Genomic DNA, 72089 nt, shown 5'->3' with positions numbered 1-72089 from the left:
TGCAAGCCAGGCCTCCTCTACCCTCGGTTTCTTTCACCTGGACCCAGCTTTCCAGTCCAGCTCTGATATTAATTCCTCTTTGAAATGGTTCCGGTTAAGAACACTTCATGTATCATCTATCATGACACCGCCCCTGGCCCCTGCCTCCACTCAGCAGCTTAACCTCGCATTTGCTGCCTCTTTACTTTCTTCAGTCCCTGCACCTTGACACATGCTGTGATATCTTTCTCAAGGATTGTGAATCCCTCTTCAGCCTGCAGAACTTTCTTCAAATGTCAGTTCCTCAGGGTAACCTTTTCTGATCCTCAAGTTAGATAGACTTACAGCAGCCTGCACCTCTCATTGGAAACACTGATTTTTTAAAAAAAATTTTGTAGGATGAGAGGAAGGGAGAAGGAGAAGGGAGAGAGAGAAACATCCATGAGAGAGAAACATTGATTGGCTGCCTCCTGCACACCCCCTGCTGGGGATCGAGCCTGAAACCCAGGCATGTGCCCTGACGGGGAATCGAACCAGTGACCTCTTGGTGTTTGGATCAATGCTCAACCACTCAGCCACACCGGCAATGCAAAAACAGATTTTTTTATATCTATCTTCTGCCATAAGTGGACGCTCAGTGAGACCAGGCCTGCACCTGCATTGGCCTCTGCTGTGGTCCTGCTCTCCAGCACGGGGCCTGGCGTTTCCGAGGCCCCACAATTCTCTGCTGTCTTTATTCTACGTTTTCATGGAAATCCTTGAGGTCAAGGACTCTGCCTTAGATTTGTTTCCTTAGGTCATAAGAATATATCTGATATTAAGTGTGTGTTAAATGAATAAAAGCTAGAAGAAAATATTCAGGATGGAGTTGCTCAATCTGGACACTACTGGCATTTGGGGCCGTATGGCTCTCAGTTGTGGGGGCATCTGTGCTGTGAGGAGCTTTAGCAGCACCCCTGGCTTCTACCCACCTGATCTCAGTAGCAGCCCTCACACTTGTGAAGAGCAAAAACGTCTCTGGACCTCTGGACGTTGTTAGATATTCCTGGTGAAGGTGCGACAGTGGGGGAGGGGGTGCAACATCGCCCCAGGCTGACAAACACTGATCTAGAGTACACACTTTTTATTATTTTGTTGTTGTTTGTTTTTTTTTTTTTTGTGTGTGTGTGTGTTTAAATCTTTATTGTTGAAAGTATTATGTATGTTCCCCTATTATTCCCCATTAAGCTCTTCTAGCCCACCCCCACCTCCCACTCCAGGCCTTCACACTTTTTAAATCAACCAAATTTCCAGCTTTTGAGGAAAATAAAAAAGGTGACCTATGAGGTACAGATAACAATTGTAATATTTATGTAGCATTATTTGAAGTTTTTGGGTGTTTTTTTTTTTCCATTCAGGCAGGCTATCAACTAAGCTGTTTAGGGAGTGAACTTTTAGGTAGGTAGATAAAAGAGTTATTAAACTTTCTGAGGATATTCTTATTAGGATTAAATTAAATAACATGCATAGCAATATCCTAGATTAGTGCCCAGCTCATGGTAGCACTTCCATGAATGTGATTTCTCTTTCCTTCATCTAATTTGAGCATTTGTTTTTAAATGATCACAGCTAACAATGAAATCTTGGGAAGATTTTAGCCAAATGAAAACACACACACACAGTCAATTCAGTTAATTTTTTTTTCTTTTAAAGGCTCAACTTTTTGACCATTTGATTGACTGAGTTCTTTGTTAGGAGACGGGTGTGTTGAAACAGAGAGCTGGTTAAGTTTCTTTCCTGCTGGGAAACACTAAATTACATCCCACCAACTTACGCTGCCTGGAGTGACTCACACAGTGGTTGACTTTAGAGTTCACTGAAGGTGAGGGTTGGGGCTACATGAGGTCAGGTTTTCTCCATGAAGCAGGACAAACACAAATTTATAATGCCAGGCTTCTTGCTATAATTTCCCAAAGTTGAAGGCCACTCTTTTCCCCTTTCCCCACCCCTTTCCTGGAAAGAAAATATAGGAGTCATCCCCAGAGGCTACTGGAAGGAGAGTTTCTGCGCCAGTAGATTTTTTCTTTTCTTTCCTACTCAGGGAGATTCTTGGCTGACGGAGTAGTAAATTCACTGTCAGTGTTTCAGCTCCCAAATAAAGAAGTAATAAGAGAAGCTCTGCCTGCGCATTGGCCAAAATGGAAAAAGGACAATAAGCAGCGGGAGTTTGTAAGAAAACACATCCTACCTGAAAACATGCGATTGCTATTTTGGAAAGAATTGCAAAATTGGAAAGCACAGCGAAGTGCAGATATCATGTACTTTAAATTGAGGCAAACGTTGAATACAACAATTTATGAAATGAGATTTGCAAGAACAAACAGTCAATTTAGATTGCAGTGCGGTTACAAGCCTGGGAGAGAATGCGAGGATATTGCGGTAGGGAAGGGAGGTCTGTAGATCCGTCTGGAGAACACCTAGGATTACTATTGCTTTAAATCGGTGATTTATTTTTACATTTGGGCTTGGACTAAAATTGTTTGCTTGGCCAAATCTTCCCTAGTGTGAAAAACTTTGTTTGGTATGTAGAAAATTCTCAATGCATTTTAGTTCCCTGTGATTTTATGCATTTTCTTTGTGATTTTTAAATTCAACACAAAAGAAAAATATCATACTTCTTTACCATTCCCTTTTCTGTAAGATACATGCACATAAATATAAAGTAACCACTCTGGCCTCAGTTTCCTTATTTGGAGAAGGAAAGACTGGGCACATTCAGCAAAGTATGAATTCTTCCCCTTGACTCCTTTCTGCTTGAAATCAAATCCACTTTCTCTTGCTTACTTTCTGTTAAGGTGAAAGCAGACAGAATAATAGGTGTTTGGGCTTCCCTGAGATAGCCCCATTCTGGTTATGTCTTAGAATCTAAGGAAAGGGCACAGATTCTTACATTATGGGCAAGATGCATTAGAGAATAATGCCAACCCAAAGACAGAAACTTACGAATTAATATCAGAGAGATGTAAACAGGACCACACAGGCAAGGAAGCTAGGGAAAATAAGTGAGGAGGTGTCTACTACTTATTGGCTCTTTGACCTTGGACAACTTATTCCCCTTCTTCACCTTCTTTAGCTATAAATATTTTTTTCATAGACGTTTTCTAGATATATGCCAGAGTCTGAGTCTATAAAATAAGGAGAGGTTCTGGAAGCTGCTCAGAATAATTCCTCTTCTGTATCTGGGAATATTGTGTAGATTTATCTCATCCCAATTAGTCTGGTTCATTGGTCAGATGGCTAATGTGTGCATAACATTGCAGCATCCCCTCTGTGACTTGACTATTGAATTAGGTCCCTTTACCAGGCTGTATTAGTTTGCTCAGGCTGCCATAACAAAATACCAGATTGGGTGACTAAAGCAACAGAAATTTATTTTTATTTTATGGTTCTGGAAGCTAGAAGTCCAAGATGCAAGTACCAGCAGGGTTGTTTTGTAATGAAGTCACTGTCATTGATTTGTAGACGTTATTGCTATGTTTTCACATGGCCTTTCCTCTATTTCTGGAGAGAGAGAGAGAGAGAGAGAGAGAGAGAGAGAGAGAGAGAGAGAGAGAAAATTCAAGTTCTATCAGATTAGGGCCCTACCCTTCTGGATTCATTTAAGTTTAAGTATCTCCCTAAAGGTCCTATCACCAATTATAGTCACAGTGAGGTTAGGGCTTTGGCATCTGGATTTTTGGGAGGGGGACACAATTCAGTACAAACCCCAACCATCTTTCTATTTTCCTTGGTACCTTCAGGCTCCATGGTGGAGATGCTGGGGGCAAGGTAGAGTAGCAGTAGTTCCTTGAATAACTTATTTGTAGATCCCAGGGCTGTTTGGACACATGGTTTGGAATTGCTGTTTGTTGATTCCCTCTTATGAATCTGTTTATCTGGAGTCATATATAAGAAATTCCCAGCCACCCTGTGGAAGTAGAATTTGACTTCATATTACACATTTTAATTTTGTTACTCATTTATAGTGTGGTCTTAAATAAATCACGTTTGATCTATCTGAGACTCAGTTTTTCCATCTGTAATTAGGAATGGTAGGGTACTATCCATGATTGAATATAGACAAACTACTGTTAAATTAACTATTTACCATTTTCACATATGCCCTCTATCTTCCTGTTACTTTTACTTTTCCTAATATCCCTTTCCCTATTTCAAGACCAGCTCATATTCTACTTCTTCCATAAAGACTTTCATCTATACCTAAAATATTCTCTCCCATTAGCAACTTGATAAGATTTCCACAGTGCCTCAAATTAATAACTTGTCCTGGAATTCTTTATGGAGATCCCCACCATATTTTGAGAGCAGAGGCACTGTAATTTAAAATTTTATTTCTATTATTTTCTTTAGCGGACCTCTGCACATTTTATAAGTGCAATAATCATTTCTTAAATTGAACAACTGAATATAGTTTCAAAACATGAATATTTATCACAGAAAAAAGAAGGAAACATCCCCAGGAAGACTTCAGAGATACCCGTGGCTGATTTCTGTGGCAGTCACCTTGTGTCTGTCGTAAAACCTTACACATGCTTCTCTAATTGTTCATTTACTTAATCCTCTCTCCACTGTATTCTGAGATCATAGAGGATACAGATTCTATCTAATTCTTCTTTATGCCCCTAGGGCAGCCGTGGGCAAACTACTGAAATGAATAAAACTAAAAACAAAAAAAAACGTACCCTTTTATGTAATGATGTTTACTTTGAATTTGTATTAGTTCACACAAACACTTCATCCATGCTTTTGTTCCGGCGCTCTGGTCCAGTATAAGAACCCATTGTGGCCCTCGAGTCAAAAAGTTTGCCCACCCCTGCCCTAGGGCCTACTATACTGTCTGTTAAGATCAAATGTTACCAATACATTGAATGAAGGAGGTATGTAGTTGAAAGACAGAGATTTAACTCAACTTCTATTTTTTTCCCACAAGTTAAATATTTATTCTCCTGGTACCTCATTCTGGGGGCTAGTGTCCCTTCATAGGTTAAACATATACAGAATACCTATAGTGTGTTAGGATTTGCATTAGGCAACATGAATTTACAGGGAAGAAAGACCAGCCCCCAACTTCCATATTTCAATCCTGAAAAAGAGATCTATCAGTGGACAGAACATTATACTACAGTGTCAGATACACTGTGACAGAGAGAAGCCCAGAGGTTTCAGAGCCCAGAGGAAACCCAGCTGCTCCCATCACTTGCCTCTCTCCTCCCTCAAACATGCCAGGCTCTTTCCCACCTCAAGGTTTCCACACATGTTCTTCCACCTGCTTAGAACATGCTTTTCCCTGCTGTCCATATGATTGTCTCCTACGAATTATTCCTATTTCAGTTTCAACGTCATCTCAAAAGAAAGACAGTCTTGATAGTTCTTTAAGTCAGCCTCTGCTATTCTTTCTATTCTTCCCTTTCTTTCTTTCCCTTCCTTCCTTCCTTCCTTCCTTCCTTCCTTCCTTCCTTCCTTCCTTCCTTCCTTTCTCTCTCTCTCTCTCTCTCTCTCTCTCTCTCTCTCTCTCTCTCTCTCTTTCTTTCACATTACCTTTGTTTCCTTTATTGGATTTATGAAATTCCACACTGGAATTCTGTAATTTGTTTATTTGCTTGTGCAATCTCTTTCTTCTCCAATAGACTATGCACTCTATGAGGGGAGGAACTGTGTGTCTTTTGTGCAACACTGTTTGAAACACAGAACAGTCCTTGGGAGAAACATAAGAACTCAATAAACATCCGTTGATTGAATAAATGCAAGAATAGGTGAGCAGAGGATGCCCAGCCCCCAGGGAGCCAGTGAAAAGAGGGCACAAGGACAGCTAACACGTAATATATATTTAGGATTATTTCTCTATTCAAAATGCTTTGACCTTCTGTTCTGCACATGTGTTGTTGTTTTTTCTATAAGCAAATTTTTAGATGAGAAAAAAACCCAGAGCTAAGTCCCTCTTCTAGAGATAAATAAATAATACATAGTGGAATGAAAGCTCATAGTCAGGTTTATTTTGATCCAAATCCTCTACTTTTCCAAGAATTATAACAGTAGCTCAAGGGGCTGAAGGGATTGCTGCTGTCACCATTCATTTCCTCTTGGGGAAACAAATACTGTACTACTCCAATGTATCTTACAAGCAACAACATGCCCAGGACTCAGAGAAATGGGTAATGAATTAGCGTTGTTTTCTTTTAAGTCCAATAGACCCTTTCATTTCTGCCTCTGGAATCCCTCCTCCTATTTTAATGCTCATGATATTCTGTTTTACATTACTTTGCCCGATATTCATATGAGGAATATTAAATTTATAATAAAATCCTGCATCTCTATACACTTTGCATATTCTGCATCAATTGCTTTGTTCACTATTAATTCTTTGCTTCATCAGAGTTCATTCTTTTAATAACAACCACAGGTTTTCAAAGTTCTGTCTAGCCAACATCTCTTAATTTCTTCTTCCCATCCCCATTATGTGTTATTGAATTCTCTAAGTGAATTATTTCACTTTGCATAGCATTTCAGGATGTGATTTGCATGAAACATGTTGTACAACCTAAAAACATATCATATTAAAATGTCTAGAACTGCTTGAAGGAAATGCTCCCGGGGAATGCACTGTGCTATATATAATGGCTGTGGGGAAATGTTGAGTTCTAATGTGATAGGAACAGGAAACAAACAAGCAAAAAGTGACAATCACATGCAAAGCTTTGACTTGCATATAAGCAGATAAAATGTGTTTATATACCAAATGAGCTTTTGTTTTGTTTTAAAATTCCCTTTTTCCTTTCACCTCAAATGTAATGGAAAGAGTGGAAAGGGATTTTCTGACTTAATTAATTTCTACAACAATTTTATGGGGTGGGCATTATTATATCCTTGCTATAAATAAACCAAAATTATCTGTAACAGAAAGTCAAAGATGATAGTTGACTTAAAGGTTTTTCTCTTTTTTTGGTTAGTCCTCAGCCCAGGATATTTTTTCCATTTATTTTTAGAGAGAAGGGGAAGAGAGAGAGACAGAGAGAGACACACACTCATATAGGTGTGAGACAGACACATGGATTGGTTGCCTTCGACATGCTCCCCAACTGGGGCGGGGTTCAAACCCACAATTGAATACCTGCTCTTGACCGGGAATCAAACCTGCAACCCTTAGATCCTCAGGCTGATGCTCCCAGCCGTGGGCAAACTACGGCCCGCGGGCCGGATCCGGCCCGTTTGAAATGAATAAAACTAAAAACAAAAAAGACCATACCCTTTTATGTAATGATGTTTACTTTGAATTTATATTAGTTCACACAAACACTCCATCCATGCTTTTGTTCCAGCCCTCCGATCCAGTTTAAGAACCCATTGTGGCCCTCGAGTCAAAAAGTTTGCCCACCCCTGCTAACCACTGAGAAACCTGGCCAGGGCTTAAAAGTCTCTCTGATTCCAAAGTCTCTGGCCTTTCTGTAGATTCTGCTTATTAAGAGAGTATGTGACAGAGGATACAGTGTAAGTGAGTGAATTGAACTCTGTTATCAATGATTTTGGTCACAGAGCTGAGTAAGGAATAGGTTAGGGGGTTTTAAGGGAGCAGATGTGTTTGGCAAGGCAGAGAGTATTTTATGCTAGACTGTGAAGCCTGAAAGTCAGGGCCATCTAATTATACCATCTCTCTCGAAGAGACAGCAGCTCTGGCTGTTGCCCAAATGTTTATATCTAAATTAATTTGCTTGACTAAAAAACCCTTGGTAATCTGGACTTCTACCTAATTCCAATGTTTTTCTCATTTTTCTCTAGTTCAAGGACTTATCACTATGTTTGAAACATTCTTCTTTCAGAACCACTTACATGTATTTCTAGATAGTGGAATGAATTGGCACATACTCCTCTCCCAATTTCATTAGAAGGATTTGGGGTGAGGAAGAATAGAAAGACCTGCTCCAGCAAAGCTGATGGTATTCTTCCAGAGAAATAGAGACAACCTGGATGGCAAATGTAGATCAGGCTACTGTAACAAAAACCCCCAAATTAGTTCATTTATCAGCCACAGAAAGTTATTTCTCCCAGTCCTAGAACCTGGAAGTCCAACAGGAAGGTACCAGCAGATTCAGTGTCTGGTGTGGACCTGCTTCCCAGTGCTTAGGTGGCTGTCTTCTTGCTGGGTCTTCAACACGATGGAGAGTCAGGGAGCAAACTCTCTCATGACTCTTATAAGGGCACTCATCCCATGCAAGAGGGCTCTAATCTCATGACCTCCTCTAATTCCCATTACTTTCCCCAAGCCCCGCCTCCTAGTACCAAAATATGGATTTTGAGGGAACTCAGGCATTCAGTCTGTGATAGTGCTTCATTGTCTCAAAGCCAGCGGATAAATCCCAGCTAGTAAAATAAGTGCCCTTTCATCATGTGGGGTTGAACTATGTTGGCTCAGAGGGAAATTCAGGTTTATCTTAATATAGTTTGCTCATCTCAGAGGAGCTATGGTTAGCTGGTTGTGGAAGGCTCATATTTAGACCAGTTCATGGTATGAGAGCATGTTTCTTCTCCAGGAAGTGGGACATGGATTGCACAAGCCTGTAATAATACTTGGGTTTGTAAGTCAAGAGGAATCAGGGATGAAAGCTCCTCCTGTGAGGAGAGAAGTTGAAAGTGAGATAGAGGACCTGGCCAGTGTGGATCAGTGGTTGAGCTTCTACCTATAAACCAGGAGGTGAAGGTTCAACTCCGGGTCCGGGCACATGCCTGGGTTGTGTGCTCTCGATCCCCAGTGTGGGGTGTGCAGGAGCCAAGCGATCAATGATACTCTCTCATCACTGATGTTTCTATCTCTTTCTCTCCTTATTTCTCTGAAATCAATAAAAATATATATAAAAATTAAAGAAAGAAAGTGAGACAGAGGGCTTTCACTGATCTAGAAACTTGACCTGAGTTTTAAAAAGGCAGCAGCACAAAGTTTGGAGTTTGGGGAAAGAGTAGAGATGATGCTGAGACCAAGCAATGGATGAAGGGAGAATTCTTACAGGAAAAATCTCAGGATAAATTCACTTGGTCCTCTGTGAATATATATCACAGAGATGAGAGTGTTCAATTTGATGGAGGCAGGTGGCTCTGAAAGCCTGTGGAGGATCAAGTATGAACCAATATTAGGACAATAATTTTCGACCAAGGTGGCACATAGATGATTCCAGACTCTACAGAAGCAACATTGATTTTTATACCATTCTACAGAGGTTCATATTGCATGTTAGAGGTGATCTCTAGGGGAATAAAATGAAGAGGATTATATTACCATTAAAATTTTGCCACATGAATTATATTAACTTTCAAAACCTATGTGAAATGTCAATGCTTCTTAAAGTAGTTCAATATGCTGTAGCCAGGAACCAGCATTTTGTTATTTTCTAACTTTGTCATCATTTACATGTAATTCACTGAGGATGTACTTTGTGTCAAGAAATGTGTGGCGCTTTAAAGATGTTGAAATGAGCAGGCTGACATGAGTGCAGGCATCAAGGTTCCACATGGAAATAAGAACAGTCTAAACCTGAAGGTCAAAGGCCTCTCTCTGACTAGGCACCTTTGGTTTCCATCCTAGCTTTTTGGTATTTGGGACATGAAATGACTTGAGTTTGCAAAATGCAATTCAAAATGTTTTCTTTACCAAAAATTTCACTCAATTTCTTAAGGAAGACTTTTGTAATATATGATTTCACTGATCTGGGGAGAAACCGAGAGCTATCAGGTATTATCAGGAATGAATTCTGCTTTGCAATCTTGGCCCCCAAATCTTTATTATGATAGCCATATTGACATTCCAAAACTCATATAAAAATAACACTTGGGTATTAGTTTATTCTGTGTTTCAGAAACTTCATATTGTGAAAACTGCATTATAAAAGACCAGTAGATTTTCCAATGTGGAAGTATGGTTTGAGATGTTTAGATTCTCATTAAAAAAATCTAAACCATTCTACAGAGATTTCCATTTAAAGGTTTTTAAAAATAGAATATAAATGCTTAGCTATAAAATCTTAAGATTGCTAAAAAAAATTCAGAATTTGATTATGTCTTGCTCGTGACCATTCTAATGATATTACAGTACTTAGAATCACTAACACCATCATTTGATTATTTTATATAATAAAAACCTAATATGCAAATCTACCAAACAGCGAACAACCAGAATGACTGGTCACTATGATGCGCACTGACCACCAGGGGGCAGACGCTCAACGCAGGAACGTCTAGCACTGCTCAGCCAGACGCCAGGCTCATGGCTGGTGAGTGCAGTGGTGGTGGCAGAAGCCTTTTTCTCCCGCTTCCATGGCAGGGCAGCGCTAAGGAGTAGCAAGCCAGAAAGGAGCAGCAAGCAGGTAGGCAGTAAGGAGAGAGGGGTCCTGGATTGTGAGAGGGCACAGGCCAGGCTGAAGGGACCCCCCCCCACCCCTGTCCAGTGCACGAATTTTGTGCACTGGGCCTCTAGTTACTTATATACATCCATATAATTGTATCATCTTTATCTCCCAGTGTAACAATAAACAATGAATAAAGCCACTAAATCATTGATCACAAGGAGTAACTTCTTCATGATCATGTTGCTGGTTTGTAACTATTACCAGCATGATATGAAGCATATTCTCAAAAACAAGGACAACTAACATTATTGAAGTCTTACCTTTTTCCAGATATCTTATAAGCATCTTTATGTAAAATACCTAACATAGTGTCACGACAGCCCTGTGGGATTGGTACTGATTTGAATCCGACATCAGTAAAGAGAAAAGTGGCTTCCAATGAACAAATAGCTGCACTGGGAATTGTGTCCTGGTAATGGTATCTCCACAGCCTATGGTCTTAACCAATTCATCTTGCTAGTGCCCCTCATTAATTGATGGCATTTTGTAGAAATACCTTACTTTATCAAGACACTGTGGTTGTGGGGAGAAATTAGTACATTTTGCTATATAATAAATTTGAACATTGTAGTTTACATAAAACATCACGTATATGTTTAATGGGGTTCTATTATAAACTTCCAATTACTTCTTGCACAAGTATTAATGACAATTTTGACAAAATGTGTCTAAGACACACATCTGTTTTGTGGCTTCAATAACCTTTCTCTCCTCCACTGATTCTAATGATCTTTTTCTGTTTATTTCACAATTTCTGCTCTGTATTGCCTACTTCTTGCTTTGGAACTGTTGTTATAAAAAACAGAAAAAATATATTCTGTTCATGCAGTAGGACAAATTGTATTATTTAAATACTATTTCTTTATTATATGGTAGTTGTTTTCTAAGGGTTTTGCTTCCCGAGAATGGGCCATGCATAATGCTGGTAGTTTATCTACCTTATTGATTAAGGAATGCAGACATATGTTGTAATCCTCTCACCTGAATATTCCAGGCTGGGATTCTTTATTTATAGTGGTTATTTATTTATTGCCAGTGCCTATAGGAGGAAAATTTTTAAACTTTAAAAAAAGATACAAACTCTTTCAAACTGTAGTCTCAGCTAAAAATGGCTGGACCCCAACACCAAGCTAACCTACCAGTCAAAGCGTCTGCCCCCTGGTGGTCAGTGCACGTCATAGTTAGCGGTTGAGCAGCCTTAGCATATCATTAGCATATAAGGCTTTGATTGGTTGGTTGAACAGACAACCAGATACTTAGCATACTAGGCTTTTATTATATAGGATTGATTGATTAAGAGAACAAATACTTGGATGAAGTTTGCTTTCCTCTTTGTTAGCTTCATTCTCACCTACTAGAGGTAGGTTTCCCATGTGACTCAGGAAGAAGTGAGGTATGGTCCTAGGGCAGTGATGGCGAACCTTTTGAGCTCGGTGTGTCAGCATTTTGAAAAACCCTAACTTAACTCTGGTGCCATGTCACATATAGAAATTTTTTGATATTTGCAACCATAGTAAAACAAAAACTTATATTTTTGATATTTATTTTATATATTTAAATGCCATTTAACAAATAAAAATCAACCAAAAAAATGAGTTCGTGTGTCACCTCTGACACGCGTGTCATAGGTTCGCCATCACTGCCCTAGGGAGTACCATTCCTACATCATATCACCTTAGGGAATCCAGAGGAAAGGAAGATGCAGGATAGATAAATGATAGATAGATGATAGATAGATAGAGAGAAGATAGATAGATAATAGATAGATAGATGATAGATAGATAGATAGATAGATAGATAGATAGATAGATAGAATTGTAAGAATTGTGATATTGTGATTGGCCAAGCTTGGCTAGTGTTTCTAAACCTGTTGTCAGGGGGAAAATGGGAATAAGCGTTTCTCCCCAGAATCAGACCATGTGGGTCTTGGTTTAGGGTGGAGGTCCAGTAATTTACTCAGAAGAAGCAATGTACTTCACTAGAAGAAAGGGGTGAGGAGATGTGGGGCAAACAAAACCCACAGGTGTCCACCACTGTCTTTATTTCAATGCAACACCTCCAATACACATTTTTATCTGACTAAAAGACCAAAGTGACCAGATATGTCAGTCTACCTTAAATTATCTGGAAGTAGGCGTCACTTGAAAAGCTGGCATAGATAAGTCTTCCAAGTTAGTCTCTTAACTGTTGAAATGCAGAAAATATTGTTTACATTGTTCTTGCTCCTAAATCTTTTCAACTTACCACATTGTTAGGTATTTCTAAATACTCATAAAGAGGGCTCTTGGGTAGCCACAAAGTTTATGTTTATTTTAAAGAAAGTTGCTGTAGTCAGCAAAGATAACTTTTTCATATTGGCAAAGCTCTCCACAACTTAGAGCAATTATGGACTGATACAGAATTGGGAAAGGATACCACAAATGAAAACAAACATGAAATTTTATAATGTGTGGAAATAGTAATGTCAATAAAACATCTTGAAAGGAGAGTTATACAAAACATTAAGTTCTATACATCATCTTATACTTGCCTGTATCTGGGAAATAAATCCTGTAAAGTGAACCAAAATACCAATTATATTATATATTTTATTGAATATTATTTAACATTTAATCAATATTTTATTGACTATTACTTGATACTTAATATAGTATTTAATACTCATCACAACACTAAGAGATAGGAATTAATTTCCCATTTTAAAATGAGGAAACAAAACTCTCAATAGTTTGAGTGATTTTTTTTTTTAATATTCACAATGCAAAGTGGAGAATCAGACTAACCTAGGATTATCTGATCCTAAAGTTTAATTTTCTACACTGGACACCAACAATACTCTCCAAAGAGACCTGCGACTATTTTCTTCTAAATCATAATGTCATACAATTTACTAAACTGGTATACATAAGGTCGATGCTGCAATATTAAAACAGGCTCATTAGGTTCAAAAGCTCTGTGTATTAGTTTTGTGTAAATCTAAGATTCAAATTATTGAAATGAAAGGAAGTTCATATACAGATTCTTTTGATTATTATTTGCATAAGCCCAGGGTTAAGAATAGAAGCTAATTAGTGAAATGCAGAAAGAAAAATGCATATTTATGCCAATCTTTATTATTGGGAGTTTGATACCTATAGTAAGAATGATTAATTACTACTCAACCAAGTATTCCAGATGAAAACCATTTTATTGACTAAGCTATAACTATAACATCATGTGGTGAACCCAGAAACTTCTATTATACTGTCATTTACAGTAAAGATTTCAAGGAATTAAAAATTGAGTTTATTTTTACAACAATAAAATGTTCAAGAAGAATGTTCTTATTTTTTGTTACTTGAACTAAAAATAATTCCAGAGATCATAAGGCCCAATAAAGTAAAAAGAAACAAGTAATGTATTATTTTTGAAGAATGAACATATATTTAACAAAGGAGGACTATTCCTATGGTATCTGTTTATATTGAGATGTCTATTAACATGTCCACCTCTGTTGCTAAGTAGGATATTGGATTCCAGATAAGTTACTTTTGAGAGGTCCTAGTGGCTGATACCTCTACTAACTTATCTGGTGAACTTGGGCAAGTTATTTAACTTCTTTGAGTCATTGTTCCTTTATTTGTTAAATGTGGACATTATTGTCAGCTTCAAAATTATTTTATTAGAATATAGTAGGATTACACACACACAAATACACAACAAATGGCAAACTCCTAAACATATGTAAAGGATTGTTCTTCCATGCATTATTTACCCTCTAAAATTTCCTTTCAACAGTTTGTCACTGTTGTCATCGAACAAAAGTTCTTGTAATCAAACCTTATCTTACTAAACAGAAAGCTGAGGCAGGGGTGGGGGGTGAGAGGGCAGTTAGCTATCTATCTATCTATAAAACCCTAATATGCAAATAGACCAAACAGTGGAACAACTGAACAACTGAACAACCTGTTGCTATGATGTGTGCTGACCACCAGGGGGCATGCACGAAACATGGCGGGTGTCAGCAGCAGGCGGCAGAGCATGGAACATGGTGGGCGTTGGCTATGGTGGGATGGTGGATCAAATGAGTAGGGGTTCCAGACCAAGGCAGGGTGCCAGTCACTATCATCAGGGGAAGTCTCTGGTGGTTACTGAAAATTCCTTGCCCCACTTGCACCTGCTGCTGGTGCCCAGTGCTAGCCCTGATCGCTTGGTGCCGTCAGTGGGTGCTAGCAGTGGCTGCCGGCCCCGATCGCCCCTCAGGACTTCTCCACTTGCCCCTGCTCTTGAGGGGTGATTGAGGCTGGCAGCCACCACTTGTACCCGCTGCCGGTGATGGCCCCGCTTGCACCTGCAGCTGGTGCCAGAGCCACTGCTTGCACCTGCTGCCAGCACCTGGAGCTGGTCCCAATCACTCGGCGTCATCAGCAGGTGCAAGTGGCAGCTGCTGGCCCCGATCACCCCTAAGGGCTTCTCCACCTCCCCCTGCTCCTGAGGGGTGCTTGGAGCAGCAGCTGCTACTTGCAAACGCTGCTGGAACCAGTAACAATTGCTCACTGTTGTCAGTGGGTGTGATCGGGGCCAGCACTGTTAGCATGTGGGCGTGGCGGTGGAAGCAGCAGGAGCAGGGCTGTCAGCAGAAAGGGGATGGGTGGCTGTGCCAGGAGGGGCTGGGAGGAGGCATGGAGGATGGGCCAAAACCCACCCCTGTGTCCACCGCAGCCTCGTGGCCCACAGTTCCTTTCAAGGTGCACAAATTCGTGCACTGGGCCCCTGGTTTGTATAATAAATGTTTTTGTTAGTTAAAAACCTCTATAGATATAATGTTCTTATCTATATAATAAAAAAGTAATATGCTAATTAGACAGGATGCCCTTCCTTCCAGACAAAGCCGCAGCAGGAGGGGGCCGAAGCAGAGGTGGCAGAGGCCCCCGGCTGTGGTGGTGGCAGGCAGGGCACGAATTTCATGCATCGGCCCTCTAGTAGTTAATAAGAGCATTATATGTCTCTCTGTGTGTGAGTGAGTGTGTTTTAAGAGAAAGGTTGGTAATAGAAAGAAATGCATAGCTGGAGCAGTGGGAGTTTTATTATAAAGTTGGTAATCAGAAAATATGCTACAATAATTTATTTTCTAAGTGAACCTTGAGAAGTATATTCAATGTTTATTTAAAGAATAGTTGCCATAGCATCCTTGCAGAAAGATGTAGCAGTACCTGAAAACAAACAAAAAAGCAATTTTAGTATTGTTCTTCAGACTGGAAAAAAATATATATCAGCATTTGTGGTTAATATTATAAAAGTGTGAGTATGTATGTCTTAGAACATATATTCCAATTGGGAGACATTTTCAGAAGAAAGTGAGTTCAATAAAAGCCTTTTAAAATATATCACTTTTATTTATGTAACTAGGTAATTACATTTGTGTGAGATAATGTTTTCAGAATAAAACTTCATGTCCCTTAAGAAGGTGTCTTATTCTCTTTCTCTTCTGAGTCCCCTTCAGTTTTGTGGCCTCTGACTTGCCACATTACTTGTACTTCTCAGAATGTAAATTCCCTCCCAGCCCAAGTTCTTTCCTGGGATTTTGTTTTGTATAGTGACTCCATTTGGCTTAAATTCCCTCCCTTCTTCCCACAGCACCTCTTCTCCATACACTCTGCTCTATTCTTTACCATATAGCTGAAAAGTTTTCATATTTTGAATTTTCCTCTATTACCTACTGAAATCAAGGACTTCTTTGTGACTTTCTAATACAACATAATTGGAGTTTCCATGTCTTATTGATCTAATATAAACTTCTTTTTTTAAAATTCTCAATGGAGGATATTTTTCCATTGATTTTTAGAGAGAGTAGAAGGTAGAAGGAAACACAGAGAGAAACATCAACGTGAGAGAAACACATCAATTGGTTGCCTCCTGCACTTGCCCCAACCAGGGCCCAGGCCTAGGAAGAGCCTGCAACCAAGGTACATGTCCTTGACCAGAACCAAACCCGGGACCCTTTGGTCCACAGGCTGGCTCTATCTGCTGAGCCAAACCAGCTAGGGTGAACATAAACTTCTTAAGAGAAAGGTTCAACAAGGAAAAATATTAATAGACTTAAGTTTATTTGTTTATATTTATCTATCATTCTTCATTTCAACAAATGTTTATGGTGCATTTACCATATGTCAGCTAAGCAACCATCAATGAAAATTCACAGAATCCTTGCCTTCACAAGATAGACATTTATCAAACAACCTCACAAACAAGTTCATTATTACAGCCATGATAAAATCTGTGAAGGTGATGACATAGTTAGTGCTAGGGTACCTATGTCAGGGCAATGTGGTCCAATCCAGCAGGTCACAAATGGCATCCCTAAGGAAATGCTTTGTGATGGGTTATACAACCAATATGAGGCTGAGATGGATGAACTAGAGAGAGCAAAGGGGAACCTTGCAGGAACTGAGCCAAGGGAAAGGTGAAAGAGACCATTTGGAGTCCTGCCTCCATTCCATGAGCAATAGGAAATGCTAGCAGTTTTAAAGGGGGGTGGCAGCATCAGCAAAGAACAAAATCATACTGTCTTCAGTTTGGGTGAGTCAACTGTCAAATGTCGAACAATGTCTGGGTGAGAGATGATAGTAATTTAGATTAGATGGAAAGAACAAGCCAGGTTTGGGATATCTTTAGCAGGTGACACTAGTGAGACTTTTTGATGGATTGAAGGGTTGGGGGATCAAGGAAGCACCAGATACCAAGGATGCCATCTAGCTTTCTGGCTTGACCCCCACTGGCTGCTCATCTTAGATGAGGAGCTGTTGGAAGCAGAAGGTGGCTTCCACTCAGTCTGTGGCTTCTTCAAAGTTCTTGCTCAGTGCTTTGGACGTTGTATTGAATTTTGGCTTATTTTAGTGTTTAAAACAATGACTATGTTCATGACACTATACTGGTATTTTTTATTTGTTTGTTTGTTGGTTGGTTTTTCAAGTGAAAAGTAAGGCAGAATTCCTTCCCTTGAAATGGTTACTATGACTCAGTTAGGTACAGGACGATTATATACAGGGTGGGGCAAAAATGAGTTTATAGTTGTGAGTACCTGAAACACAGAGTTTATTCTTGTACTATTATTTATTAATTTTGTATTATTTCCATATGAACAACTCTAAACCTACTTTTTCCCCCACCCTGTGTACATAGTCTTATTTTCTCATGGAGCACCCTTCCAGGTATGATGAATAAAGGGGGAATACTGGGGACCACAAAGGCATAAGTAAAGTACAACAAATAAAAAAATGTAAGAAGACAAAATATAATGGAAGTAGTGAATTCAAATAATGCTTTAAGTGGTGAGTGTGATTTTGAAAGGCAGCTATGGATATTCTGGTGGAGGAAACATCTTGAACAATGGGCTGGATGGGAGAATATTGGGGGTACATGGAAATAATGAGCATCTGGCTTGGTGGGGATACAAAGTGTTTAAGATATGAATACAAGATCACTAGAAAGGTTGATTTGTGTTTTGACTGGCTCAATTTAGTAAGTGAAAAGGTTTTTGAGACAGAAACAATAATTAGTAAGAATTTTAGTGGAGGAGACACAGGATCTGGAAGATACTTGATCATTATGAAAAATATTTAGTTGGTATGTGGTCAATATACTTTATATTTGACTGGATTTTAAACATGAGAGTTGGAGAGGAAAAAAGGTTGACATATTAGCAAAAGCAATGTTAGATTCTCTAACAAATAACTCCAAAATTCCTCTGGTTTGGTCAAATAGAGCTTTATTTCTCACACAACTTTCCAAAGCAGATGTTCCTGGCAGGTGAGAATCTTTCCTCCATGGGGTGACAGACAGACTTCAAATGCATCATCTTGTGGCTCCACCCTGCCCGGTGCCTGGGAGTCCTTCCGTCCAGCTGCCTGGCAGGAAAATAGAGCACGTAGGAGGAACAGAGATTTTCTAAGAGCTCCAGCCTGAAAATTACACTTACAACTTCCACTTACATTGCATGACCTCTTAGTTACCTAGGCAAATTAGAATACAAAGTAGGCAGGAACATATAATTGTTTCGTATCCAGGCAAAGAAATGGGAACCAGGTTCTAAGAGACAAGCTAGCTCTCTCTTCCACAGATGATTTCAAGGATTCTAGCATGTGATTGTGCTTGGGTGTTGGTGTGACTAATACAAATAATATATAGTGAGGAGAATGATTCTAGGATACTAAATATGTACAATGTGAAGTTTTGTATGACACTATTGGAGATTTCTAGCAGAAATTTAGTTTATAACTCTGAAACTTGGTGAAAACATTTGGGTTGCCTTTTAAAAAGACATTTAATTTTTTTATTTTTTAACATTTATTTATTGCTATTATTATTTTCTAGAGAGAGGAAGAGAGAGGGATAGAGAGATAGAAACATCAATGAGAGAGAAACATCACCAGCTGCCTCCTGCACACGCCCTACTGGGATTGGGATTGAGCCTGAAACCTGAGCATGTGCCCTGACCAGTAATTGAACTGGTAACCTCTTGGTTCATGGGTCGAGGCTCAACCACTGAGCAACACTGGCCAGGCTGGGTTGCTTTTTGAACATGGGAGAGAATTTTTAGGCTAAGCTGACTGTTGTAGAATTTTTCAATCAATAAAAATATATTGGTGCTAGAAATATGATGGTGAAATAAATATGATCCCCTCCCTTTAGTGAAAGAGAAAGGGAATTTGGAAATTGACAAGAGACCAAGTATAACTCAGCAGTGTTTGTGATAGAAGGCTCTCTGATGATGGCTATTTCTATATCTGTTCCCTTCTGTATGGTAGCCACAGGCCTGTGGAATGTGGCCAGTGTGACTGAAGAACGAAATATTTAATTTTAAGTAATTTTAATTAATCTAAATAGATTGAAAATCCTATGGACAAAGATTATGTTTTAACTTCTTAAAATAACAATAAAAAACAATGATGGCAAATACCTCTGGAATACTTACCATATGTCAAGTGCAATTTAAAGCACTTTGCATATATAAACCAACTTAACCTTCATAACAACCCTGTGAGGTTAGTAATAGTATTATAATTAACGTTTTCTTTTCTGACAGGAAAGTAAGGCACACAGCTATGAAATATATTCCCTGCTTGTAGGAAACTTACAGTCCAATTCAGGAACTAGACAAATAAATTCTGTTGCAATGGTGCTAAGAGTGGTGAAAGTAACCAGCAAGCACTTGTAATAAGCCAGGAAGCAAAAGCTGGAATTCACAGAGCGAAAGAGATGGAGAGGCTAAGATGGGAAATGGAATATGCTAGTTATGAACTAAGACAGGGTGGCAAAGCTGGTTGCATATATTTATATACACCCAGTCAGCCCTAGCCGGTTTCTCAGTGGTTAGAGCGCTAGCTTGGGGACTAAAGGGTGACAGGTTCAATTCCAGTCAAGGGCATGTACCCTCATTGTGGGCTCAATCCCAGGCCTGGTGCACGTGCTGGACGCAACTGATCAATGTGTCTCTCTCACATCTATGTGTCTCTCTCTGTCTCTTCCACCCTAAAAATCGATGGGGAAAAATATCCTTGGGTGAGGATTAACAAAAAATAAATAAAAATAAAGAATGAAGTTAAACACCTGGTAAGTATTCTCCCTTCCTTCTTTTCTCTATCCTAGAGTTAGAGAATGTTCAGATTAATCCCTTTCCCACCTGACAAATACCCAGTTATTTTTCACTTCAATCCTACCCTAGATTATCGCATGTGGAGCCCTGAAAATGTGGAAATTTTGAACTATTGGAGCATAAAGTGTTTCTTTCCCCTGCCCTGCCCTCTGCTATCAGTGATCTGAGTCTTGGTCTGCAGAAGCTGGACGTGGCTGTGTGGCCTGTCTGCTCGGCCTCCGAGGTCAGCCTGCCTGGAGCTGAGCTCAGCCCATTTCCATGCATCATTAAGGCTAGGGAATGATTAGCTAACATATTCCTTCTCTGAGGCTAATGAGCTGTGAGGTGATACATTTGTAGTTCAGCCGGAAAGATATAAAAGTAGACAAAGTTTTTGTCCAGAAAAAAAATCTTCCTCTAAAAACCATCTACTGGGTCCTCCTTTGTCATCCTAGAGAAATGTGGCCACATGGTAACCCAAGGCATGTAGGGTACTATTACCAGCTTTTAGATGAACAGGGGGATTTTCTTCATCTACTTGTGATATTAGATGTGTGAGTACATGTTTGTGAAAATGTGACAATGCAGGATCCTGGAGGTTTCTCATTTAGGGAATTGGTAACCATCTTTCTGCTGCTTGTTTTTTTTTTTTTCACTTCCTCTTTGAATTAGTTCTTTTTTATACCTTGCTGATATGTTTAATATAGATATGTCTTCTATCTAAATTTATGTGATATGTTTCTGAAAAGTTAGAATCCCATCTTTGGAAACAAATGAAGAAACAGGTTGAAAGAGTTGTGTGTGCACCATCCTGTGAGACTGGTTTAAATATGCCTAGGTAGAGTTTGACTTTGTCTCAAGAAAGTCAACAACTGCATTTACTAACCTCACATGTTGTGCCAGAAACTCTACTGTATGTGTTTGTTCGGGCAGGTTCAACTATGGAAAGAAAGTGTCAGCGGCTTGTTGTCATATCTCTTCCTCACGTGACTGTCCTGGGAAGTTGTTCCGGTAAGTAGAGCAGCTCTTGGTCTCTGGGTCATCCTGGGACACAGTTCCCCTCTAGCTGGTAGTTATTGTAAATTGTGCTGCTATGAGCATAGGCGTGCTTATATTCTTTCTGATTGGTGTTTCGGGATTCTTAGAACACTAGAGGCCCGATGCACGAAAATTCATGCAAGAGTAGGCCTTCCTACTCCAGGCTGCCGGCACCAGCTTCCCTCCAGCACCCGGGACCTGGGCTTCCCTCCTCTGGTCACCAGCAGGCACCCAAGACCCGGCTGGCATCCCCCTGCTGCCTGCAGGCACCCAGGACCCGGCTGGCTTCCCTCTGGCCCCAGCTTCATCAGGAAGGATGTCCAGAAGATGTCTGGTCTAATTAGCATATTACCCTTTTATTATTATAGATATTCCTAGAAGTGAGATCACTGGGTCAAATGGAGTTCCATATTTAATTTTTTGAGGAAACTCTACACTATTTTCCCTAGTGGTTATACCAGTCTGCATTCCCACCAACAGTGCACAAGGGTTCCTTTTTCTCCACATATTCTCCAGCACTTGTCATTTATTGATTTGTTGATGATAACCATTCTGACAGGTGTGAGGCGATACCTCATTGTTGCTTTAATTTGCATCTCTCTGATGATTAGTGACTTTGAGCATTTACTCACGTGTCTATTGGCCATCTGTATTTAGTTTATGTGTACCATGAGATGAAAAATGTTGAAAAATCACTGCTCTAGCAAATAACCTCAAATTTAGTAGCTTCTGACTAGACAGGTTTATCTTATAAGTCCTGGAAATCAGAACTTCAGATGGGTCTCTCCGAGCTAAAATCAAGGTGTTGGCCTATCTGTCGGCCTATTCTCTCCTTCTTGAGGCTGAAAGAGAGAATCCATTTTCTGGCTTTTCCAGTTTTTTAGAGGTGGCCTATAGTCCTCGGCTTGTGACCTCTTTCTTCCATCTTCAAAACCTGTAGTTACCTCACTCTCACCTTGCTTCTTTCTCATCTCTTCCTCTGACTCTCTCTTGTGATTACACTGAGACCTTCAGATAATTTAGGATACTTGCCCTATCTTAAAGACAATTGGCTAGTGACATTATGTCTAGCTGCAACTCTTTTGCTATGAAAACTAACATAGTCACATGTTCTGGGGATGAAAATGTGGATACACATGAGAGCGGGCCTTATTCTGACTGCTGTACCATGTTTTCCTCTCTCTAGAATCCTGCTTATTATTTACCTCTCTCTTTCCTTCTCCATCCAAGTATGTTTTCTCTAAGCCACTTTACCCTTTGAAACCCTACCCATCTTCCATCTTCAAAATTCATCTCAAACTCAACTTCCTCTCCTAATTCTACTCATTGGAAATAATTCATCCTTTCCTTGTATTTTGTCACTTTTTAAACATACTGCCTGTTTTATTTTTTCAAAAAAAGATTGCATTTTGAGTTATCTCTGTGGGTTGATTGCAGTCTTCCAGAAGGACAGACATTATTCTTTGTTCACTTTTTCTAGCCTTCATAGACTTTAAGAATGACTTTAAACATAATAACCACACATCTAATTTTTGTTGTGTTGAATATAATTTACTCAGTTATCACCAGCAACCAAGGGGCGTAGTAGCATAATAATCCTTTAAGAGCAGGCAGCCCACAGCTAACTTGCAAGTGTTTTAGGAATGTTTCTTATGTGGCTTTTGCAAGAGATGTCTAGTTACATTTTCTTCCTCATAATGATTTTACTTTATATAGCTTGTCTCCTGTGTGGACCCAAGAGTAAACATGAAGATATCATCTCTGGCAGCATGCTTACCCACACTGATCACATTTATTGGCCTCCCCAACATGAATTCTCTGGAGAAATGGGATTTAAACATTTCTCTGAAGATTTTCTCACAACAGAAATACTTATAAAGTTTCCCTCATGTGAATTTTATGATGAATGACAAAGTTGATTTCTAAACTCATTTTTTTCTATAAGTTTTCCAAGTATAGATTTTCTTCCCAATGAGGCCCCCTTGGTTGGCCTTTGACAAGCTAGAGAAGTATTTGTCTTATACTTTGATAGAGTGTTGACCGAGGAGATTATTTACATCTTGTTTTCAGGTATAGTCTTTAATTATTTTTCTTTGCTTGAGGGCTTTCCTGTAAATACTAGCTTTCTGTATCTTCCATGTTTTAAGGCTATACATCCTGCCTTTCTTTCACTGAAGTTCTACTGGGCCTCTACTTAAAGAAGATGGGCGTTTCGGTCTACATTTAAATCTCACATTGACCATCATATAACATCACTAGGGAATGTTTTGTGAACCCAGTTCCTGTTTCTTGTTTTCCTGGGATAGGGGCTGTGGAATATATATATGGTCTAAGTAGTATCAATTGGAGTAGGAAAATGTTCTCTGAATTGCGCTTGCATCATATACATCAAAGTCACCTGGACTACTTGTCAAATCAGAGATTTCTGGCTCATGCTCAGAGTTTCTGGAACGGGCTGAGAATTTGCATTTCTATTAAGTTCTTGGGTGATATCAATGCTGCAGGTTGGGGGCCACACTTTAAGAAACACCTCACAGGAATGCTCCATGGAAGGAGCAATATAAAGAAGAGTTAATAAATGTATGCATTTAGTCATTAACTTATTCATTCATTTAACAAATGCTTATTGTGAGCCTACTATAAATGATTCTGTTTATATTATTCCTTTCGTTATATTCCTTTAACCTATTTAGAAGAAGATATGGAAGTAGCTTTTTTCCTTTGAAACTAAATTAGATGACTCCATCCAAAAACCCAAGATTAGTAGCTGTGTGTTTGTGCACATGCATATATGGGTGTGTATATACTCACACACACCCACTCAAGTGTTGCCTTTTGGCTCGTGGCAGTATACATATTTCTTATAATGGGTGTATTCATAATTTTGTATTTTGATTTTCACTTATTATATTACAAACTATTTTCCATTTAGTATAGTCTTTAGAATTACCTAAATGACTCCATAAATTTTAGATAAAATTGCACATTTCCCTTCATTTTAACATAAAAATCTTTCTATTTTACAGAAAAAGTTTGAATATTATTGTTATGAAATACTTCTAGTAGAGGGTTCTGTGATCAAAGTTATGAATATTTTTATGACTTTAAAAGAAAATCTTCTTAATATATAATGTAAATAGTACTGTACGATTTTTAAGTTTATCATCATTGGGGATATATGGTTTTTAGTCATTTGATAGATAATACATGGGCTTTTTGTTTCTAATTCACTTGCATTTTATTACCAATGAATTTAATCATTCTGCTGTGTCCATTTATGCTTTTCCTTTCCTGTTTTTGTCTATACAAGTCATTTGAATTAATAAAATATGCTTTTTATTTTGGATAAGTCAGTTTTTTTTTTACTTTGGTCCCTGAGCATAAACCATAAAGGTTAATGCAAGTTTCTATAATCATGAAATAAAAAGGGCACATTTAGTTAAAATAAAATGAAACTACATTTTAAAAGAAAATTAACATTTCTCTCATCAACCTTTTAGAATTGAATCAAAACAAACAAACACAAAAATATCCATAATTTGAACATACCAAAAAAGACTTCACTTTGGTAGTAATATAAGAAATATCAAATAGCTTTTAGAAGGTAAAAATGAATGTAGAGTAATATTACCATGCGATGTTTTATTGTCCCTTAGATGACTTGAAAAAACTACTGTAAGAATGCTTGAAAAATGTTTTTTTTAAATATATTTTTATTGATTTTAGAGAGGAAGGAAGAGGGAGAGAGAGATGGAAACATCAATAATAAGAGAGAATCATCGATCAGCTGCCTCCTGCATGCCCCCCACTGGGGATCTAGCCAGCAACCCAGGCATGTGCCCTTGACCAGAATCAAACCCCGGACCTTTCAGTCTGCAGGCCAACGCTCTATCCACTGAGCCAAACCAGCCAGGGCAAGTTTTTTTAACTGTATTAATTCTATGGACTGTATTGTGTCCCCCAAATCCATATGTTAAAGCTCCAATCCCTCCCCCCCCCCAAGTGTAACTGTAAGCAGAAATAGGACTTTTGAGAAGTAATTAAGGTTAAATGAGGTCATAAAGGGAAGGCCTGGATACAGTAGGGTTTATGTCCTCTAAGAAGAGAACTGTCTTCCCCACCCCACCCGACACAGGCACCAAGGCAAGGCCATGCAAGGATGCCGTGAGAAGGGTCTGCTATCCAGGAACAGACCTCTCCTCCCTCAGCCCCTGCCCATGCTGGAACCCTGACCTGGGACTTTTAGCCTCCAGACTGTGAGAAAATAAATTTCTGTGGTTTTCGCCACTTAGCCCATGGTGTTTTGTTATGGCACCCTGAGCAAACTAAGACATATACATAATAATGATATGTACATGATTATAATATAGGTGTCCCCCAAAATGTATACACACTTTGTATAATTATAAAGACAGTGTATATTAAAATACATTTCATTTTCAAAATGTAATAGAATCAGCTGTTAAAGTGTATATACATTTTTTTGGGATGCCCTATATATATTATATATAGTAATAATTATTTATATACTTATATGAATAAATATTTCCTCCTCAGGGCAAATAGATTCACTGGAGACTAATGCATAACTTTGTTTTAGAACAGCCAAGAAAGTGTGATTTCAAGATCTGCAAGCATTTTCCTAGTTGTGTGATAGAAATGATAGTATCTGCCACATATATATATTTACCACCAAAGGTCGCTATGCTATTTTATAAGAAAGTGGTTTGCAAGCAGAAAAACACTCTGGAAATACAAAGGTCACTTTTAATTATAAAATCTGTAGTTATCTAATTAGCATCCACTATATTGCTTAGACTATATTCTTTTTGTCACGATTCACATCATCAGAATCATCTGCTTTAATATAACTTACAGCACAATCACGAAAAAAGTAAATGGATTTTGGAGACATCCATGAGGAGCAACTTCACAGTCAGAAGGGGTCTGAAGTTCTAATCCCTTTCTTAAATGGAGTAACTGGAATCTTAAACAATACCTGGCTTCTGAGTATACTTGTGGGCACTCCGTTGCCCTTATCCCACGGTGTGGGGGAATGCACTCCAAGGCACCTTTTGAAAAATGATGACTTGTTTATAACTTGTTCTATTCGTAGGCAGGGAGGGTGGGTTCGTTCATCTGAATCATCACTCTGCTCCATGCCTGACACAGAACTACAGGAAACTTGCAAAGCGCACAAGTTTTTCACCTTCTCCACCCCTCACAGCCTCTCGGCACATGCTGTCAACTGTGCTATATAAATAAACTCAGCAACGTATGTAATTGCTGGGGAAGTTTGTTATCTAAAAATGAAGGAAAAAATTATCAGCTAAAACTAAGGACAAAAAACATACAGCACTAGTCCTAGATTTATGGTCCTGAATCACTACCAAACACGATTTTGTCTGCATTAGCAAGATTTCATGTCCCTGGAGGTAAAAGGCTGTGGTGAATATTTATTATGGCCAAGGGTCTTGTTCCCATTTTTTTTTACTCCAGTTCATTTTTGTTCCTCTTATATAACTGGGAAACTTTGCTGTGATAAACAACCAGGCCATGACACCAGACATATGGCGGGCTCTGAAGACCTATTTGTTAAACCAAATGTGTTTTCTTGTTATCAAACTTTAGATAAAATCCTGGAGTTGCTTATAGACTAACATGGTACCCTTGTCCCAGTTACTGTTCTCTGAATCTCATCTGACAAATGGGCATAATGACAGAGATCTAAGTTTGATATGAAGATTTGTAATTAAGTATAAAGTAATCCTTGTAAAGTGAATAGCCTGTGTGTGGAATATATTAGTTACTCCCTACGTGGCAGACATCCTATCCTATCCCTCCTATTTTAAAAAGGGAACTAAAGAAGGTTTTACTGGCATTTTTGTTAAATCATTGCATTCTGAAGCTTTCGAAAGCCGAAGATAAATTGCACAAAATTCAAAGAATGGGGGCTTTTTAAATTTATTCCTAACATCTATAGAAGATTTGGAATAAGAATCAATTATATTTTCTTTCTACTGCCTAGATAGGTGCCTTAGAGAAGATTTAGTATTTTCATAATGCATTACACTTTTCCATAGAACTGTAAAACTTGGAGAATAAAACATTTATCAGTCCTGTTTTACAAATTTGAAAATATAATAAAGCTAAGTAAATACCTGAGTTGAAGCAGCTCTGTCTTATCCCCAAAACTTGTTCTGCTACACTATGTACCATCTCAATTAATCATAGCTATGTAATTAATTAAGACTACAGCCTGGCAGGTATCTTTCCTATTTTTCTTCTTCCCCCTCCCATTCAGTGCATCTGCCAGTTCCATATCCTGCATATCAGATATTTACATTATGATTCATAACAGTAGCAAAATTACAGTTATGAAGTAGCAACAAAAATAATTTTATGGTTGGGGGTCACCACAACATGAGGAACTGTATTAAAGGGTCCTGGCATTAGGAAGGTTGAGAACCATTGTTTTAGGAGTTCAATAAATAATACCCCCTTTTCTCCACCTGAATTCTTAACCAGCAGGAAGAGAGAGTAATTTGACAGACAGATAAAAATATCACCGTTATCACTTCTCTGAATTCTGTTCAACACTTTCCATTTGTTTATTAATAGAACACATGACCCTTCTCTAGGAGAATCCATAGCTTGAGTTTGCGAAATCTCTTTTAACCCATCCATAAGCCAGGCTGTTCTAAATTTGCCTCTCCATTTGATTCTCTCTAAAGCTGTGAACAACCAGGGTAGAGTTATTCTACTTGATATTAATTGGAGGGGTGCAGGCAAATTAACTGACAGACTAAGATGGAGCCTACCATGCTGCCTTTCCCAGTCATGCTCTCCCAGCCAGTGTCTCTGCCTTTCTCTCCTGACTTTGAGGACGACTGCAAGTCAAACTTGCTAGAGATCTTTTTAATCTCATGCTTTTTTACCTTAGCATCGTGTTACACTGCCGCACTGACCTCTGCAGAGGTCAAATCACACTCTTGTAGTTCAAGATCCAGCTGCACCTTTACACGGTCAAGGCCAACACGCATTGCTCAGTAAGGCAGAGCTGTCCAAGTTTGCGAAGGTCCTTGCAAGGCTTGTTTGCTAAAGATCTACATTTGTCTATGAGCTCTGCCTGCTAAAAATAGCTCTCCCCATAACAATAAAGCCACTTGCCTGTGAACAAAGGTGCCATAAACCATAATGATTCACCAAGGACAAATTTCCACTTAGGCCACACTTACTAAAGCCTTAAGACTAAAGCTATCAGCCATTTTCTCTCTGTGGTATTTTGTTCCCCAATGCTACTTCTGGCTTTCTCTCAAGGCTCCTAACCAATGCATGCACATAACAAAATTTAGGGGACCTTAATACATAATAACCTGATTCCTAACCTTAGTTCAGAACAATGTGAAATCCAGGAGACGGAGAGATGAAGTACAGGGCATCTGCTTTATTGGCATTAAGGTAAAGGTAGTCCCTGGCTGTGTATCTCTAGGATGTGAGCTTGCGAATACTTTACTCCTGAATTGAGCAGCCAAAGCCACCTTTCACAGGCAGTATTGCATTCCTCAAGACTTTGCCTAACACAGTGGTTCTCAACCTTCCTAATGCCACGGCCCTTTAATACAGTTCCTCATGTTGTGGTGACCCCCTATTTCATTGTTACAAATTGAACATAATTAAACCATAGTGATTAATCACAAAACAATATGAAATTATATGTGTATTTTCCGATGGTCTTAGGTGACCCCTGTGAAAGGGTCGTTCGACCCCCAAAGGGGTCGTGACCCATAGGTTGAGAACAACTGGCCTAACATGTCAGAGCCCACCTCCTAAAGTATTTACTCCATGAAAGAGCAGGATGCAGCTCTATGTGAGGAAGAAGACCCCAACGAGAACAACAGAGGGAGAGACTGAGGCAGGAACGCTCAACTTTGTTCCTAACCACTCCAGTCAGCTGGCTGACTTCTCCCAGCCATGGGAGGAATAGAAAGGGTGGGAACAGAACTAAGAGAATACCTTTAGATGAAGTGTCTTCACCCGGAAACATGAGGGGAGAACATTACTGCTCTGCTACCAGCACATAGCATCATGATTCTGAACTTCATTTCTTAGATGAAGAAATAAGCACTGAGAACTTAAATGAGCTGAGAAACTAATGTTCATTAATTGCATACTAATATCAAAGTGAGAAAGAGATGCTCTTATAAATATGCAGCTGGCATAATTTTTCTCCATCCGCTTAATTTGATGGTGATGATGATGATCAGAATATACTGCTTGCTTAGGATAATAAACAGAACCTACCTTATGAAGCACTATCTTTCAAAAATCCCATTTTTTGAACCAATGTTTTTAAGTGCTTTTTAGTAAAGAGTATGTTCACATATCAGAATGAGGGGAAGTGAAGGGTTCTTTTCAGAATGAGTTGCTTGTATTGAGAATCTGATACTCAACTCCATGTCCAGCTGAGACTCTTTGCTCAAGTGAGCTACCAGAGCAGTGATTTCAGAAATCTGAGTTGTTTTGTTCCTGAGGTCACTGGCCTGAGAAGATTAGGAGACCATTGCCTCTGAGTCATATTAATGTCCTATCACTATGCCCACTTGTGACCCTCACCAGGCTCTCCATTGACCTGACATTGGAACCCTTACTCATCATCTTGTCATTACCCTCTAGCTATTACCTCATATGAATCTTTCCTTCCATACTATTTCCTCTTCATATTCCAACCCACATAAGGATACTATGGCCATCCTAGTAGAAAAGGTGCCTGACTTGTAACCTTTATCAAAAAGGAAGGCTTTGAAATGACAGCCTTGCATATATCCATTTATTCCTAAAATAGTTATGTCCCAGACACTACACAAGGGCTCAGTTTCCCAAGGTGAGGAAGACAAAAAAACAGCCATGAAGAATACTAGGTTGCAGTCAAGTACTTTGTTTCCCAAAGTACCATTCTTAGAACCCTGCTACTCAAAGTGTGGTTGCCATGACATTGTGTTAGGTATGTTGACTCTTAGGCCCCACTCTTGACTTATTGAATCAAAATTATCATTTTAGCAAGAACACAGGTGATGGGTACACGCATTAAGCATTGAGATTAATTGCCTTAAGATACACATTTTGATATATGCTTCATGCTAGTCTGCTCAGGCTACTATAACAAAATACCATAGAGTGGATGGCTTCAATAACAGACATTTATTTCTCACCATTATGGAGGCTGGGAAGTCCCAGACCAGGGTACCAGCATGGTTAATTTTTGGTGAGAGCTCCCTTCTTCTTTTGCAAATGGCTATCTTCTTGCTGTGTCCTCAGATGGTGCAGAAAAAGAGAGAAAGCTCTTTGGTCTCTACTTATAAGGGCAGAATGGTTACAAGAATGATATAGATTTTTTTCATGCTTTAAATTGATTCCAGATAATTACAAATAGCCAGAGAGGAAACTATATATTCCTATAAATTAATGGATTCCCATATAATTAGAAAAAAGTATATTTATTTAAAATATTGGTTATATAGGAGTACTTATAGATCAGGAGAAAGTCCAGTAAACATAGCATAATTCACAAAGATTAAAAACTAGATATAAATCTTTATTTTGCTAAGTGATAGGAGGCTGTCTTCCTTGATGTAGTTGGGGAGTTAGGAGTTAATATGGTTCAGGAATTAAGTCCTTAGACTTTGAAGTCAAAGTACCTGGACTTACATGTGGCTCTACATAGCCTACTTTTGTGACCTTAGGCAAGTTGCTTAGCTTATCTGAGATTCAGTTTCTTGCCAGTAAAATGGAGCTAATTATGTAAACATCTAATAGGGTTGTTATGGTGATTAATTAATTTAATACAAGTGCTTAACAACTCTGGCTATGTGCTTAACAACTCTGGCTATTAAGTAGTAAACACTCGATAAACTTAAGCTGCTATGATTATTATTATTTTCCTTCTGTAGTTGCTGCTGCCATCATGTACTGTAATTATTCCAGGTCTCCCCCTGCCCTAACTGCTTCTCTTACTGGTCCCATTAACATAAATGATGAGCCATATAACTTCAAATAGGGGTTTGCAGTGACCTTTGATTAATAGACTACAATTGCTATAACTAATGACAACCTAGAGTGATGCCTGAGCTGTCAAATTCTGCCTCTAATTCTAAGAATTGGGCTAATCTGCCTATTATCATCTAACATGTAGTTTTGTCTGTGTATCTTGCAGCCTTTTAAGCTACAGAAATTCCAGGCAAGGAATCACTTTGAAAACATAAGTTTGTGACACATTCAATCTTTGTATCTTACCTTCATTTAGTTACTCAGTGGAAGAAGGTAAGACATTTGAAGCAGTAAAATATAAAGACAGTTGGGAGTTCATGAGCCTAAGCACATCCGACTGAGGTTTAAGTCCTCTGGACACGTCCTTCCTAAAACGAGTCCAGTTATCACAGCCAACTCCCGCACATTTCCCTCCATCTGCCCAGAGTTTGAGCATTCCATAGGTCTGTGCCCTTTCTTCAGCTGGTTGCACTGCCCCATCACTGCTGACTTTAAAATATTCAAACCTCCAATGTCAGATGCAGCACCTGCAAAGGCTGTGAAGTATTAGCGCGGCGGTAATGAGAACTGACGGCAGGTATAATGACAACAGGTGAAATTATTCACCGCTGCTCATGCGGCGGGCTTGAGATATAAACTCCATGAACATAAATGGAATAAGTTCATGACAAATATGAAAATAGCCCAAACTGCTAAAGTAATAAAAGTAAATATAATAAATCTTTTCTTCAAATAGAATAATGTCCCTAACTGCAAATGTAATAAAACCTATCAACAGCTGCAATGTATTTGGGACATATTATACAGCTTTACAAAGAATTATACCCCCTGCTGGTATAGCCTCAACAATGTCAGGCTTTGTCTTTTGCCAGGGAGTCCAGATCTAGGGGACTACATGTTGCCTGGTATATATTGAGTATGACAGAGCGTTAACGCAACCAGGTTTGAACTGAACATGAAATGCTCAATCCAGATGTGCTCTTTGGCCGTTCTGCAAGCAGAGCCGAAGGCTGTGGGTCTCCCACCAGGGGCTGAAATGCAGCCAGGAAAACGAAGCTTGGGAGGTGAGGAATTGATAGATGGCTGGAGAACTGTTTTTGCTGCTGGGGTGTGGTGTAGGAATCAGGAAAGTGAACAATGCCCAGGACTAAGGGAATGGGGGAAGAGGGCTGGAGTGTGAAAAAGGGGTGTGGGGGTGATGACATCTGTAAAGATTATTCACATGCTAAGCACTGTGAGAGGTATTTTGTATCTTCCCACCATTCCTCACTCTTTTACTTCTGTCTTCCCACAACATATACATTTTTGAATCCCTACTAGGTTTGTTTGTTGTTTTGTTTTTAATCCTCACCTGAAGACATTTTCCCACTGATTTTTAGAGAGAGTGGAAGAGGGAGAGAAAGAAAGAGAAAAACATTGATGTGAGAAAAACACATTGATTGGTTGCCTCCTGCACTCACACTAACCAGGGCCCGGGCCAACGAGGAGCCTGCAAACCAAGGTACACGTCCTTGACAGGAATTGAACCCAGGACCCTTTGGTCTGCAGGCTGACACTCTATGTACTGAGCCAAACCAACTAGGGCTGAATCTATACTAGTTTATAACTACTAATTATATACAGGGAGGAAAGAGTAAGTAGCAAAGACATCCCTGGCCACATGAGGCTGCAAGTGCTGGGCGAGAACCAGAAAGCAACAAGGTAATCTGATACAATGCACAACATACATCTTTGGGCAAGAGAAGAGGATGGGACAGAGGTGAGAAATAGTAACATTTAAAGGGTGATCAGTTTTCTCAAATTTCCATCTCATATTCAGCCAATTTCCTTTTATTTATAAAAACAATGCTAAGAACTTAGCGGAAATAGATTACCAATGATAGCAACAAGACATCATGGCTATAAATCCCAAAGCTGGCAAATCTACAGACTCTTCTAAACTGAATATTCATTTTTTTCTAAATTATTATTCTACTTATTACCATTATTGAGGCGATTCAACCTCTCACCCACCCATGTTTCCCAGCCTGGAGTAACCAAGGTTAACAGGTTGGTTTGTCTGATACCAGGTCTAACCCATTGCTCCTACAAGCTCAGATGCATATATATAAGGGTGCTGCAGTTTTCTTATATAGACATTTCTTTTCCTCTTTCTCTACTCTATAATACAGGATGCATCATTTAAATTAGAAAATGGTACAAACTCCAAGTAGCATAGGGTTTTTTCTTTCAACCAGTTAGAATGAAAAGCAAAGGTCCTGATTATAAAAGTGATGTTAGATGACACAATATTTACCAAAAAATTGCAGAACTTGTATAAGACTCTCCAATGAAGAGAATAACAAAGGTGATTGAATCCCCAGCATTGTACACAATTACTGGCAAATAACAGTTCTTAAATAAACCATTATTAGATAAAATAACAATCATTTAATTGAGTGATTAATAAATAGAACCCAACTTGCAAGTAAGTGGAGAAGACACATATAGAGACTTCTGAGTACATGATCCACTAAAATGTTGTTCCTCGCTGCAGATTATCTTGCATCATAGATCTGTGTATTCTTTTGTAGTCTAGCATTTTCATTGGATTCTTTCCAAAGCCCAGTGAAATTGGCATTACAGGTATTTCCCTGAACCCAAAAGTTGGAAAGTTTAAGTACCTTGTATATCATAGAGGTACTTTATGTCAGAACTAGGGCCCGATGCACAAAGATTCATGCAAGAATAGGCCTGCCTTCCCCTAGCTCCCGCACCGCCTTTGCTCTGGCCAGAGCCGCCTTCCGCCTCTCGCCTTGTTGCGTCAATTTGCATATTCCCTCCTTATTGGCTGTGGGTGCCACCATCTTAATCATGAAGTGACAGTTAATTTACATATTACTCTTCTATTAGATAGGATTAGGGCAAGATCCCAAACTTGACTCCAGTGCTCTTTGCATTATTTACATGCTATCTTAAACTTCTTATTTTAATAGAATTTTCTGTGGAATGAAGTATCTTGTATTATTTATATTCCAGGTATTAGGTCTGTCTCCTCAGCAAGATCATGAGTTTTATTGTGGGTGACACTTGGTATTATGTCTCTATTCTAGGTAAGATGGAACTTTATCAGTCCTCAATAAATAGGCACTGAAGGAACATAAATGACATCTCACCTGTGATTCAGCTGTCCATGTACTCACACCTTCGAACATCTCAATTCCCCAATCCACCTTCAGGCATAGACATTATGCAGCTGAACTTGATATTAGACTTTTCTAATGATGGGAAACATGAAAAGTACAGCCTTTGCAATCTCCCGATGACAGAGCAGAAATGGATGGGTCATGCTTTGATTTGTGCAGTGCCTTTGGCTAGACCATACATGCTATCTTTCTAAGTACCTAGATTATAAAACACAGGCATGGAAAATTCAGATACAGCCATATATCAGTGAGGATGGCTATACTTCCCTGGAGGACCAGTTAAAGGAAAATATATCTATTATACTCTCTCATGCACTTACCTTAGTGACTTTATGGGAGGTCACATTTCTTATATGATCTTTGGTTAAATATCGCATTTCAATGTCTTCATCATCATTCTTACATATTTGAAAGTGAATCATCATTTTCTTTGGATGATATATCATTGTGAATGAAATTAACATGGGACTTTGTTTCCTTTTGGGTACAGGGGAATAAATACATATTTTCCAGGGATCATAGAAGATATAATGTAGGAGAAGGCATTTGAACAAGCTGTAACAGCACATTCAGTGATGTACAGATATGGTCAGGGAAATTTAAGAAATTAAGAAAGTTGAGATGGAGGAAGAAATATGTAACCACCCTGAAAGGCTCACCAAGGAGGCTAAACCTCTACAAAAGGCCAAGTGGACCATGGAAAGCCAGGAGAATGATGTAATAATCCCTTGGTGGTGGGGTGTAATTGAAATGAGAAGCAAAAGTATCTGTTAATAAGTTGAAGAGTGGTTTTTTGTGTGAAAGGTAGACATGAGGTAGAGGGCTAGTGCAGTGGTAGGTCATATTTGAATTTGAGTGCATCAGAATCCATCAGCAACTGAACTTATATCAGAGCTTTTGTTTATAAGTCTATAAAATGCAAATAGTATCTTTTTGAAAATGTAATTATGGTGATGAAATATAAAAGTGTATAATCATGTGGGAATACCATAGGCACTCAGCCACTGATATCATTACTGTTGTTGTTGTTACTTAGCATGGCACAGAAGATTCTATCTTATACCCAGGCCTTTGTTAATTCTATTTTCTCTGGAATTTTTTCTCTGTGGTGTTTCCTTCTCATCCTGAAGTCTCACCACAGGATTATAATCCATCAGGAAGGCTTGCCAGGCATCCCCTCTGCTCTTCATATGCCTGTTGTGTGCATTTTAAAACATACCTTGTATTAAAATGATCTCTTCTTAATTTTATTTTTTTCATTGCTATTTATCCCACTATACCCTAATCCATTTCCACCCATCCCCTCACCCCAAAATAACCACATTATTGTTCATGTCCATGAGATTTTTCTCTTTTTTTCTTTTTTAACTCAATCCCTCCATCCCCTCAACCCCCTTAAGATTGGAAACAAGACAGGATGTCCACTTTCACTACTCTTATTCAACATAGTACTGGAAGTCCTAGCCACAGTAATCAGACAAGAAGAAGAAATAAAAGGCATTCAAATTAGAAAGAAAGAAGTAAAACCATCATTATTTGCAGATGACATGATGCTGTATATAGAGAACCCTAAAGACTCCACCAAAAACTATTAGAACTGACAAAAGTCTCTATCTCTTCCTCCAGATATGATCTCGCTGGAGTCTGTGGCCCTGTCACATTTATTGTTGTTTCCCCAACACTTAGCATATACCTTCAGGTAACTGCCAATACTTGCTGAATTTAAAATGCAGATGATTATTTAATAAAAACTGGCTACATCCATTGTCCAGACTAAAGAGAAAAATGCAATTCATTAAGTAAATATTGCCAGAGATGAAGAGGAAGCAACAGCTTCAACAAACACCCAGCGGATAGAATAGAGAACTATGATTATTCCTTCAATATTGTAGTGAACAAAGAGGGAAGAAGTGAATTGAGCTCATGCTTTCTGGAATGGAGAAAGAGTTACTTACGGTGCCATTGCCCACGATGGGGAATCCAGATGGAAATGCACATGTGCATGTACAGGGCTGCCCATGAGAGAAGCTTGGGAGACATCTGAGAAAGTACAAGATGTAGATGGAAATGCATCATGATCAGAACTCAGTAATGGGATTTGCATTCACTCTCCTTCTGCCCGCAAAGTCTTTCTTCCCATTCTTCATCTTGGTAACTGCTGCCTGCTTTCAAAATCTGACCCAGGTCCCTATCCTCTGGGGAGCTTTGTCTCACCTGTGGGTTGGATGAAGGTCCTCTCCTGCCAGCCCATCTCATTCTCTCTGGGCATAAGATGTCTCCCACTGTCTCTGAGGGGATGCTCAACACTTACTCATTTATTTCTTAATGAAGACTTATGGAATCAATTAGACTGATCTCTTTTAAAAATAGAATAAATTTTTTAGTTCCACAGCACTAAAACGTAGCCCTCACTCTAAAAATGTACAAGAAACAATATACCCCAACAACCCAGAAGGCTCACATCTTTATTAAGGCCAGATGGATTTTCCCCCTCAAATCAAGGCCTGCCACAGCACAACATTAAAGAAGATATCATTTGACTTTTAGTTTGCGTTCCCCATTTCAGCATCCTGAGAGTTAAGTCTTCAGTTTGTTTTGCATTAATTTTTTAATAATGGTTCTTGCTTCGTTGGCTGGAAGGAAATTCGGGACTACAAATCGCTGTAAATCTTCCAACACTGAGGAAATAGTGGTGCTTCTGTAAAAACAAAGTTATATATTACTTTGCAAATTGTATATATATATATGCAAATTGGGTTGGGACGCTGTAATGGTCATGACCAGCCATGAGGAGGTTGCACACGCAGAGGAGGCCCAGAGCGGAGACAGAGACAGGGCGGCAAAGGGGGCCTGGGCGGAAGTCAGGCCCGGGTCCGGGCCGCCAGCAGTGGCAGTTAGGCCTGGGTCCTGGCCGCCCACTGTGCCAGTCAGACCTGACTTCCGTGGCGGCCTGAGAAGTAGGCAGAGGACAGACCACTGCAGGTCTTATATACCCTAGCAGGGAGCTTAGATTTATTCCACAGAAGGAGGAAAAGTGAAGAATGTCAAGCATGGGAGCATCCTGGTCTTGCTTTCATTTTAAGTGAACCATTCTGGTGGCTGTGGGAAGGATCAATTTAGACAGCTGCAGTGTTTTGGAGCCCAAGCAAAAGAGAGACTGATGTTGGAAACTAGGACTAGACAGAGGCAGGGGATCGGAGACATATTTTTGAGGAAACCTGTTGGAACTATGCTGATTATACAAGGATGAAAACAAACAAAGCAAATGGTATTAGCCCAGGTTTTCCAGTTTGGGCAACTTTGTTGAATGGGTGATTCTAATAATTGGGAGAAGGTATTGAGGAAAAGGAACCGTGTAAGGGAGCTTGCTTAGGTAAGAAATAGCCAAACAATTAGGACAGAAGACAGACTTAGTGCTCTTTCTTTGCTGCAACGTTTGTTTATCTGCCTTCAGCCACCACCATGTAAGGCTAATGTGCCATCTTTTCTCCTAATCTAGGATATGCTCTATCTACTATACATTCCTATCACCTAAATTACCTTTCCTGCATGATCCCTTAAAAATACTTATCGAAGTCATTCAATGCTCTGTGAATAAGAGGACTTTCAAGATGTGGAAATATTATGAGCCTCTATAGATTGATAAAGAGATATTGGGTGCTCAATTTTTAACAATAAAAATCAGATACTGAATGCGGTCATGCCAGAGGCCTAATTTTAATGAGCCAATGTCTCTTTACTAAAGTGTCACACTTCAAAAGAGAGCCTCTCAAATAATACAATGCATAACACTCATCTGGGTTGCCTGTTAAAATGTAGGACCACATCTTGAAAAAAAAATACTCCTTCTAGAGCTCATTTTGGTGGATAAATCTCCCTCCAAGTAAAGCAATCCTATGTAATAAAAGTGTAATATGCAAATCAACCAAACAGAGGAACAACTGGTCAGTGGGGGGCAGGGCCGGCGAGCAGGTGTCACCAGGCTAGCCGAGGCTCATGCTGGTGGGCAGAGGGAGGGGATGGCGATGGGGTGGGGGGGTCAGCGGCAACCAGCAGTGGTGGGGAGATGGGGATTGGTGCCGTCTTCTGATCACCCACCTGGTCGCCTCCTGCTGAGGGAGGCCATGGGTGGCAGCAGCGGCAGGGCAATTCGGGGCAGGACTGCCAAGCACCATCCCCAGATAGGCCTGCTGGGGTTGCCTCCCACAGAGGCCGTAGTGCAATTGGGGGCGAGGCTGGCCACTAGCTGCCCGCACCATCCCGATTGGCCCACCCGTCACCTCCCACAGAGGTAGGCCAGTCTGTGGCTTAGGACAGCTCCCCGATCCCCTAAGCCATCAATAGGACATCCCCCAAGGGGTCCCCAATTGGAGAGGGTGCAGGCTAGGCTGAGGGAATCCCCCCCACCCCTGTGCACAAATTTCATGCACTGGGCCACTAGTGTGTGTGTGTGTGTGTGTGTGTGTGTGTGTGTGTGTATTTCAGAGAGGAAGGGAGAGGAAAAGAGAGATAGAAACATCAATGATGAGGGGAAACATTGATCGGCTGCCTCCTACACGCTCCCTACTTGGGATTGAGCTGGTAACCTGGGCATGTGCCCTTGACCTGAATCGAACCCAAGACTCTTCAGTCCACAGGCCAACGTTCTATCCACTGAGCCAAACTGGCTAGGGCATGAACAGTTTTAAAGAGGATTATGTCGGGTGGCCCTCACTTTAGGATATGAATCTTCTAGAGAGAAACTGTCAGAAATAAAACTCTTCAAATACCACTCAGTGAGAGGTGCTGCCTGAAAATTTCACTCTCATGGTCTTGTATGCATCTATCTGGTTTCAGTATCTCTCTGTAATAGGTAGCAGGTGTTCAAAGGGGCTTCAGGAAGATAACGGGCTTACTTAAGAAACACATTCAAACTATGTACAGTTCACTGAGCATCTAGGAAGAAAAATGTATATATACATACCAGCTGTAAGGAATACATTACAGAGATTTGAGGCAAATATTAATTTTTTGAAACTTTCACTAAATATAGTAATTATTCTGCAATGATCCAGTTTTTTCCCTTTCCTTTCATCTTTGTGTATCCTATTGAGGGTGATTCAGGTATTATCCACCAAGCAGAGGCCCAGTGCATGAAATTTGTGCACTGGGTTGGGGTGGGGGTATCCCTCAGCCCAGCCCGTAACTTCTCCAATCTGGGACATCCCTCTCACAATCCGGGACTGCTGGTTCCTAATCACTTGCCTTCCTGCCTGCATGCCTGATGGCCCCTGACCGTTTCTGCCTGACAGCCTGATCACCCCCTAACGGCTCCCCTGCTGGCCCGACCACCTCCAACTGCCCTCCCCTGCCGGCCATCTTGTGGCAGCCATCTTGTAATGGCCATCTTGTGATGATGTGAGGGCCACCTAGGCTTTTATTAGTATAGATACTTCTGTGGTAACAATGAGAAACATATAATTCAAATTATATAAATCACATATATCACATATTGTAGTGCCTGGCCAAAAGTAGGTGTTCAGCAAATATTATTTTCTATACTTTTTTGCTTCATATCCTGATGATATAATAGTGACAGCTTTGTGAATGTGATAAAGCATTAATGTAGCTTTTAGTAAGTAGGTTTCATACAGAAGTTTTTCTTTCATTTCAGTATCACAATAAAATAGAAGTGAGAGGATTTAAGCTCTAGCCACCATGGAAGTCTATATATCTGCTGGCTATCGATCCAGCTTAGGAAAGGCACAGGGAGCCTACATTGTGCTGAGTCAGTGGATTTTTTAAAGGCAATTGCATCTCTTTGACTAGGGGCTCTGGTACAGTAATTACTTTTCTTCAAAAGAAACTTCTTAGCCCATCATGATGGCAACAGACCTAATAAAGCCAAATAGAGCCCCGAAGTTATTGGATCTGATCTTCTAGCTGATAGAAGCTATTTCCTTTAGTGGTAAAAGGAACACATCTGTGGCCTTTACTTTCTTGTTATAAAATTCAAATAAAGTATTTGGTAGCATTTTGCTATCAAACCCTGCATGCTCTGTCTCTTTCAAGCATTTCTAAGGGCACTTGTATGTTCTTTGATTTTAGAGTAAATTGCCCACTGAACTTTAATTTGTCTTCATTGTTGTTTAGGGGAGTGAAGTGTCTTAGACTACCTTATACATTGAATGGGATTGAGTATAAGGTATATGGGAATCTTGCTACCACGTTGTTGACAATGGCAGTGTTGCAAATGCCCATACCTCTGTGCTCAGGAAATCCACTTGCTATAGAGGCTAATAATAGAAAAAGAACTTGGAAAATGAGACCAAAGTTTGAAAATTTTGTCAGGTTTATTAGGGCTAAGGGTAGAGTAAAGCACTTGTTTAAGAGCTGCTCCCTCTAAGTTCCCCACTTGCTTTAACCCAGTCCTTAGCCTATTATCAAGATTTTTTTTTGGTGATTCTGGCAAATGGTGATGGTGAACCTTTCAACCTAGAGTTTATAAAAATAAAAATTCATATTCATTTATATGTTCACTATAAAGAAATCTCTCCCCTAAGTGTTTTTTTATGATCTCATTTTATCCTAAGAGGAAGGAACTAAGAGTATCTCCATTTTAAAGATGAAGAATATGAGGCACAGAGAAATAGGAATGTTTCCAAGGTCCCACAATCAGTTTAAGAAAGAGCTAGGATAAAGTAAAATATAAAATTGGAGAGCTGGATTCAAACCATGTTGGAGGGCCTTTCCTAGGCAAGCAAGAGACTAGCAGGGGTGGGCAACCTTTTTGACTCGAAGGCCACAATGGGTTCTCAATCTGGACCGGAGGGCCGGAACAAAAGCATGGATGGAGTGTTTGTATGAACTAATATAAATTCAAAGTAAACATCATTACATAAAAGGGTGCGGTCTTTTTTTTCAATAGTTTTATTCATTTCAAACGGGCCGGATCCGGTCCGCGGGCTGTAGTTTGCCCACGGCTGGACTAGAGTGACCCTGGTTACCTTGGGTTTAGTGTCAGATCCGGAGAAGGCTGGTCGGTGATAGCTGAGGATGTAACTGAAAGAAAAAAAAAATGGAAAAGACCTCTGTGAAGAAGGTGGAACTGAGGTTGCTTTAGTTGCTGGGGTTGCCATAACAAAATACCACAGGCTGGGTGTCTTAACCAACGGAAAAATATCTTCTCACAATTCTGGAGGCTGGAAGTTCAAGATGAAGGTGCAGACAGGTGTGATTTCTACTGAGGCCTCTCTTGGCTCACAGATAGTGGCCTTCATCCTGTGCCTTCACAAGGCCATGGGGGCCTTCCTATGTGTGCACGCCCCTGGTAACTCTTCTTCTAATAAGGACACCAGTCCTATGGAATTAGGTCCACCCCTATGACCTTATTTGACCTTAATTACCTCTCTAAAGGCCCTATCCCCAAAGATAGTCACATTGGGGGTTAAGGCCTATGAATTTTGGATGTGCACAATACAATTCATAAGACGTACTTAGAGGCAGCTTGACTACTATTGTACAGCGTGAAAGCATCAACCAAGATAAGCTAGGATTCGATGCTGGAACAACCTTGAAATCTAGCGAGTTAATACAATAAACATTCGTTTCTTGGTCACGCTGTAGGCACAGTGTGGCTTGATAGAAGCTTTTCATGTGTCCTCTTAGGAACCCAGTATGTCAGAGCCTTATCATTTAAAAACAATTAAGTAATTAATTTTAAATTAAATTTATTGTGATGACATTGGTTAATAAATTTTTTTAGGGTTCAAGTGTACAATTCTAAGATACATCATCTGTATATTGCATCATGTCAGAGCCTTATCTTGACACATGCAGCCAAAAGGGAACTTGGAGAATTGTGCATAGGTTTTTAAAGCTTCCTCTGTCCGCAATTTACTTAGCTTCTATTCATATTTCCTTATTTTAACTTTTTATATTTTTATCTTAAAAGTTTTTTTGATGTTGACATTATTGCAGGTATCCCCCTGCCTTTGCCCACCTTCACCCACCCCTACATCCCTCTCCATTGGTCTTCGCCGAACTATTGTCCATGTCCGTGGGGTATGCATAAGTGTTCTTTAGCTAATCCCTTCTCCTTCTTTATCAAGTCATCCCCATCCCACCCTCTCCCCTCCGGCACCTGCCAGTCTGTTCCATGTGTCCATGTTTCTGGTTCCATTTTGTTCATCAGTTTATTTTGTTCATAAGATTCCACATATTAGCGAGATCATATGCTATTTGTCTTTCTCTGACTGGGTTATTTCACTTAACATAATACTCTCTAGGTCCACCCATGCTGTTGCAAAGGTTCCACTCACATTTCAATGGTCCAAACAAACCATGCAGCTATGCTTAAATTGTAAGGAGGTAGAAGCTACAATCTTACTATCTTTGCCTGGAAGGAGCACCAGGGTGTAGGCTGAGAAGCCAGAATCAGATCTGAAGCAAATGCCTGTTGTTTTCTTGGTGGGGAGGCAGTTTTAAGGATGGAGATTATTTCAGATATTTTTTCATGTGTTTATTTGGTTTGCTTTGGGTTTTGGATTACATGGATAATTTAATTCTCTGCTTTGTATTGCAAGATATTTACTAGTAGCATTCCTGGCCATGCCTAATAAAAAAGCCAGTAACTCCTTCTCACCTCATTATGAGGATGAAAAACAACCCCTAAATTTCCAACCCCCCTCCTCCCCCCCGCCCCCCTCAGGGAGGGAGTTGTGGGCGGGAAGAAGCTACTACTGGGATACAATGTGTTATCATTTGGGAATGTTCACTAACACCCAAGACTCACTCCTCAAATCCCAGATCTTGGGTCTGTTTGTCAGTAAAAGCAACAAAAAATTCACTTGCTCCCAATCTTGCTCATTTTCAGAGCACACAAAATGGGAATGGAGTGAAGACACTGAAATATGTTCACCAAGAGTCAGGCATGAGGTCATTACTAATTCCTTAAGAGATTCAATGCCAGGGAAAGGGAGGGTAAAAAGAGCAAAGGAAAGGAAGCAGGGGTTGGTCTAGCCCTGACGTCTGCAGACTTTGCAGGGAGCAATTTGCTTAAATACCTGTAATGTTTGGACTCAAGAAGTGAACCTAAATATTAACTGTAACAAATCATAAATACAATAATTTTCAGAAATGAAGTGGAAACACTCAGTTGGATCTGCATACATTCGTAGGGAAACATATTGGCATTGCAGACTAAGGCCAACGTCAAAATTAGTGAAAGTACAGATTTTAATACCTCATTTCACTGTTGTTTTGCAGCAGTAAAATACTTTTACAATTATGTAGCTTCAAGAATTTCTTATGGAAAATTACTTTTTATTAACAGAATAACCTTTTAAGTTGTGCTAATACTTCATTTTAATTTCAAAACCATTTATACCACTTACAGTTTAGAACTTTTATCTTATGGCCTATTATTTTCTACACTTTTATTATGTAAGTACTTTCCACTTAATATTATTTTTTTAAATGATGCTGTTATAAGTATATCAAAGGAGGAGGTGAAATTATTATCTTTTGTGTTTTTCTAGTTTTAAAACACATAACAATAAACAGAAATGATTAGGAAACTTAAGGAAACTTATTTGGTTAATTTAAAAGTTAATATATAAAATATTAACAGATATGGATCATAATTGAAGGGGAAAGTCTCATATAATATAGTGATAAAAAAGTGAACATTCCTAAATTAATACATTTAATTATGTATAAATGTGCATGATTTATACAAAGATAACATTTTTTACAAGTATATTGAGCAGCATACATGAAGTCTTAATTAACTGAGCATTCTGGTATTAGAAGACTCAGTATATTAAATGTTTAAATACACGCAAACTTTATTTATGGGAACTCAGTGCAATCCGAATTAGAACACAAAAACATTTCATTGAAAATAAACATGGGATGATAGATGGAAAAGAATGAAAAAACGAGAATAATAAGGATAATTCATCCAACTAGGCACTGAGTCTGGTTATAAAGCTATGGTGATTAAAATAGTTTTCCATGGATGAGTGAGTCAATCAGGATGGATTAGGATGTACTGTAGCAGCAAACAAGCTCAACATCTTCATGACCTACATTGCTCATTTTACAGTTCACGGCGGAACATATCAAACCTCTGTCCACAGCCTTGCACTCTAGGATTCAAGCTGATAAAACAGCATCATTCTGCGCAGTATAGGTTCCCATGGTGGAGAGGCATACGAGAGTTAAAGTGTCTTGCATTAATATTGAAATACTTCAGCACTTATCACTTCTGTTCAATATTCATTGGTCAGAAATGGCCCCATCTAGCTACAGGGGGCCCGAGAAATGGAATCATGTCATGTGCCTGGAAGACGAGGAGCCAGAAATAATTGGTGATCAGCAGTAATGACTGGTACAATTAGAAAGAAGCAGATATATAAAGCAGACAGAAGCATTGAAAGCAGAGTGTATAAGAATGAAGTTCCGGCCCTAACAGGTTTTGGCTCAGTGGATAGAGCGTCGGCCTGCGGACTCAAGGGTCCTGGGTTCGATTTTGGTCAAGGGCATGCACCTTGGTTGCGGGCACATCCCCAGTGGGGAGTGTGCAGGAGGCGGCTGATCGATGTTTCTCTCTCATCGATGTTTCTCTCTCATCGATGTTTCTGACTCTCTATCCCTCTCCCTTCCTCTCTGTAAAAAATCAATAAAATATATTTAAAAAAAAAGAATGAAGTTCCTAATAAGGTTTGAAATACAATATTGAAATTGTAGGGTGTGTGTGTGTGTGTGTGTGTTCTTTACTGAAAAGCTAACCATTCATTCAAGAAAGCCTTACCTTTTTACTTTTTGCCTACACTATGCTAGGTATTGTTACAGATCTTGGGGGTATACCAAACAATAAAACAGACAAAATATGCCTTCCCCAACTTTATTTTTGAAAATTCAGATCTGAGGGATACATGACCCTTGCCTTCACAGATTACAATCTATCCTTAGAAAAAAGTAGGTGTTACTGGTACCGTATGTAACTATGTAATTTTACATGAATATTTTAATCACATATTGCTAGTAGATTGTTTGGAAACTTACTTTAATTCTTCATTTCCCTTTAGACTTTCATATCCAATTCCTATTAATCTATTTCTTTTTAATATAGAAAACTCTGCTCTCTTTTTTATTTGTTTATTTTTGATTTTTTTTAGGCCACAGACAATAAATCAAGTGGTTATGTTTGTACAGTTAATCTAAAAATTATGATAATACTTTCACATAAAATACATAATTATGTGCATTAATTGCATAAACATTTAACAAATCACTAAACTAAAAAAGAAAATAATTTCTTATAATATACCAGCTGTAGATATCCACTTTCAACATCTTGCTGTATGTTATGCCTCTGTTCTATATGTACCTACCATGTAGGAACTACCTGTTCCTTTAAGGTGTGACAAAACCTATTAAAAAACAAACAAACTGCGACCTCTCTTGAGTTTTTAATCTTATTATCAAAAGCTTCTTTGATAACCTGTTCAAGTTATCCCTACATATTTTTCTGTTATGGCCTATTTTTTCTTCTTGGATACATTTTGTTACATATTGCCTTTGAAATGATCAACTTTGTGAATACATAAAACTTATAATATTTTCCATAACAGTCACATCTTTTGTTTCTTTTTAAAATACTCTGATTTTAGAGTAGTGTTAGATTTACAACAAAATTAAGAAGAAAGTGTAGAGTTCCCCATACATCCTCTGCACCCACACATGCACAGCCTCCTTCATTTCAACATCACCATTAGAGCGGTACATGTTACAATCAATGAACCTACACTGACACATCATTGTCACTCAAAATCTGCAGTTTATACTAGGGTTCATTTTTTGTGTTGTATATTGCATGGGTTTTGAGAGACGTATTGCACAGAATAGTTTCACTATCCGAAAAATTCTTCTATTTATCCCCATCTCCTCCCCAGCCCCGGCAACCCCTGAGATCGTAGCATGTGGTGCTTTCTGTATGATATCTTGCTTGACTAGGGGAGGATACTTTTGTGGGGTAGAATTTGCAGGCTCATATGGAACTAGGTTGGTGAAAGGCAGAGTAGAGGTCCACAAGGAAAACACTTAATATAAGAAGGCCATTATATTGATCAGTTTTGTTTCCCAAATTTGTCTTTAGGTAGCAGTGGTCCAACTTGTATATTATATGGAGAATGAATATACATAACAGGAAGAGAGTTGTCTGGGTTTTTTATTTATATATCTTCTTGAAGATGCAATGCCTCTCAATAGATTTTTTAAAACAAAGACTGAGCCCCTTAGGGGTGATTTGATAGTTTTATTTGTATCCAAAAAAATGGAGGAAGGGAGGGAATTATAGATATCATTTATGGAACAGTCTTAAATTAATTTTAAGATTAATTGCATTTTCAGGATGATATTTTACTATAAAGTACAATACCATAAAAAGAAATATGATAAGCAGGCCATATAAATTACATTCTTTGAATCCTTCCCAAAAGGAAGATTTTCTCAAATAGGTGGCCTCTTTGGTAAAGCCCCACTTCCCTCACCACAATGCTGATTTGTGAATATCTCCAGTTTGTATCTTCATGTATTTTAAGAGGTTTTGGAACATTTTTTAAAATGGTTGAGAGAATTGATTTTAAGTAACTTTAATTTGCAAAATAAATAAATGAAAGATAGCAATTTTAGGAGATTCTAGGTTATAGCATTCAGTTAAACAAACAGAAAAATCAGATAACCACAGAACCAAGCAACATGAACTCAAAGAACAATAGATAGTGTTTACTGGAGATTAAAAAATAAATTCTTGTCATAGAATTTAAATTCTCTTTGTAAAATCAGAGCACTTCCTGTCTATTTGGTTATTTTGCCAAAATATCCAGTCTTGTTACATTATTGTATTGTTGTTGTCTTGCCATTTAACTCCTGGATAGCTAACAGCTCCTGAGATAATAATATCTTGTTTTAGGAGTTAGTTTCAGACTCCTTGAGACAAGGGCCAAATTTGTTATATGCACAATTTCTCCAGCCATTAATTGTAATAAAACACAAATTATAATGGGGCGACCTGATATTCATCCTGGATACTATGTACAATCCCATTTATTGTGGTTCTCAACCTTCCTAATGCCGCGACCCTTTAATACAGTTCCTCATGTTGTGGTGACCCCCAACCAAAAAAATTATTTTCGTTGCTACTTCATAACTGTAATTTTGCTACTGTTATGAATTGTAATCTAAATATCTGATATGCAGGATGTATTTTCATTGTTCGCGACCCACAGGTTGAGAACCACTAACCCCTCTGTGGGGGTTTCCTTGTGAGACAGGGATAAACAAGATAGCAAGATCTGTTGCTTCATGGAGTTGACATACTCATGGAGAAGTTGGACCACACACAAGCACACAAGTAGACGACATTTTCATAAGTAATGATTCAGCGTTAAGGGGAAGAAAACAAGCTGGGGCAATGCAGTGTGACAGTGACAGGAGGGAAAGAGGGCAACTGCAGAAGGGGTGTGCAAGAGGGCTGAGCTCCAACTAATTAAAAGAGCCAGCCTCAAGGACAGGAAGGCATGTCTCAGGCACAATGAATAATGTGTGAAGTCCCCTGCTCCCAAATATGGCCAAAGGTTGCTGTGGCTGGAATATGGTTCACCAGGGCCTGGGGCAGCTGTTGGATGCTGTGTAGGAGAGATGTATTGGGAGGCATTTGAAGGTTTTCAATAGGAAGTAAAATGGCCTGATTTTCACGTTGAAGGATAATTTGAACTGCTGTGCAGAAAATGGCTGTTAGAATGCAAAAAGTGAAAACGCAGAGACCATGAGTGGGAGAATGCTGTTAAGAGCCTTGACTCAAAATAAAGATGACTTGAATGTCAGTGATTTTAGTAGGTTTGAAGCAAAGTGGATGGGTCCAAGACATCTTTTTGGGGGGGGGGGGAAACTTAAAAAAAATTTAAATATATTTTCATTGATTTCAGAGAGGAAGAGAGAACTAGAAACATCAATGATGAGAATCATTGATTGGCTGCCTTCTTCATGCCCCCTACTGGGGATTGAGCCCACAAACCCTGGGCATGTATCTTTGATCAGAATCAAACCTGGGACCCTTCAGTCCACAGGCTGATGCTCTATCCATTGAGCCAAACTGGTTAGGGTGGAAAAAAAGCTTATTGCAATGTGGAAATATAATGAACTATTATTATAGTTACTCACTAATTAAGTTTTATTTTTAATACATTCATATAAACAATTAATTACCTAAACTTTCTCCTTTTAAAAAAAAATAAGCTCACTACTAAGCATTTTGCTATATACTATGCCAATCTTTGTTTTCCTGGTCCTTTTTGAATACAAAAGTCTATGTTCTGAAAAATAAGATCCAGGCACACAGTTGCTACTTGATAAATATTTGCCATATTAATGACTGCATAAATAAAATATGACAGACTTGCTTCAAGGCTATTGGGTCAAGGAGATATTTGAATGAATGAAACATAAGTTGAAGAAGTTTATTGCTACAAGTTGAAATCAGTTGACAGTCTCTTCATTTCAGGATGGGATTTTATAAGGTCAGTGACCCTGGGATATTTTTTTAAATGAAATTTCTTGGCAGCATTAACTTACTCTGGTAGCATGAAATAATGTATATAAATGAGCTTTGAAAAGAACAAAGCTCTGTGTCAATAACAGTAAGAATTGCTATCATTTATTTTCTGACCCCTATGTGTCAGATCTCATGCTAGGCATTTCCACATACATTATTCGGTTTCAGTCTCACACAAATCACAGAGGAAAGACATTATCCCTTTGTTTTAAAAATTTAGGGATCTGCTTCTCAGAAGTGTTATTTAACAGTTGGACAAAGCGTGTGGCTTTCATATTCTGATCTGACTCATTCCATGGCCTCAATAAAGGGGGGTGGCATTACTCTCTAGATTTGGGGATAAATATTAACACACATATATCCATTAAATTGTTGATTTCTTTGGAGATAAATTATGCTACATATACTCCTAGATAAAATTTCAGAATTTAGAGATTTAGAAATAGATCTATAAGTGACCAGATAGCTCTTCAGATGTAATGCAATTCCTTGCCTGCCTTTCACATGCTCAAGGTCATTGGAAAGCAAAGCTAGGATTCAAATCCAATTTGGTGTTCTTCAGACCATAGCGCACTGATTCAGAATCTGACATTTTGTTCATCTCTATGATTGTAAGAAGACTAAGATAAAAGACCCAGAGAAATCTATGTGAGGGCTCATTTTGCCATCAGTTGAAAGAATGTGTGGTTTACTTGAAAGAAAAAGAGGAGATGATAGAAGTAACAAATAGATTTGACTTTAAAAATAGTATGTCCTGCAAAATTCCTAAAAATAATGAGCAAGAGCGCTTAGCATTATCATGATAGTGCAGGGCTCCAACGTAGAGAAATACAGAGATGAAGTGGAAGTTGTTGGATGTCAAAGGCAAATGTTGCTAATGTCAGCAGCATCAGTGGCAGAAACTTCTGGAATGCCTGGCAAGGGAAGTGGGAGACTGTGCTACACAACAGTGATTACTGCATGGAACATTCTAGAGATTTCTCAACTGGAGAAGAGAGTTGCATATCTCTGATCCCTTCAGCTCAAAATGGCCCAAAGTGGCAAACGCCCAGGTTTCTTTTTCCACCCTGCTTCCCACTCTGTGACCTCTGAGTCTAAATGAACACCTACACAGAAGCATAAGCTCAGGGAGTGAGCCATCCATTCAGGATGCATGGCCACTCTAAATGTTTACTCTGAACCCATCCTTAATAGCAAACCAGAATGTTCCCCACACCAGCCATATATCTCAGAAGAGACTAAATTTTATACTCTGTAATTAAGACAACTGACTTTTAAAAGAATGTGGTTGTATTGAGTTCACCCATCAGTTACAATTTCTTTTAAATGAGCATTAGTTCTTACCTTTCTGAGGTAAGCAAATCCCCAGTTTTGTCGTGGGTTTGGATAAAACTGAATCCAGAATATTCACTGACATCCAGAAGCTCTGAATATTAACCACATGAATGATAGTATAAAATAATGGGATGAGGAAATATGAGAAATAAGGTCATTTAGATAGGCTGTAATCTATTATGGGCTACCACATTAGGAGAACTGTAAGTTGGAATGACTTTTTTGGGTTTTCCACGCTACTTGTCATATAGATGGTTAAAAGTGAATTGCAGTTCCTAGGCTGAAAGTGGGATATAGAGTCGTCAAAAGTTGTGTAGAGTAATGTTTGGGAGGCTTGGGGTTTAAATGACCATGAAAGTTGACCCATTATACTGAAGAAACTGCTTCCCCATTGTATTGAAAGCCAACTACTGCTCAATGTTTACTTTGTTTCACTGACTCTAAGACTTGGTGAGTCTTTAACCCATTGTGAAAGGAAATGTGAAGATGTCTTTAGGTAAGGGAACTTAATGTAGGAAACACACACACACACACACACACACACACACACACACACACACACTCTAGGGGCCCAGTCCACAAATTCATGCACCTTGAAAGAAACTGTGGTCCGTGAGGCTGCAGTAGGCACAGGGGCGGGTCTTGGCCCATCCTCTGTGCCCCCACCCGGCCCCTCCTGCATTGGCTCCTGGTCCCTTGTCTGCCTGCAGCTCTGCTCCCACTGCCACTGCTCCCTCCTACTGACAGCGCCGACCCCACTCAGACCAACTGATGGCACAGAGCAATTGGGGCTGGTGCCAGCAGCGGGAGCAAGTGGCGGCTGCTGCCCCAATCATCCCTCAGAAGCAGGGGAGGTGGATAAGGCCTCAGGGGCAATCGGGGCTGGCAGCCGCTGCTCACACCCACTGATGGTGCTGAGTAATTGGGACCAGTGCCAGGCACCAGCAGCAGGTGTGAGCGTCAGGCAGGACAGCGGCACATGGGAGCAAACAATATTCAGTAACTAACAGAAGCTTGCCCCGATGACAGCGACTGGTGCCCCGCCTTGGTTTGGAACTCCCCCGCTCACCTGCTCCACCATCCCACCGCAGCCAACACCCACCATGTTCCACACATGCCCCCTGGTGGTCAGTGCATGTCATAGCGACCAGTTGTTTGGTTGTTCTGTCGTTTGGTCTATTTGCATATTAGCCTTTCATTATGTAGGTCTATTTGCATATTAGCCTTTTATTATATATCTGCATAGTAGCCTTTTGTTATATTAGAGGCCCAGTGCACAAAATTTGTGAACAGATGGGGTCCCTAGAGGCTGCCAGCTGCCGGTTGGGGCCTCCCTTCCCCCTGCAGCTGGCTCTGCCCCTTGGTTGAACTACCAGTTGAACTCCCAGTTGAGGGGATAATTTGCATATTAGGCTTTTATTATATAGGATGTTTTTGTTTAATATCAAAGCTGATTCTAGATTATAAGAAACTTTAGAGAAGAACTTGTGTCTATTTTTGTTTTTCTATCCAAATCCATCACCGAGTGAGACCCTTCACACATAGGAGATACTTATTGAATGAATGCATGAATGAATGAATATATATTCCTGTACTTTACCCTCCAAATGTTATATTCTGATACTGAATTTAGATAAGTGTGAATATATATATATATATATATATATATATGTATATATATATATATATTTTTTTTTTCATAAAGTTCTTCAGATACTTTGGCTAAACTTTACTGGCCTAGAGGTTTTTCTCTTTACCTTGGTCTCCATACCCTGATTTTTCTAAGCTTCTGCCTGTAAGATCAGGCCTGGATCATTCTTTGCCTAAACTTGACAGTGCCAAAGTATATGTAATAAATTCATCATTCTCATCTTCATATTTTTTTTCAAAAAATACTTACTGGCACTTACTGTCCCATGCTGGGCATAGATGCACATGATTGGTGATCTGGGGCCTTTTATACAGGGGCATCTGGTCTGTCTGGTGGGTGGCAAAGATGAACACATGCTCTGTAGGTAACACTGTAGCCACTGGACAAGGACACAGACATTCTGGGGACACAGAGGTGAGCACCTAGTCCAGCCTTGCAGGTCCATCACTTTTGGGACCTCTTCTACCCTTCCTCCCATCCCCCACCATACTTTAGTGGTGGTGCTTGGGGTGCACTATTTCCTGGCCCAATCCTGAGTCTTAGGTATCTGTGCTCTTCTTCCACCTCCCTCCCACCCCAGGACTCAGGTATAAACCATACAAGGTATCTCTTTTGATAAGATTACAATTTATTCTGTATCTTATCAGAAACTGGTTCCTCTGGGCCTCTTTTATGTCTCACCTTAAATTCCTCCTACTTGACTAGTTCTCTAATTCACACTACTTCATCCAATTGTTAAATAAAAATGTGTTTTTCTGAACACTGACTTTCCAGTGTACTGCTGCCTAAATTCTTGTGCAGGGACACATTCTTGAAAGCCAACTTATCCCATCCTTCTTGTCTTAGGAACTTTGATCTTACTCTATCAAAAGTTACACCTGTCCTAGCTGGTTTGTCTCAGTGGATAGAGCATCGGCCTGCAGAATAAAGGGTCCCAGTTTCAATTCTGATCAAGGGCGCGTACCTCAGATGCAGGCTCCCGGTCCTGGTTGAGGCATGTGTGGGTGGCAACCAATTGCTGTGTCTCTCTCACATTGATGTTTCCCTCTCTCTCTCTCTCTCTCTCTCTCTCTCTCTCTCTCTCTCTCTGTGTGTGTGTGTCTTTCTGCCACTCTCTCTAAAAATCAATGGAAAAATATGGCTAATATTAATACTTCTTTAGGAAGAAACTATTTGGAAAAAGAAAATATTGTTAAATATTTCCCCTATGAATCTGTCTCATGTTTCCCTTTTAATTTATTTTTAAAAATATATCTTTATTGATTTAATAAATATTTAATTTATTTTTTAAAAAATATATCTTTATTGATTTTAGAGCAGAAGGGAGAGGGAGAGAGAAACATCAATGATGAGAGAGAATCACTGATTGGCTGCTTCCTACACGCCCACTACTGGGGATCGAGCCCGAAACCCTGGCATGTGCCCTTGACTGGAATCAAACTTGGGACCCTTAGTCCATAGGCCAGTGCTCTATCCACTGATCAAAACAGGGTAGGATTCGTGTTTCCCTTTAAAAACATAGCAAATATTTTTTCAATAGTTCCAGGTGACCTACAAACAGCGTTCCCTTCATTGTGAATGACAAAAGTAGCCTGCAGGAGATGAGACCTCTGCTTGTTTCTTGCCATAAAAATCTCTTAAAATCCTTACTTCTCTCCTGTAAATTAATTGTTATGATTATCCTCATACAGCTAGGGAGGTACAGGGTGGGAGCTATGACTTCAGAACTGACTCTTTCTCAAAGATCCTCCTCTTCAGAAAATAGACTAAATTGGCAAGAAACACGCAACTCAGATCCAGATTCTATAGTTGCAGGCCCATGGCTTCCACAGCAGATTATGGCATTTCCCTAAGCACCAGTTTTATTATCAATAAAGTAGAAATAAAAATGACTACGTGACTAATGAGCTATTGAATGTCTACACAGATCATATTAATAAGTATTAAGTCATTTAATAATAATCATGTGATTAGGGGCAAATATTGTGCCCGTTTTACAGTCCCAGAAACAGAGGCATACAAGTTTAAGAGATTTTTGCCAAAAGTTTTACAGCCAGAAATTGAAGAATAGAGGTTTGAACCCAGGCAAACTAGCTCTATGATCTTATTACACTATATTACGTAGGTTGCATTACTCTATGTTTTGTCATATATTAAGCCATAGTAAACCCTCCCAAACTGTTAGGCTCTCTAATCTATGTGTTGCTATATATTTCAAGCAAGAAATATGCCACTTTGACATCAACTTTCATAAACTAGCATAATGCTGGCTTTAAGACTACAGCAAATAGCAAGTGAAATGAAGATAGTCAATTGATACTGATGGATTAGAAATCAGTAAAATGTTCTAACTCCTGGAATTTGGGCAATCACAGTGTATTTTTATTTATTTGGTGATTTCCCCCCCCCCAAAAAAAAATGCTTTTTAGTGTGCAAAAGTAATAGCAATCACTATTTGTGTAGCCTAATATCTTGCATCAAAACCAACGTTCCTCCCAACTCTCACTGTCCCATGTTGAGGAAGTCCATACTTTAATATCCAGTTTCTCCTACTCCATGGCTCATGTATTTTTAAAGCTCTTGGTGAGTTCTGATTGCAATAAGTTATTTGGAGGGTCCTATGGAGCCATGGCAAACGGGGGTGACCCGAGGACCATGCCATGGTGAGTCTCCCAGCAGTGACAGCTTGAGATATATCATATGTCCTTGGTTTCAAGGGACAGCAGACAGCATTTTTGACGTTATTGTTTCAGAATGCCAGGGCATTACAGGGACCTGACTGTTAACAATAGAGTCTGCCATTGTTTTGCTGTTATTTTTTTTTCTAGAGCCTGTCTGAGTGACAGTCCCTGGGGGAGTGAATTATCATACTTAACTTGTAACTTAACTGCTTCTTTTGTCATTCTGCATAATTGCTGTCACCCAGGTAAAACTAAATGGTTTTTCTCTCTGGTGAATTCTCCCACACTCAGTTTGGAGCCCTTCAGGCAAGACAGGCAGTGGGGAACCTGGGCAGATGATGTGGGGATGAAATGACTCCTGGGAGAGAAGTCTTTAAAAGGCTTTGTCTGTGAAAAGAAATGCTAAGCACAGGGAAGACACTAGTTTAAATAACATCTAGGAATTGCATAAAGTAGGTATTCAAATAACATGTACCACATAAAGTAGTCCTGAAGATTAAATTCCTTAATCCACAAAAAATGCCTGGTCCCATGTGTGGCGTTAAGAGCCCAGGAAGTGTTAGCTTTTATTACTTTGGGACATTATGCATTTAATCATTTCGACTATCTTTCAAGGTAGTTATTAGTCATCCCATTTTACAGATGAGAAAACTGAACTTTATTCGCGCTGGAATTTAGAAGTAAGTCTGCTTAACTCTAAAGCTGATGTTGCTAATTTCCAAAATGGCTCTCGGCTTCCCTCCGTGATTGTGTCAAGTGAGATATCAGGTAGTTGGTCATGGGGGGGGGGGGAAGGGGGAATGAACAATCTTCAATCTTTGGGGCTGATTTTATAGGTTATCAGGTTTACCATTTAGTCCCATTGTTTTCATGAATTCTTTCATTTTTTTTTCATAAAGCTATATTGTCATAATACTAATGTAATCAGTATAATCTATTTTGGAAAATAACTGCTTTAATTTTGTTTTCATGAAGGACTTGAGACTGATAACAGATATTGATAGTAATTGCCACACTAATAATAATCACCGTAACAGCAATTATAATACCTGCCATTAATTTAACACTTAACAATACGTGCCAAGAATTGTCCTAAGAACTAACCATCAATTATCTCATTTTATTTAATCCTCATTAGGCAGGTGCTATTATTATCTCTATTTATATTTTATAAAGCTGAGAGTCGAGAGGTGAAGTCACATACTGACATCCCCAGTTTCTGACTGAATGAGACAGGGTCTGAACCCAGGAAGTCAGATTTCTGAATTGTGCTCGTTTGCACAAGTAGTGATAAATTGAGACTCAAACCCAACAGTCCCTTCCTCCCATGCTCACACTCTTTCTTCTCATTCAGATCCATCCTGAGCATGGATGTCTATTGAATCCACCTTCTGCTATACTCAGATTTGCTTTGCTTTGCTTTAAAACTTAGCGGAACACACACATATTTGATGTTAGAAAGCAACATTTTTTAGACTTTAGTATGATGCATATTGGCAATGCCCAAATAAATAAACCAGAGTATATCCTATATAATAAAAGGCTAATATGCAAATAACTGAACAGAAGAACTACTGGTCATTATGATGTGCACTGACCATAAGGGGGAAGTTGCTCAACACAGGAGCTGCCCCTTGGAGGTCAGTGCGCTCCCACAGGGGAAGCATTGCTTTGCCAGAAGCCGGGCTCACGGCTGGCGAGCACAGTGGTGGTGGTGGGAGCTTCTTCCACCTCCACAGCAATGCTAAGGATGTCCTGACTGCCAACTTAGGCCTGCTCCCCATGGGCCTAAACCGTCAGTCAGACATCCCCTGAGGGCTCCTGGACTGTGAGAGGGCACAGGCCAGGCTAAGGGACTCCCCCACCCCCGAGTGCACAAATTTCATGTACCAGGCCTCTAGTATAATATAAGGGCTGGCCACGGACTCTATAGATGGTCCTCAGTCAGGTCTGAGTGTGGCACAGGAATCATGGTAGGGATGGGAGCTGGTGCCTGGGGATTAAAGAAAGTCTTTTTGGAATCATGTTAGTGTTTCTGGAAAAGGGAATATATATGTTGAAAAGCAAATTCTACTACCATTGTTTTCATTTTATAAAACTACGGAAAGTAAAAACTCCACAAATCTTTGCTGGTAGGTGTAGGTCATGGAATAAAAAGAGAGGCTGAATGACACTGAACTACCTAAAAGTGTGTCTAGCTTTTACTAACACATGCCTTAGGTTCAGACAGACCTATGCTTAAAGACTAATTGCACTTTTGAGCAAGTACCTATAAGTGAACCTCAACTTCATCATCTTTATAACAAGAATTCTGATACTTCTCTGGCAGATACAGTGTCTAGCACATGTCAGGAACTCTATAACTGGAACCTATTATATTATTATCAGGATCATCTATTTTAATAACAAAATAAAAGTAATAATCTTCATTCAATGGCAAAGGATCAGTAGCTTTGGTAATTTTCAAATCCACATTAATTTTATTCTTGATGCCCATAGCTTACTTAATAATCTCTTTCTATAAGTGGTGAGCATTGTATATATAGTCCACTTTCTACTCTATTTCTCTCTCACACACTTTTTTCAGGATCTCTCTGACTCCCTTCTTCACTTCATGCTTCATGACTTTTGTCTCTAAAGTACTTGAAACAAGAGATTCCACTTTTCACAGCATACACAGTATATTTGGAGTTAAAATATAAAACAGAGAACAATTTTAACTCCTGACCAAGCAGGTATTGCGATCTGTTCTTTCCTTTATGAAATTCCTCAAAAGGGGACATGCTAGTAATATGTGTAGAGGTGCATATTTGATGGACTTTTAAAAATGATGTGAAGACCAGCGACCTGTACAGCTACATTCTTAGAGGGGTTAACGTGTCCCTGAGAACAAATCACCCCTATGAAAAGTCAGTGATGGTTCTGCAACTTTTTCATGGTCTGGACTTCCGTCTCCAGGGTCAGATACATTGCAGCTGCCCTGGCAGGCGCAGGGAGGTGTCGATATTTAACCTGAGACATCAGCCAAGAATTAGTTATCTGTCAAAACACTTTCACTGTAAGTCAGTGTATCTGGACCTGCTGAGCCCGAGACCAACTGCCTGTCTGACATCTGGAGGAAGATCTTCAGATAATTTCTCTAAAGGCAGGAAAGGGCAGTCTTGTGGCCAAAACTCAGAGATGAAAAGACAAGCGAGACACTGTTGTGCACCTCTCCTCTCTCCACTAAAAACTAACAAGCGTCCTTTGACTTTGGAGAGCACTGTCTCCACAAGCAGCAACATTGAACTTTGAGTCTGAAGAGCATCTTCTCCCTTTTTCGAGCCTCTCACAGGACCTTGGAATTTCAAAAATTGGCTTCCAGCCTGACCAGTGTGGCTCAGTGGTTTAGCATCAACCTATGAACCAGGAGGTCATGGTTTGATTCCTGGTTGAGGGTTCAATCCCTGGGGGGGCTCTGTGCAGGAGGCAGCTGATAAATGATTCTCTCTCATCATTGATGTTTCTATCTGTCCCTCCCCCTTCTCTCTGAAATCAATAATCTATAATAATAAAAGTGTAATATGCTAATTAGACCGAACAGCCAAACGACCTTACAGACATCATTCCAGATGTCCTTGCAGACAATGCTGCAGCGGCAGGGGCTGAGGCAGAGGTGGTTAGGGGTGATCAGGCAGCAGGCAGAGTGGATAGGAGCGATTAGGCAGGCAGGCATGTGAGCGGTTAGGAGCCAGAGAACCCAAATTGCAAGAGGGATGTCCGACTGCCTGTTTAGGCCCAATCCCACAGGCATCCCTGTAGGATTGGGTCTAAACCAGCAGTCAGACATCCCCCAAGAGGTCCTGGATTGCGAGAGGGTGCAGGCTGGGCTGAGGGACCCTCTCCCCCGGTGCACTAATTTCGTGCACTGGGCCTCTAGTGTGTGTGTTGTGTGTGTGTGTGTGTGTGTGTGTGTGTGTGTGTATAGTTGTATATGTATGTATGTAAAAAGTTGGCTTCCAATCACCTGGTTTTCTAGGAGTTTGAAATGTGTCAAAATGACTTAACTCAAACTGGCCTGGATCCCTCTCAAGTATGGGAAGGTGACCTCTCCCAGGGCACCTTCCATGTTCTTTTCATGCTCTGATCCCCTGAGCTGCAGCCCAGACAGGGCCTGCTGTTCCACGCAGCCTATACCTCTCAGCTCAAAGGGCCCGATGGGGTGACATGTGGTTTGCAGAAGTTAGCAGCATTAGGCTTGCCTTTGATTCCATTCTGTTAAAGTGTTCCTGGAGCACAGGTTTGTTTAGGGGAGAGAGGAGAAAGGAAAAGGAATCCTGGTGTGTGTGGGAGAGGAAAGTGAGTGTGTGTGTGTGTGTGTGGGGGGGGGGTGTTTGTGGTGGGAGGTGGAGGATACCCTTACAGACCTGCTGATAAGAAACAGCAGCTATTTGTAAGCATATTGAGGTTTTATTTTTCCACTGTATGACAGTGCTGAGGGGTTTGACTGCTGGGAGTAAAGAGGGCACATTTGTCAGACTTTTCACTTCACGGTGTGCTTGTGGAGCTGGTAAATCAAATACCTGAGCAGATGTGAATTACTCTGGGGTCCAGTGGCTCTAGGGCCAAGGGTTTACCTTATGGTATTGCAAGTCCTCCCTCTGGCTTTGTAGTGGGGGAAGATATTTGAGACCCATTACCCTATAGAAAAGCAGCTGGGAAATCAATTTGCCAACTGAGAAGTAAACTCACAGGTGTGGGGAGAACAATTCAGTCAATGTCAATATGTGCATTTCAGAGAAATTTGTTGTTGGTGCCTACTGTGTGAGTTCAGTTCAATTTCTAGTACGTAGTAGGTGCTTGATAATTGACTGTGGGATGAATGCACATACTATGTTATGTTTATATAGCACGTTAGATCTTCATTTACTGTTCTGCTCTTGATCTCAGTAATAGCTCAGTAATGGATCTGTTTGATATTTAAAAAAAAAATAAAAAGAAAACTAAAAGCCAGTTAGAAAGGACTCCAGTTTAAGTTAGGTAAGTGTTTAATACATGTTGGTTGGATAAATTAAAAATCCACTACTGGACAATATCACCAGTAAAGTAATTTTATGTTGTGGGCTGTTTCCTTCAAAGCTCGGGGGACCCCAGGCATAAACAGAACATACATTAAACATATATTGATGTTAAACTCTTGCCATGTCTCTTATAGGGAAGAATTCCTGTAGCACATCTTCCTGGATTTGTCCAGAACAGTTGTTTAAGTCATAATTAAAATGTTTTTCTTGGTTTGGAAGGGAAGAGGAACTGAGCCTGAGGCTGTCCAGCTGAGAGGAACAGCCCTTCATGGAGAAGGAGGTGACATTCTTTCCGCCCATAAATCAGTGGCTTAATCCTTAGCAACAGCCTAATCATGGCTTCAGGCTTTCCAGTTGAGTTAAACCAACATTATGAGATGAGGACCCTTAAGGAAACGTCCTATTGTTCATCTATTGACTAAATTCTATACATCATCACCCAGTTTTTAAGGTGCAAATTAATAGATATTAGAAAACTCTCCCAGCATTCTCAAATCACTAAATGTTTAATTATTTAGAGAAAGACTAGCCTGGGTTGACTGCTAAACACAGCCTGATGTGTCTGTTCAACGGTCCTTTATCTTACCTTGAACAGCAGCATCCCTTACGATGAACTCCTTTTTTAGAAAAGAGCTCCTGGGAATATTTGCCACCTCTTGAATAACATCAGTTGATTTCCTTTTGATGATGGTATCTGTCTACTTAATGATGTTTTCCTCCTTACTTTGGCTTAGAAGGAGCAACAGGGTCAAATTTCTTGCTCTCCTAAAGAACAAGGATTTTTCATACAATTTATTCCCTCTTGCTTACTGAAAGTTTCATATGCATAACATTTAAACACTACTTTCCCCTTTCTATTTTAACAGTCTTGTGTGTGTGTGTGTGTGTGTGTGTGTGTGTGTTGTAAACCAGAGGACACTTGTTTTGTATTATGTGATCTATAAAAACTATTATTTTGTATTTTAAATTAAATTTCAGCTAAATTAAAATTATTATTAGCTGTGTCATCTTTGATAAGTTTCAAAACTCTTGTATGCTTTTATTTTCTTATCTGTAAAATGGTGGTAACAATATTTATCTTATAGTGTTGTAGTGAGGATGAAATGAATTAATACTGCAAAGTATGGATTAAGTACAAATTTTACCTTTGACTTTAGGCTCCATGAGACCATAGGAAGTAATTTAACTGACTTTAGATTCCCAGGGCCTCAGGCCACACCTGGAAATCATCTCAAAGCCTTTGGTCACAGGGTCTTCTATACTGAAATGACCTGTATCTCCCTCAAATACCTACTTACCTTCACGTTTACAACATCTTCCTGCTTCTTGCCTACCTCAATAGAACTGATTCCTTGGTCCTTGTTGTTACCCTGCTATTCTGGATATACGGACACATCTCAATCTTGGTATTATTGACATTTGGGGCTGGATAATTCTCTGTTGTGGCTGTCTGTCCTGTTCATTTTAGGGTATTTAAAAGCATCCCTAACAACTACCCATTAGATGCCATAACATCCTCCCAGTGTGACAACCAAACAAGTCTTCAGGGATTGCCCCATGTCCACTGGTGGGAGAAACTTTCTGTTGTTATACCTCTGATATACTGCCGATAGCACTTCATGGTGCTTATTTAATAAACATTCATATATCACATATATGTGAGATATTTTTTCTAAAAAAGCAATGCATTTGTCAATATTAACACTTAGGAATTAGGTGCTAGTCTCATATCCAGTTTACCACTGAGGAAACTGAGACTCTGGGAGGTTAGAGCTGAGGAAATTGAGGCACTGAGATGCTAAATGACTTGTCCAAGCTAATAAACGGAGAGTGGGGATCCACACTCAGGCAGGTTGGGTCTGTCCTGGGCCTGTGCACCTTAACCACTAGGCTGTGCTATTTGTCTTGTGAGTGAATTTGCCTCTACCTTGGACTGTGTAAACCCAGGAAGGTGAGGGAGTAGGAATGGCATTCAGAGGCTGTAATTATCTTTGATTCCAGAGCATGAAGCACAGATAAAAGTTAAGCTAGATGAATGAGGGCCTACCTATAATTCCACCTCTTTAGTAAGGGATGTTTTACATCCCAGAGAGAAGGTAAAGATTTCGGTCTAATGTAGTAAGTAATTTCTAGATGAGGAAACTGAGACGCAGGGGAAGTAAATGAAGTATCCAAGTCACCAGGCTGGTGAGTGGCAGAGACAGGCCTGGATTCCAGTTCTCCCGGTACGCTCCAATGGTCTTTTATGATTTCCATGTCATTTCCCTTTCTGTGGCTACTCAAAGCTATCAAAACCATCATCTTCTTCATCATCATCATTAACATCCATGCTTAATTGCCTAGTTAGCCTTTCCTTAAACTATTTTGGGTATTCATTAAAATCCCACAGTGTATGGCTTTTTTACTATACTTTTTTTCTTATCCATGTCAGAGAGTTTCAAAGCTCAAAATGTTTAACATCTCTAACAATTATCTTTCCAATAGCACCATTCTTCAAATCATTCTTGTCAATTATATCTTTTACAGAGAAGAAGGGAAAGGGAAGGGAGAGGGATAGAGAGTTAGAAACATCAATGAGGGAGAAACATCGATCAGCTGCCTCCTGCACACTCCCCACTGGGGATGTGCCTGCAACCAACATACATGCCCTTGACCGTAATCGAACCTGGGACCCTTCAGTCCGCAGGCCGACACTCTATCCACTGAGCCAAACAGGTTAGGGCCTGTCAATTATATCTTAACAAAGCCGAAAAAACATTCCAATCTCTTCAGTTCTCATCACTAGATTTTCTTCCTTTCAAGTAAAGTTTCTTGAAATCCTGCATAAATGATATTTAATATACTGATATTAGGAATTATCAATTGATGTTATTTAAGATGTCTGATATAATAGAGGAACTCTTCTAGAATGATTAGAACTTTCCAATTCCCCTTTCCTGTCCTGGTAACTGTCCCCTGGTCTGACAATGGTCATGTTAACAGAAGGTGATGGTATAGCTACTGTTCTGGCCCACAATTACTGGAGCAAGAGAAGAGTCTGAAATTATTTAAGAATTTAAATATGCCTAATATTACTAACAAGGCAGGGTCATAACTGAATGGTATTGTCAAAATAAATCTTTTATGCAAATAGGCATCCTTGACCCAAATTTTATGTGATTTTCAGAGCACCCAGAAGGTTCTTTTGCTTTCTCTAATATCTACTTACTCAAAGCCTATAACATCTTAAATTCTAGCATCAATGAACGAGTCCTTTTACTTGCTATGCTCTTTTAAAAGCCAACAGGCCTGGGAAGGAAGTGCCAATTAAAATTAATTTACACCAAGGCATTAAAAGCAGGGCATGGTTGAGAAAATTTCTGGACACAGAGTTAAAAGTCTGCTACCTTGACTTCCCACTTTACACACGTCACTTAACCTCCCTCAGCTTGAGTTTCTTCATCTGGAAAACAGAAATGATGAAATTGACCCACAGATTACTACTGTGAGCGTTAAGTAGTGTAATGCAAGTGGAAAAACACATTTTAAAGGGTAATAATATTTACTATTTTTTCCAGCTTTCGTGACATTCTTGTAACTAAAAGCCCAGGACAGAAGACCATTGAAAGCCTAAGATGGAGACATTTAAAATGGACTTCAAAGCTTTAGCCACAGTAATTCCTGTTTTGTTTTGTTTTGTATTTTAATAATGAGTTTGCAGGATTTCTGGAGTATGTGAGAGAAAATTGAAACCCAACTGACTAATAGTGGAACTGCAAGAAGTTTTCATAAATGACCAGCTGTTTTCCTGGTATTACACCCCCTAACAATTGCCCATGACCCTTCCAGATTTCTAGCTGCCCCCTTTGCATTTGACAAAATAAGGAGACATTATTCAGGTTCTGATCTGACTTTTTAAACCCAAAATGAAGTTATATTACTATATCAACTCAGGAAAGTGCTATTGAAAACCATCTATTACACTGATAAAACTAATGTGTAATATCAACTACATAAGTGGAGGGAATATAATTTTTGCTTTTGAAAACCAATATATTTTATGTGTTTGTAGCCACCAAGACACTAACTTTTAACAGTAGATAAAATAGCTTCTTAAATTTAGGGTGGGTCCCCCGAACACTCTGCTTTCCAAGGAACTGGAAATTTTATACCCACTCGTCCTTATCTAAAATCCCAAGGTCACAGAGAGTATAGTCTTACCATAGTCTACCCTGACATTGTTAAAATGCCAATATTACCTGGTGGAGTGGTTAGACCAGATACATGTTTGCCCACCTAGACTAGGAACAGTGCAATAGTAATCCCTTTCCTCTAGGTCCTTAGGTACCAGCCATTACAAGCCACTCCACTCTGCCAGGCATTTTCACAAACTTTGTCTAATTTAATATTCCCAGCAAAGCAGTGACAGAAGTGTTCTCATCATCTATGTTGAGAGAATAGATGGAGCTACTGAAGCTATCGAGTGAAGTGTGTGGAGTTCAGATACAGAGCTGAAATTCAATTTTTTTCTGTTTTTGCTTTTTATAATGAGTTTAAGCCCTTTTATGCATCACACACAAGAGAATAAATGAAACTTAGCATATTGCATGGTCAAGCCCTATCAAGACTTTAAAACACAGCACAAATGGTGGATTCTATATCTAACTTTAAATTAAAATCCGATTCTTTGAACCCACCACTCCTTATTTAAACCTCTTACTGCTTCTATTATCTTTTTAACTTCAGAATCATTCATGAGCATCTCCTCCACTCAAATTAACGTGGTGGAATTTTTGACAATTTCAAGCACTTCATCTTTCCATCATATTCATTCATTGCTCCCATGTTTTGAGCCCCAGCTACACAGAAGAAATAATATGGGCATGGCCCAGTGATTCTCACACCAACTTTTGTTCAATGAAAGAAATGTAATCTTCTTTGACTATTTTAGTTACTTCCCCAAATCCCTGGAGATATAAATTATTTTTTCATACCTCTTCACTCACACATGTTTTTTTTTTTTTTATTTTAGGACTTCCCCCCACCCCACCAAATATGTATTTTTAACATGTGATACTCAAGGTCTGGGAAATAAGTTCTCATGTGGTGGAACCTTTTGTCACCTATTTCAAAGACAAAAACCATGTTTCTTTTTCATCTGACTTTTACTTTTATAGCCATAAACTTGTCCATATTCATTATAATCATCGTTTCTGACAAAGATAATCAGCCCAGTATGTGAAGGGGTTTTTCAGAATTTACACAAGGCAGGACAAGAGTTCCCTGGATGAAAGTTACCCAGATCCACATAAAATTATTGTGCTTACATTTTATACATTTTCAAGCTTTTACCCTCTAAATTTTTCACTCTGGTGAATAACATCCCCACACCCTACCTTCCGTCTATTTTGTTTTCTAATATTTATGCCATTAGTTTTTAAAAATAAGTTTTATATTACTTTTGGATTTACAGAAAAGTTGAAAAGCTACAAAGATAAAATTGAAAGTTTCCATATACATGTCATCTAATTTTCTCCATCATCAGTACCTTATATTTACATGGTTACATTGGACAAAACTAAGAAAGTGGTATTGGTGCATTACTACTACCTAAAGTCCAGACTTAATTTTGATTTTAAACAGTTTTCCCAAAAATGTCCTCTTTCCCAGGATCCAATTCAGGGTAGCAGGATGCATTCAACTGTCATATCACACAGACTTCTGGTCTATGGTAGTATTTTCCTGTTTTTAATGATGTAAGGGTTATTGGCCAGATATCTTGTAGAATTTTCCTCAGTTGGGTTTGTCTGATTTTTTCCCTCTCAGTTTGACTGGGATATAGATTTGGGAAAGAATCTCATGTAAGTGAAGTGCCCTTCTTACTACATCATATCAGGGATACATGACATCCACATGACATTTTGTGATATTAGCAGTTGGTTAAAGAGTGTGTGTGTGTGTGTGTGTGTGTGTGTGTGTGTGTGTGTGTGTTTAATTGTACGGTTATTACATTTTGTTGTAAAACAAAATGGAAAAAAGTATCCTATCTAATAAAGATGAGATATGCAAACTGACTGTAACTCCTCAACAAAGATGGCAGTGCTCACAGCCAATAAGGAGGGAATATGCAAATTGATGTGACAAGGTGAGAGGTGGAAGGCAGCTCCGGGCCGGAGCAAAGGCAGAAAGGCAGCTCTGACCAGAGCGAAGGCAGTGTGGGCAGCCAGGGGAAGGAAGGCCTATCCTTGCATGAATCTTCATGCATCGGGCCTCTAGTAAAAAAAATAATACAAGTGAAACTCTGTAGAACAGGAGCCCAATGAGACCTGGGATTTTGTTTGGCTCACTGCTGGGTCTTCAATATTTAGAAAAATGTCTAACACTTAGTAAACAGTTCATAACTGTGAATTAGGCATTTAGGAACACTGTATCCCCTTAAATTGCTTTATGAAAACTACTTCCTCTAATAACTCTATTATGTTTATCTGTCCTTTCTTAGTTAAATTCCATCACCCAAATGTATGTGTATGTGCAAATATCCCTGCACATGTAGATATGTATAACTCCAATGAGGCAGATTTTCACTTCCTGCCACTCCTTCCCTCATCTCTCCATCATTTATTTTCAGAATCCTTCATCTAGTCTTTTACACATTTCCCCCATCCTACTTCCATTACTTTAATTCTTCAGTAATCACTGCTCATGGAGGAGACCATTGACAAAGTGACGACTGTATCTTTTAGAAATATATAAGTTTGATTGTAGGAAAAGGATGATACAGATCCTAATAGATAAAATAGTAAATTCCATTTTTGTCAAAAAGTTGAAAATAGAATATACCTTTAAATATATAGGCACTCTCTTAAAAATACATTCTCTTATTTATTGGCTCATTCATTTATCCAACGTAAGTTGAGTGCCTACCAAGTGCAATGAATTGTTAAGTTGCAAAAGCAGGCTCAGCCCCCTGTGAGATCCCTCCAAGAAATCTGTAAGATTGTTTCCAAATTAAGGTTATCATAATCATTAATTGTACAGAATTAAATTTCTTTAAGATTGATAGTGACGTTCTAATAATGTAGCTGGAAACGTCTTTGCCAGTGGATAGCAAGCAATGGTGTTCTTTCTGCGTTCCTGCTCCCCACCAGCCTCCCAGGAACAGTTTCTTCACACCTTATTTTATGTAATCAATAAAACTACAAGCCTAGCCTCAACTATTTCTACAGTCCCGTCCACTAAACAATTCTATTTTCTAATGGGAAGAAATCATGTTGAATCAATAGACTTTAAATTTTGATCTCATTATTTTAGGCAAGTTACCTAACATCTCTGAGACTCAGTTTCCTTATCACTAGACATTGATTGAATATAAGAACTTCTCAGACACTTTTAAAATATATAAAATTTCTAGTTAAATATGCCTTCAATAAGGCCATTTTTCCTCCTTGGCTTTAGATTTCTCACAGCCTAAAGATCAATTTGAAATAATAACTTTGGTCTTAATATCTGACTTCTTCTGGCAAATTATTTAACTTCTCTGAGCTCCAGTTTACTCACCTATAAAAATGGGGCTGATGTAATGATTTTGTCATCATGTCTTGATGATCAAATGAGTGTAGGAAATATCTGATTTAAATATATCATCAGTATACACTGGTTCTTTCCTCTTTTTAGACCCATATTGATTGTGTGTTTGTTTTCTTCCTCCAAAGGAAAAGATAGTATTGAGACAAAAATATGTTCCTCTGGAGAGAACATGAACTTTGGAGTCAAGGAGACTCAGAAGTAAACCCTGATGCTTCCCATTAATGCTTCCAAGATACCTGCAGGCTTCCCCGGGTTGCTCATTGTAAAATAGTCAAATAGTCTTGGGAGGATTAAACAAGGTCATGCATTCAAAAATAGTGTTTAGTTTTTGAGGTAAGACTGCTAAAAAAGTATACTGCTTTTATTTATTTATTTTTATTTGTTTTTAAATATACTTTATTGATTTTTACAGAGAGAAAGGGAGAGGGATAGAAAGTTAGAAACATTGATCAGCTGCCTTCTGCACACCCCCCACTGGGGCTGTGCCTGCAACCAAGGTACATGCCCTTGACTGGAATCGAACCTGGGACCTTTCAGTTTGCAGGCTGATGCTCTATCCAGTGAGCCAAACCGGTTAGGGCAAGTATACTGCTTTTAATTCATAAGTAGAGTGAATCATATTTTTGGATCATTATAGGAATGCTATTTTGAATATACATATTTCTGAAACTCTAACCTGATTGACTTTATTCTTAAAGTATATCTCTGAACAATCATCAGGAAAAATGTTCTAGGTGATAATGGCATTTAGCTCCTGTATTGTTAGTCCTTTATTCATTTGTTCAATTAATATTTATTTGTTTACCCACGATGTGCTTCTGTCTGTCCTGGTTGCTTTTTTATTTTAGAGTCCTTGAAAACATTTCTCTCATATAATTTAAGATGATGTCAACAAAAAAGTCATCAAACTAAGTAAGTGCGTTATTATTAACATTTGGTCATAAAGAACCCATAAAAAATAAAGAAAACACAACACAACACAACAACAATTTAAATAGAAAAATGAATAAAAGACCTAAACAGACATGTCACAAAAGAAGAAACACAACTGATTGTTAAATATATAGCAACATTTTTAGCTTCACCAATAACCCAGAAAATGCAAATAAAACAATAATGAGATATAATTTTACCTGTTAGATTGGCAATTTTTTAAAAGAGTCTGACAATATTAAATACTGGTAAAATATGGAGAAGATCTCCACATGCTTTATTCTCTCATCCATGGTGGCGACAAAATAAATCAGTACAACTACTTTGGAAAACAATTGGTTATGAACCAGTAGGGCTGAAGGGAACTATTTTAGTAAAATAGAGAATATGAAGATGATTGACATTTTTATTACCATCTATATGCCAAGGGCTTTACGACTTCTGTTCTTCTCTCAGACATTCTATAAATGTGGTTCTTAATTCCAGATAAAATATTCATGGGGCACAATTCTTGAAGGTAATACTCTAGAGTACCATTTATAATTTCATGATTTAATTAAGTACTGGCTCGTGTGCAGACATATGTACAACGTGTCAGCTATTTATACAGGGGACTGATCAGACACCCTTGTCAGAAGGACAGGACAGGAAATATCAGCTTTGCATCCTTTCTCAGCTCTAAATGAAACTCAAGTTTTAGGCTGTGATGAAACTTAGCCACTAGTTGGCCTGTCCATAAATTATACTGCAAATAAACTTGATTTATAACTCACATGTTTTTAAATTGCATATTTTGGGACTTTTACTCCAGATCCCAGGCTTTTTTTCCTACCTTTCTTTGCAAGATTCCATTCTACTTGGTGATAGGAGATGAATATAACTAAAATTATGAAAAATGTGCTACCATATATGTCCACAATAAAATACTTTAAAAGAAATTCTCTTAGCAAGCACCACACAATAGAGTCACCAAATGGAGCTCCCCCTTCCTGGTGTAAGACACATCGACACCCATAACCCTTTCAGTACTCAGGGTCTGAAAGCCTGCTTTCTCATTTGTTGGTGTCCTGGCACTCAAACTTGTTGAACTTAGGCAGAGCCAGTTTTGTTTATTCCCAATTCAATTATGTCAATAGTCCTTGTCATTATACCTCTGTAACTTTATTAAATATGACATACACTAGTTAAGTAAAAGTGTAAAAGAGTTTATGCTAAGCGAAATAAGCCAGTCAGAGAAAGAGAAATATCACATGATCTCACTCATTTGTGGAATATAATGAACAATGTAAACTGATGAACAAAAACAGATCCAGCCCTAACTGGTTTGGCTCAGTGGATAGAGCGTTGGCCTGTGGACTCAAGGGTCCCAGGTTTGATTCCGGTCAAGGGCATGTACCTTGGTTGTGGGCACATACCCAGTAGGGGAGTGTGCAGGAGGCAGCTGATCAATGTTTCTCTCTCATTGATGTTTCTAACTCTCTATCTCTCTTCCTCTCTGTAAAAAATCAATAAAATATATTTAAAACAAACAAACAAACAAACAAACAAAAACAGACACAAAGACAGAGAAGCATCAATCAGACCATCAAACCTCAGAGGGAAGGTAGGGGAGGGTGGGGGTAAGGGGAAGAGATCAACCAAAGGACTTGAATGCATGCATATAAGCCTAACCAATGGACATGGACAACAGGGAGGTGAGACATGAGTGTGTGTGTGGGGGGACAATAGGAGGGAAAAGGCTACATGTGTAATACCTTAATCAATAAAGAAAAAAAAGAAAAAAAGAGTAGGTGATCTTTAAAAGACAAAAACAAATAAATAAATAAATAAATAGGAATTGGAAATTATAATTGATGCATTATGGTGAAATTTATGTAAGAAAGATAAAGGAAATACAAAGATGGACATAGGCATGCTATCTTTATAGGTTTTAAATTAAATATATTTCTTTCTTGCTGTATTTAACCTTTTCAATTCACTGATCCGTTGCTCATCCTGATCAGAGTTGATAAAAGGGATTCTACAGTAGTGATAGCTTCAATCAATATCTAATGCAGAAAAATAGAAAAAAAAAAACCCAGCCAACTTTTCTGTGGTATTGGATGTGCATTAAGTAAACAATGACATTTTCTCAGCAAATTCTATAATAATGGACAGCTGTAGTTATGCAGAGCCCCACAGCTGGAGGTGATTTTAACTAGGTGGCCATCCATCCAGGTTGCTGGGGAGTTATTCCTGCTTTTGTTTGGAAATGAGACTTGATATATTCAAAGGTCCTTATGCACTCAATAAAAATTAGTTCATCTGGCCCTAGTCAGCGTGGCGCAGTTCCATTCTCGGTCAAGGCACAGGCCCAGGCTGCGAGTTCCATCCCTGATCAGGGTACTTACCAGAGGCAACCAACTGATGGTTCTCTCTCACATTGATGTTTTTGTCCCTCTCCCCTTTTTTCTAAAATAAAAGTAAAATTAATATTTTTAAAAAATGTAGTCTACCTGAAAACCCAAATTCAAGGCCGGGGAGGGTTGGAGGTGTGTGGGTAAGAGATCAACCAAAGGACTTGTATGCATGCATATAAGCATAACCAATGGACACAAGACACTGGGGGGAGAGGAGGCCAGGGAAAGGTCAAGGGGAAAAGAAAAAAAGAGACATATGCACTACTCTTTGTAATATTTTAAGCAATAAAACAAAATTAAAAAAAAACTCTGAATAAAACACCAGGATGTCATAGGTCCAGTGTTACAGATTACAGCTTCACTTGGATGGTTTTCCCTGTTCAAATAGTAGTGGGGGCTGTGACAAGTGATTCCTCAGAGCCCTCTTGCGGGTTCCTCAGGGTACTCAGAAGTGGGATGGAGGAAGCGTCTTTCTTTCTCTCTAGGTATAGGAGGTGAACCATGCACTGACTGCCGAATTCAGGCTACCACTGAGCTCATACTGACTGTGGCCACTAATTATCCTTGTAAGTTAAATAGGGTGCCCACAGAAACTCTTACTCCTTCTGGCATTTGCTCTCCTGTTGCCACAATGGGCTGATTAGCAGCTCTGCTCTTTTAAAAAGCCCTTCATAATTTTCTTCCAACCTTCGAGGTTCTTGGCTGAGACACTCCCTATGTAAAAGACAGCCTAACAGGAGGAAAACATACAGAAGTTTAGTGCACCTCCTATAAACTAGAACATGGGAGATACCACTTAACTCCCTGAAATGACCCTGGCCACCACTTTATATACCATCTCTAGATAAAGACAAAAGAAGATGTTAGGGGTTGGGGAAGCCAGTTATGGGAGTTTATCAGTCAAAGCACAATAAACAAGTGTATGGATGTAAATGCAAATTTAAGTTCTTGCCTTCTCCACTGATAAGCGTTTCTAGAGATTTAGTCATTTTTCTCTCCCTGGTGTAGAGGAGGAGACATCCTTACAAATGGAGATTTTTCTTAAAATGTAAATGTGTCCTACAAAAAGGTAACTACTACCTGGTTTTCAGAGCTTTTCCTGTGTCTGCAGTTTCTTAAAATTAATCAGCCTAGCCCGGCCAGAGTGGCCCAGTGGTTGAGCATCTACCTATGAAACAGGAGGTCACAGTTCCATTCGCGGTCAGGGCACATGCCTGGGCTGCAGATTTGATCCCCAGTGTGGGGCATGCAGGAGGCAGCTGATTAATGAGTCTCACTAATCATTGATGTTTCTATCTCTCTCTCCCTCTTCCTTTCTCTGTGAAATCAATAAAAATATATTAAAAAAATAATAATCAGTCTAAAATAATCCTTATGGCAAAGAGACATATTTTGAGATAGTAATTTCTGCTCCATTTCATCGTTTTCTATTTCAGCAAAAGAAGCAGAGAGATGAAATCCTGGTAGCATCTCTGGTGATCTAAAGGCTGAAGTCTCAGACTAAGGTTGCCAGGGTTTGTGAATAGTAGCTGAGCCACTGGCAACATCCCAGAATCTCAGCAGGACTGGAGAT

Source organism: Myotis nattereri (assembly GCF_964212035.1).
Source record: "Myotis nattereri genome assembly, chromosome: 1".
Classification (NCBI taxonomy): domain Eukaryota; kingdom Metazoa; phylum Chordata; class Mammalia; order Chiroptera; family Vespertilionidae; genus Myotis; species Myotis nattereri.
This window is presented reverse-complemented; position numbering follows the sequence as displayed.